At 32.3% G+C, this 72089-nt stretch overlaps 5 protein-coding genes across 11 annotated transcripts; 2 read left to right on the top strand and 3 right to left on the bottom strand.

The window, feature by feature from the left end:
• Window positions 1–19730: 19730 nt before the first annotated feature.
• Window positions 19731–34685, bottom strand: LOC134695145 (innexin unc-9-like). 4 transcript variants are annotated; one of them, XM_063556343.1, is made up of 2 exons: window positions 34479–34685; window positions 19731–21848 (listed from the first exon to the last, which is right to left on the bottom strand). In XM_063556343.1, the coding sequence occupies exons 1-2, from the start codon at window positions 34484–34486 to the stop codon at window positions 20606–20608; spliced, it is 1251 nt and encodes a 416-aa protein (XP_063412413.1). In that variant the 5' UTR covers window positions 34487–34685; the 3' UTR covers window positions 19731–20605. The 4 variants fall into 4 exon arrangements, with proteins under 4 accessions (XP_063412413.1, XP_063412415.1, XP_063412416.1 ...); XM_063556345.1 differs by lacking the exon at window positions 34479–34685 and adding an exon at window positions 29519–29710; XM_063556346.1 differs by lacking the exon at window positions 34479–34685 and adding an exon at window positions 26845–26979.
• Window positions 34686–37375: 2690 nt separating this feature from the next.
• On the bottom strand, window positions 37376–41372 carry LOC134695086 (innexin unc-9-like). The gene is made up of 2 exons (XM_063556277.1): window positions 41104–41372; window positions 37376–39194 (listed from the first exon to the last, which is right to left on the bottom strand). Exon 2 carries the CDS (start codon window positions 39190–39192, stop codon window positions 37942–37944), a length of 1251 nt encoding a protein of 416 aa, XP_063412347.1. The 5' UTR covers window positions 39193–39194; window positions 41104–41372; the 3' UTR covers window positions 37376–37941.
• Window positions 41373–43691: 2319 nt separating this feature from the next.
• On the bottom strand, window positions 43692–45001 carry LOC134694921 (innexin unc-9-like). The gene has a single exon (XM_063556030.1). The coding sequence runs from the start codon at window positions 44999–45001 to the stop codon at window positions 43784–43786; it is 1218 nt and encodes a 405-aa protein (XP_063412100.1). The 3' UTR covers window positions 43692–43783.
• Window positions 45002–49839: 4838 nt separating this feature from the next.
• On the top strand, window positions 49840–54709 carry LOC134693962 (uncharacterized). Of its 3 annotated transcripts, none has more exons than XM_063554939.1 (2): window positions 49840–50054; window positions 51771–54709. In XM_063554939.1, exon 2 carries the CDS (start codon window positions 51799–51801, stop codon window positions 53017–53019), a length of 1221 nt encoding a protein of 406 aa, XP_063411009.1. In that variant the 5' UTR covers window positions 49840–50054; window positions 51771–51798; the 3' UTR covers window positions 53020–54709. The 3 variants fall into 3 exon arrangements, with proteins under 3 accessions (XP_063411009.1, XP_063411011.1, XP_063411012.1); XM_063554941.1 differs by having other exon boundaries at window positions 49840–50036; XM_063554942.1 differs by having other exon boundaries at window positions 49840–50028.
• A 6079-nt stretch (window positions 54710–60788) lies between these two features.
• LOC134694706 (uncharacterized) lies at window positions 60789–63178 on the top strand. 2 transcript variants are annotated; one of them, XM_063555747.1, is made up of 2 exons: window positions 60789–60926; window positions 61495–63178. In XM_063555747.1, the coding sequence occupies exon 2, from the start codon at window positions 61497–61499 to the stop codon at window positions 62841–62843; it is 1347 nt and encodes a 448-aa protein (XP_063411817.1). In that variant the 5' UTR covers window positions 60789–60926; window positions 61495–61496; the 3' UTR covers window positions 62844–63178. The 2 variants fall into 2 exon arrangements, with proteins under 2 accessions (XP_063411817.1, XP_063411818.1); XM_063555748.1 differs by having other exon boundaries at window positions 60789–60915.
• The last annotated feature ends 8911 nt before the right edge of the window (window positions 63179–72089 follow it).

The raw sequence follows: 72089 nt of genomic DNA on the forward strand, positions 1-72089 counted from the left end.
GTTTTCAAAAAGACCGAGTAAACTCTCCATATGCAAATAAAGGCAACAATAGTCATATATCTAGATAATTCTGTTCCAAAGTCATTAATCGATTGAGGGAAAATCAAATCCGGGTTACAAACTTAAACACATTAAACAACAGAACGCTGAAGTGCAAAAACAAACGACAATGCAATACATAGAAAAAAATATTAGATAACAACTGCCATATTCCTGACTTGGTACAGGACATTTTAAGAAAATATAGTGGTGAACCTGGTTTTGTGGCTAGTCGAACCTTGCGCTTTATGGCAATGTTGAATCGACTGCTTAAATGACAACAGTATAGTATTATTGTTTGTGTACACGAATAATGGATATTTCTAGCTGGTTTATTTATAACTTTCAATTTTTTTCTTCAAAACACGACACAACGCTTATATAATTTAAAAGGGAAATGTGGGATACACGTCAATGAGACAGAAGCCCAACGACAGAAAAAAATAACCAACACACATCTAGATGGCAACATAAAGTCTCAGTAGTAGACAGGTGTTTAAAGAAGTTCAATCTCCCATGCAGAGCTATCGGTCCTTTATCTCTCAAATTGAGGACCGATAACTCTGCATGGGAGATTGTAAAGAAGTTGTCAAAGACAGAAATTTTCTAAGTTTTGGAAGGGAATAATCTTAACCAAATATTTTGCGAGAAAAATACTCTAGTGAACATGAAAATTTCCATAAAGGCATAATACCAATTTTAATCTATGGAGCAAGTATATCTTAGGACAAGGGTTTCAGGGATGTTAGAGCGGCTTCTCTTCAAAACTGTCGCCTAATAATGATTACGATATTGGATTGACCTTTCGATATTTTGCCGTAATCAGAATCGTGTCCTTTACGACTATCCGAATGAATACGACTTATTACCGGATTTTGACTTGAGCAACACGGCGCAAAAAAATATTCGATTATTGCCTACAATTATGTTAGAATTTTTTTTTTAGAAAATGTTACGAATTAGAACTTTTAACCCACATTTGACCTCCTCGGTGACTGTTATTTACTTTTAAGTTTTGACACTATCTGTTATTTCCATATTTATGAAAAACAATGTAAATTGGCTCTTAGGCTTAGACGTTTACATCTATAATTTCCATATTTCTGAAAATAATGTAGTTTTCAAACTTTTCAAACTTTTGAACTTACATTAACAGACAACTCTAATTGTTTATCACAATTTGTCGCTTAATATAATCCATTGTAAACACGATTTATAGATAAACATATTTAATGAGTAAATATAGGGAAACATGCATAATTTACGATAAGTATATATACAACACTAACTTCACTAAGTATACTCATCAAAGTAAACAACTATTGTTTGATTTTCCCGCGTTCTCATACGTACAGACGACAGTAAATAGCTATCACACGATGGTGAACTTATGAAGTTCAAAAGTTGTCTTTCAAAGACAAATAAGAGAGAGCAAATGCATTTGGTACTACTTAGTATTTCTGTTGCCTTTTTGAAAATAGTTTTAATAATGCACATCATACATAAAATGCTAAAAAAACACCCTCCACCAACTTTCCTTTGAACGTAAAATCCATGTTTTCGCCTGCCATTGATGACTGCAATGATTATGTAATAAACGGCAACAAGGTCAAGCTTTTATTTTTCTTCTCAACTTTTCGTCGCCAAGAGAGCGTCGAAATATATTAAAAGTAGAAAACAAATTGACATTGCCAAGACAAAAAATGACAAAACCAAGAAACAATACACAAAACACACTATAGAAAATAGACAATGCAGCATCAAGAAAACGGGCGTGGTACACTATAATCTGTTTAGTTCCAGTGGCGGATCCAATGGGGGGTTCCGGGGGTTAGCACCCCATTTTTTTTTTACGATCAATGCATTTGAATGGGGACATATGGTTGAAACTCCACGTTTATTGGGTTACCTCCTTTTGAAAATGGCTGGTTCCGCCCCTGAGTTTAGATTCGGTGATAAGTCTAATTCGGTAGTCACATTCGTGGAAAAGAGGGCGGTATTGTGGTTACAACATTCGGAACATATCCGTCATATATAATGTTCATAATTGCTTTGCTATTCGAATCAACAAGCAATCAATCAATGAGTTTAAACAGTTTTTCCCCTGATATTTAAAGAGGTTAAAGTTTCAAATAGACAAAGCTCAAAACGGAGAGTAAATACAATCTATGGTCGGGTTGTTGTCCCTTTGACACATTCCCCATTTCCATTCTCAATTTTAATCAAAAGATCACGGACATAAGAAGCTATATTTTATGGTAATGCTTAAGATCGTAGTGCGATTGAGTTTTTTATCACACATATAGCATATTGATATACATTGTCATTGTATGTCATTTTATTATGTTTTTTTTTCTACTCCTAGCTATTTCAGGCTAAAAAGCTTTAAATTTTCAAGATTTCAAGATGCTTTTCATATCCTATGACACATACATGCAGGTATACAAGAGGATAATATAATTACAAACATATATAAGATGATACATAGCATGATGTTTTATGCACAAAATAATTGAAAATATAATTCATGTTATATGTATACATGCACTGTTCACCATTTGTACTTTTAATGGCATTATGTATACTAGTATTCATTTATATATATATATATATATATATACAACTCGTCTAAACATCAACCCAACAATGTTAGATCTGTAAATTTGCTTTCGCAAATTTTTGGTTATATATATATATACAACTCGTATATATATATATATATATTTTTTTTTTTTTTTCTGTGGGAAATTTTCAAGGTAAAACGTTTTTGATAACTAACAGTGGCATTGAACCTGTCAATCTGCGTTCCATCCAAATATTTAGTACATTCTATTCCCAAAAAAGAATTTCGGTGCAAACACGAACAGAAGTCAGAAATAATTCTCAATGGTTGTTTGAGTTCAAAGGCCAAATAAAGGTCACCAAAGATCAAAGTGTCAAATATTACTATGATTTCTGGACCACTTATGATTTAAGTTGACTTTCCCTTTGGGAAGATAGAGTGATAGCATATGAAATCCTAATATAGATCTATACTTTGCCCGGAACTAAATGAAGATCAAAATAAACCATATCCATTGGAAAAAGCAAACCGGAATGTCCTATTAATAGGTTATACTTGTCAAAGACATTATAGGTCTGTTTCTTATTAAATCCAAAGATATGATCTTTCCCTTAATCAGCATTTATTCAAATTTCTGACAATTTACATATACATTTGGGATAATCAGATCAAAGGTGAACTATGTAGCCCGCCCAAACGAAAAAAAAGTGAGAAAAAAAAATATGTCACAGTCTTTTAATAAATTAAGAAAATTTATATGAAATTTTCAATAAAGATTGCATTAAAAACATACAATAGGTACGTTTAACGTTTCACTGGAAAATGAATTGTAAGAAATTATTTGCATCTGCGATGAATATATACAAAAATCATCTAATTGCGAAACCCCAATCATAAAAGGGCCTCCCTCAAATTGTGAGAGACAGTAACGAGACGTTACATGTTGTAAATTGCTATTTATCAAGTAGCTAGTTTGTTCCAAAATAATTACCAGACAATAATGATTTGTAATATTCAATATGTTGCATAATTTTATATCACTTTAAACACTTGGGGGACGAAGATTAAGATCGTTGTGATGGTCACCGCCATTTTGATTATCTCCCTTTAAGGAGGTGTTACGTGACTAAAGGTTTGCCCAAAGGAGGTGTAAATACGGAATTAATTTGATGATGTAATCAAGTACTTGCTGTTTATTTAACACTTTTTATTGAGTAAGAACATAGAAGTATTATAATGTCAATATAATACTTTCATGGTACGAACTTTTAACGCCTCGTAATTGTGGGAACCATAAAGTGGTCCTTTAATGGAAGATTTGTACGCTTGACCTTTAAGTAAATAGGTATAATCTTTGAGCAATCTTGAATTAATTACATAAGATATATGTAAACAAAAGTAAGTTCCTATGAAACATAATGAATACTAAATTGAACTTAATAAGCGACTGTATACACCCTTCATTTGGCTGTGTTATTGAAAAAAAATAATAAAATGCAGCTTTTCAAAGAATATTTTCAAAACTTAACAAACTCTCTTCATTCTTTTAAAAGAACATCGAATTGACTTGACCAAATGGATTGTAATAAACCCATTTTCGTCTGATGTTTGCACGGACAGATTTGGCAAATTTGCATGTACCCAATAGGCGGCATATCTTTTACAGATAAAATCATTTTCTATGCATATCAAATTATGTCAATTCTGCTGAATATGAATAATCCACGACTATTTTACATTTAAGCTATTTTGTATGGGAGGTCCTAAATGGACTTCCGTACCATGGTATATTAAGGCATAGACTAAAACTTCTTATGTTTGAAAGTTATCTGACCCAGTCATTTCCTGTGACCATCAAATTTGGAATTTCCGTACGTCTACATGGACAAAGATAAGAAATAACCTCTAACCAAAGAAATAACCTCTAACCAGAGAAATAACCTCTAGCCATAGATGTCATGGTAAACCCATACATATATGTTCTTATCAAAGGCGCTTCCGCGTGTCTTCTAATAAAGCCACATGAACATCAGACATGGGATAAACGTCAATCAGTACACCATAATAAGACCTTTCAGAAAGAGGCACAATCAGGGACATTGTAAAAGAGTCAATCCGGCAAACTGAGAGTTTCGTAACTAGTAAAACAAAATAAAAAAATAATATATTTTTATTATCTTAATTTATGCATTTGAAACAATAATTTCATTCATATCACTAGTTGTTTAGGGACCCTTTATAGCTTGCTGATCGGTGTGGGTCAATGCTCTGTGTTGAAGACCGTAGTTTGACCTATAATGGTTTACTTTTTTACAAATTGTGACTTCGATTGAGAGTTGCCTTATTGATACTCATACCACATTTTCTTATATCTATATAATTGAATGTGTAAAACACAGATTTTTTTCAAATTGTCATACTGCATTTGATGGCCCACTAAAAAAGCACTTTTTTTTAATTCAAAATTGGTTTTCATTTTAAAGTTGAACGAGTTTTTCTTTTAGTTGGTTTTTTGGTTAGCAAATTTTCAGTCCAGCGCAAATTCACATGACGTAAACTGAGAACACATGGTATAGGATGTCACTAAAACCTCGTCGATGATAAATAAAAGTATAGTTATGTAGATTTTGATATGTTTTCCTGTCAAAGATGTTTTTAAACGTACTGTAGAAGTATTCTTGTATTTACAATGAGAAAATTTGTTCATTACGGAAATAATAAGGATAATACATGCATTTTTCTTTCTTTTTAATAGAAAACAAGACATTACTTCCATTCAAGACATTTCGAACACCAATAAACATTCCCCAATGACAATTTACGATTGGTATTTAAACCTGTTAGTCCCTTTCAGCCTATAACAAGTAACTGTTGTTCTTTCAGAAAAACAAGTTTACCAAGTTATTACAGAATATTTTATGCCTTCAAAGCAAGTTCGTCCACTTAATACGCTGTCTTCCGAACCATGTACACTTATAACATATAGAAATAGACTTTTATGTTGATAAATTATTTTAAAACATTCTGTTCGTTCTACTCTGAATACTTCATTTTTTATCTCCAGGCTATTCAGTTATTTCGTTGTTATAGCATCAAGCAATATAGGGGTGACAAGGGGGCATCCCAATAAAGTTTGTTATTGATGAATATATGGATTTACTTGGTTTCTTCTGGGATTACTGCATACTTATATATTAGTCTACTATTATCGTTCCAGGTTTCGTTCTCCTTTCTTTACAACACTTTGATTCCGCTCAATACCAGAAGCACCATATTCTTTTGAAAACAACGTTTTTCACTTGAGAAATATTAATCGTCGTACGAATATTTATAAAAAAAAATATTGTCATAACAATGGCACATTTATTCTTTTCAGAACGTGGAATTAATACACTGATCATGTCATAATGAAAGAATAATCATACGGGTCTTTTTGTTTTAAAATGATATATATATTTTTTTGCAATTCAAATCTTTATTGCCATAAAAATACATATTTATAGTATGTGACACAACATAACAAAATGAAAATAAAAAATAACAACAAGATATAGATATTGTTTGTGGAACAGTTATTTACGACGCCATAAGGGGTCTCCTTGTCGAAGCCCCTTATGTAGTTCCATTTGATTTACATACTTATATAACATTGTATATGATAAATCACGTATGAATTTGTGTAGTTGAACGAAAATGACAACACTACTGTCGCCAGCGGGTTTTTATTTTATGATGTTAAAGATATTAAAAGCAGTAATTATTCTTGTTGGAATACACATCTTTAAAAATAGGGGTACAAATAAGGGATCTGTTATAAACAAACTTTAATATTTATTTGTAATCATTTTGTAAAACTTTCAACGAAAATAAAACCCCTTTGTTCAAATAAATCATTAAACAGACGGTGTCTTATAACCTAGCAGAATACCAAAAATTCCCGAAATTTGAAATATACGCACAATACTTTAACTAGTATATTAATATTTTTCGTTTGTCATTGAGAAAATGAAGTGTTGATGGCATGCTTTTCATACTATGTCAAATTTATTCCGATTTATATACTTTTAAAGCTTGTGATATTTCAAAGACACTTTTTTTACTACCTTCACTTTCCTTGACCTCTACGTTGACCTCTGGGATAGCTATTGTTTATTCGTGTCGGTAGGCGGCATTCTCATTGACATGTGCTCCACCTTTCATTTTTTAAATATACATTTAAAGAAACTTATATCGCGAAAGGTTTCATGAAACCATCTCGGTGTTGGACTATAATTGAGTGTCGGAATATCAAGGCAAAATCATATTAGTGTACCACATATGCATATCGTTAATTATAGAGTGGTTGATTGTTTTTTTTTGTATATAATGCCTCTTTCGGATCTATTTGCTATTTCAGGGATGCCAGGTTTTATTAGTGGACTAAACAAGAATGTCCGGAGGGAACCACCAATTTTGACAAGAAAAGAAGATTGCCTAGATTTGAACGGGTCCCACAACCTCAGCGTTGATAGAAAAGTGATAAGCAGATAAACGCCCGTCCACCTAAGGACTTGTTATGACGCATACGTAGCACGAGTTCCAAAAGAGCTTTCAAACATGCAATTTTGCGTCTGTCCCAAGCCAGGAGCCTCTGGCCTTTGTTAATCTGGTATGGTTTTTAATTTTAGTTTCTTGGGTATAATTCGGAGTTTAGTATGACGTCTATTATCACTGTACTAGTATTCATATTTTTAGGGGCCAGCTGAAGGACGCCTACGGGTGCGGGAATTCTCTCTACATTGAAGACCCATTTGTGGACTCCGGCATTTGTCTTCTCTATGGTCGGGTTGTTGTCGCTTTGACACATTCACCATTTCCTTTCTCAATTTTATGCTATTTCGCTGTGTTGAAGACCCATGTGTGACCGTCGGTTGTTTTGAATCATTGTTGGGTTGTTGTCTCTTTGACACATTCCCCATTATCATTCTCAATTTTATGTAACATTTTTTATATATAAATTAATGTGTCAGAAAATGCCATTGACTAAATTTTTCTCAATATTTATTTCTTTAGTTAATTATAGCTACTGCAGCTTTGAAAAATATGCATGATATTAATTGATACTATACTAGACGTAATAGCTTTGATTTCATTGTTGCAAATATGCAAATTCTTGAAACAACTCTTTGATGGCTCTGTATGTAACCTATCATGCAAGACAAACTGTCTGTTTCTATCCAACACGTCCTCACTTTTACCTTGGCAGTCCAATTCTCCCGATCTCGATCTCCTAACCCGAATAATTCCGTTCTTCCCGTAATCGATCTCTCTTACTTGCGAATGAAGTGATGACGTATAATCGTAGATCAGCGGAATATAACAAATGAACTATTTGGGTTATATATTCTCCTCTCGTTTTTCCTTCCTGACAATATTACTCTTTTTAGCAATAATTGTCTTATTCTGAAAATGATTGTAATATTTGCCATTGAACAGTAAGCATGCAACAAACAATCAATTATTCAAATACATGTATATAATACCTCTTATTCAAGTCCATGAAATGTGCAAGCTTTACATTAACCCGAATAATTCAGTCGTTATATTCCGCTGATCTACGAAGGCTACATTAACCTCGTGTGGGAGAAAATCGGACACGGAAAGGGCTTGAATTATTCGAGTTAGCTTTACATTAAAGAATTATGAGTACAACAAGGTCAAAACAATTATATACATACATAAAGGTCACTGGTGGATCTAGTTATAGGTTGTTCTGCGTTGTTATTGAAACTGTATACTTTTTTTAAAGGGAACGATCCAGTATATAACATATAAGATATTCAATAACAAAAGCTGTTTAAAACATATATGTATAGTTAAAAAGTAAAGAATTCATATTATGACTCGTAACAATTATGTTATTTTTAAAGGATACATTTTCGCACTGAAGGTCACACGTAAATTGAGAATTGTCCTACTTTTTGTTCCAACTTTACAATAAGATATAATATGCATTTTTTGTAAACCACCAGATGTTTACACCGTTTATCGCGTAATAATGAATATTTGAAGTTAAGCAATACACATTATTTTACTAAAAACATACATGAATACACTGCGTTGTTCATTATTCTATATCCTTAATATTTTAAAAGCACTCAATAGTTCTCTTTTCTTTATTGCTTGGTCTATTTTCTCTTTTCATTATTCTTTTATCAATATATAAATATTTAGAACGACACGTCTTGTTTTGGGTCCACCACTGGTATAGATATTTCAGATGAAACTTGAAACCCACAAGCACACACAAATGTTTAACAACGGAGTTTGTAAATGAAACCAATTGTGAGGAACATTTTTTTGTGTTTGTTAAAAATTGGCACGTGTAAGATACTAGTAATATTAAAACAAGAAGATATGATATGATAGCAAATGTGACAAATATCCTCCTAGGTGGATATAAGCAATTATAGCTCTCCATACGGCCTTCAACAATGATAATAACCCATAACTTTTGGTCGGCTATAAAAGTCCGACTAATGAGAAACAATTCAAACGGAAAAGCTAACGGCCTCATTTAGAACAATACAATTTACGAAAACCAAATATGGCAGACATAAACAAACGACAATTCAAACTACTTGACTTGAGACAGGCCCATTAAGAAGTTCATTATGGGTGCGTTTTTCTGCTAGCTGACTGATATTTTACGGAAATTTGACTTGACGCAAATAAATCAACTACAAAGACAAGAAATCTGCGGTCAGTTTGATTGAAAAATAAAACAAAAACGTAAACAATCCGGACGCTCATTATGTAATATGCGTACTTGAAAAGTGCACCACCTATTTTTTATTTCATTTTTTCATGTTTTAATGAAAGTTTCAAGGATATATCATAGTCAAAACAGGTAAAAATATTGTTTTGTTATGTCTGAAGAAGTTGAAGATAAATGCATTCTTTGACCCAACAACATGATTTGCTTTGTGCATCTTTACCAAGGTCACTTCCGGGCCAGAAGGCATGTTCATATGAAAAACAAGAAACTCGTGATCTCACCTAACTAGCATTTAACAGTTTATGCATGCTTGACGGAATGTCGGTCTCGGTGTTTGTTACGAAGGAAATGGTCTTATTCTTCTTGGAAAAGCAAAAAAATATATTCAACTAACCAAAGGCGACATATTGCATGTCAAGATCTTTCCGTGTTTTTTGCCGTTTGAGAATTCGGTTCTGACGTCAAATATTTGGTAATTTTAAATTAAAAAAAATAGTATATGTGTTATTCTTACCAATGAGACACCTCCCTTCCCTAGACCAATGGACATGTATGTAAACAACTACAAGTCACCGTACGACCTTCAACAATGAACAAAAGCCATACAGTATTAACAGCTGTAAAAGGCATGACGAAATATTAAACAATTTAAACGAAAACCAACGGCATGGTTCAAAAAGTGAGACACACTAATATGACAGACAGCCACCAACGAAAACCACTGAAATACAGACACATAAAAAAGAGGGATTAAACATGCTTGTGAGCGCTAAACCAACACTCTAGTTCTTAAAATAAGAAAAACATTATAAGAATCTTTACCTACCTACATATCTACATACCTAGTCCTTCCCTTGCCCGGAGTCACATAGGACATTAAGATGTTTCGAATGCATATATGGCTATGTTCTGTTGTTTGTTTGTTGTTGCCAATACTTTCAACTCGTATACTTTTTGTGTTGACTTTATGAACAATATGTCTAATGTCGTTGCCAGAAATTTATGCTCGCTTGCCCTACTTTTTTGGCATTCGAACAACGTTAAAAACAATATTGTGAACAGCTTTGGTAATATTCTGTTGTCGGATTGCTGTTGCAAAGACCTTTTAACCAATCGATAGTCTAATTTAGCTACGATTGTTTGTTCAATTATATGAAAAGGAAAAGATATTAAAAGTCAAAGAACAGGCTTGACTGAGAAATTATTGTCAATTTCTCGTAAGTCTTTGTGAGTATTAGTCTATGAATTTTATGAAGGAATTGTGCACTTGACTTCGTGTAAAAAGCACAAAATTTTGCTCAAACATACTTCTATATTTACTCTTTAAATGAAGATATGCATGGAGGCAACCTGGAAAAATGTTTACTTCTGGTAAAATCCAATACGGCGGATGCATGTTCTGAACTATACACATATTATCATTTACTTTCAAAACTGTTGTTTTAAATTACAAAATGGAATTATTTATTTTGAGTATATCTGTATATAAGTCATCATATTAACTTACTTCTTTTGCCCTATTTTGAAACTAAGTTTATCAAAGGAGAATTAAGATTTATGAAGTTTCATAAATCCTTGCTCGAGATAGACAAAGGGAAAGTTGACATTCAAAATGAAGAGGATAATAATTTATACACATGTACAAATATTGATCTAGCTTTTATTCAGGTTAATAAAAAAAGTGGTAAATTACAACCGATGCACGTTTATACATGATCATCATCCATGGTTCTCATCATGTACATATTTGCATTGTGGTTATAATATATGATGTAGTCTCCAAATAAATGGCCGTCATATGTCGTTATCGGGATTAGAGGGTACCTAATTTTGTATGCGCTGTCAAAGAGTGATTGATAGGGTTAAATGACGTTTCAAGGACGGTCCATATAGATTTTGATACATATATACGTATGTGTGCACCGAATATCATATAATGCATGTCTTCGTTGTGCATATTTAGTGTACGTATCTATTTTACAAAACAAATATTTTTTTATAAAACAGAAATTTTGTTTCGGTGTACTTGATTTATTGACGCTCTTCCTCATCGTATATACAATGTATACTTGTTTTGCCATTCTTTATCTGTATTGAATTTTTATTCATGGCTTAATATAGAAATAAGGAGATGTGGTATGATTGCCAACTATCCACCAAACTTCAAATGAAGTAAATGTAAGCAATTATAGTCAACCGTACCAACTTCAATAATGAGAAAAACCAATGCAGCATGGTGGGCTGTAAAATGTCGTTTATTTTGGTAACCTGGTATTTTTAATGTCACCAACAGAGGATATAAGTGTACTTTAGAGTGGTCAAATAAGGTGCCGTTTCTATGTCAAGAAATCGTTTTGTGTTGCCTTTGAATATTTTTTTAAATTTTGTTCTTTTTTTAATTTTGATTTGATGAAGAAGTTTTATATTATCAGTTTTTATATCGTTTTAAGCTATTTTAGATTCGGGGCAATTTATAAAGTTTCACAAGTTTGACACAACATGTAGTAAATAGACACCTATCTATCGCAAAAGAATATATTTTGACCTCTATCTGTCAGACTTGTTTGACGTATAATAACCCAGATCGCATTTTATTAATATCGAATATGGTTTTAGAAATACCTTCGTTTAGTACTTATGTACGTTCAAAATTTAAAGGTTTCGTGATAATTCATGTTGAAACAATAGCGCTTTATCATACGCTCACTCGCAATTTTAAGAAGTGGTTACCCGGCAGTTGTAAAAAGTGCATAGACGATCCTGTAGCTGCTGAACAATTAAATAAAAAAAAAAATGGAAAATCATAGATTTTTTTCCTTTTTATTGGTCAAAGAGAAGAGCGGACGTACACTTACGACCACCCCTGGTTTGTCACTTGGTATGATACAATCTTATGACGTTAGGTGACTTGATAAATACCTTTCAGCAAAATTTACAAATTCGTGATTTCAATATAAAATATGTAGATATAAAATAAATATGAAACAAAGTCCACAAACATGACCTCAAGCTGTATATACATGAATCTTATCACAAAGTTAACAAACTAGATTTATAAATTATCATATTTATGATATGCAAACAAAAATCAACATAGTTCAGAATTTTCCTGAGAAAAAAAAAGGGGCAACGGCTCAATTAAGTTCTGGCTAAATTAAGTTCTATGGAATATGATTTGATATATGTACTGCAATATTTCATAAGTAAAAGGTCAATTTATCAGAAAAAAAATAAGAAAAAAAATGAGTAACCTAATATTTGATGTTGCAATGCTCCTTCTAAAGTATATTTAATATACCTATACATGTATACAACTAAAACAAGATAATACCATTTTAATAGATATAGGAAGATGTGGTGTGAGTGCCAATGAGACAACTCTCCATGCAAATAACAATTTGTAAAAGTAAACCATTATAGGTCAATGTACAGACTTCAACACGGAGACTTGGCCCACACCGAACAACAAGCTATAAAGGGCCCCAAAATTACTAGTGTAAAAAATACATTTTTTAACTTAATAATCATCATATTATCGTTTCGTGGATTTCGTGGGTGATGAAAAACCACGAAGTCAAGCGAATGTTTGTACAACTGAGAAGTAAAAATAAGTGATTCCTTTATAGTTTATTAACTTAAGACTATAAGCACCTATTAATAGTTCTTATTTATAAGCATCATAATCATAAAGCAAATTAATATAATGAATAATGGATAAACAACAATACAGCCAAACCTGTGTTAAAAAACCACTTAAGAAGAGCAAAAAGTGGTCTCTTAAGACAGGTGGTCTTTTAATACAGGTTCAATTTATATGAAATGTACCATACAGAGGGATAACAAAATTGGTGGTATATTAACACTGGTTTTTGTTTAATACAGGTGGTCAAAGGCGGATTTAGAGGGTGGACCCCCCTTATTGGGAAAAAATTTGGTTGCTTATATAGGGAATCACTGAAGCGTGACTGGAGCGGGCCCCCTCTTAGGCAGTAAGTAGGCCCCCACTTTTGAAAATTTCTGGATCCGCCACTGGTGGTCTCTTAAGTAAGTTTGACTGGTAATATTCACTTTTTCTAGCTGACTTTATTTCTCAGACCATTGAGAAAGACGGTTCAGATCACGGTGCGGACATATTGAAGAAGACACGTTAAAATTAAGTTATTTGACCTATTCCACAGATGATCTTGTTAGTCACGTTTTGTATAGCTATATATATCCTTTAAGTATTCTATTTCTTTCATTTAAAACGAAATCAAAAATGGATATTAAAAATTTTGACAAGTAAGCTAATAACTTTTAACATCAACACTTAAAACCAAAAGTTGTGATAAGCACGCTAATATTAACTTTTAACATCAAATGTTTTGACAGTCAAGGATAATAAATTTTAACCTTTTATGACCAAGTTGTCCTACACAAAATTTCAATTTTGTAAGATAATAAGTAAAAGTTGCTTCAATACATTGCATTTAAATAAAAGATAGAACATTGTCAACCTACATTTTTTTAAAGAATAAAAGAAAGAAAAAATTGTCAACCCACATTTAAAGATAAATGTCATTAAAATTTCATTCTATACTTGTCAAAAAGACAACGCCTGATACATGTAGGTAGTAAATAGATTAAACTTCTACTCCCACAGAATTGAAGAGGTTTGAGGTTTTGCAACAATGTGTCAAGTTTAAATCCATGGATATACTTATCCAAACATGGGCGTTCTATGTTTAATGTGTGCATCTTAACGTGCATCTGTCTGGTATCTATGGTAATATATCGTAATCTCGTAACATGTCACAAGCTTACGTTTTCACTTCCTAAATATTTCATTTCTATTGAGTCACCCGAAGAAATAAAATGAAAACAGACAATACGTCACAGGAAAACGAATATTTATATACAACTTGTACACTCCAGGCCCTTAAAAGTTTTACAATTAAGCTAACTTAAATAAAACTCCTTTAGTAAAATGGTATATGGCCGTCCGATTTTCTATCCCTTAATAAAAGTTATAAAAGGCACACTTATTCTCCCTTATATTGTCTCTGTTAGTATATGCTTTTGGTTTTCTCGCTTGTATTGTTTTAGTCTAATATATCTTGTCATGGTGTACACATGTATCATACTGGGTGGCCTTTGTGCTGCTCGTTGTTGAAGGCCAGGTGGTGACATAGGATTTTTAACAGCTACGGCTTTGGAGAGCTGTCTCATTGTCAATCATACCACAACTTTTTTTTTTAAAATTTTTATCACTAAACATACTAGAACTTTATGACAATAACAAAGAGTGTTAATACTGCCTCAACTGCAGTGCCTGTCAACAGAATATACGTCTGCTACCATGACAATAGTAGTATGCACTATATTATGCGTCAGTAAGGATACATGTAGTTATGCTGCGGTAGCTGAAAGTGTCAACAGACAGCCATGCAGACTATTTCCGTGACTCTTGATATACTATTTTGAGTGGTCAGAAATGGTAGTTGTATTGCATCAACTGCATATGTCATTACATTTTTATAACATTGTTTGTTTACATGGCCGTTATATGACTACTAGTATGCATATACGCATGCTGTAAATATGAACTTTCATTTTTGTTTTTGGTCAAATGAAATTGAGAATGGAAATGGGGAATGTATCAAAGAGGCAACAACCTGACCGAAGAATAAAAAACAACAGAATGCCACCAATGAGTCTTCAACACAGCGAGAAAATCCCGCACACGAAGGCGTGATTCAGCTGGTCCCTAAACAGAAATGTGCACTAGTTCAGTGATAATAGAGGTCATACTAAACTCCAAAGCATATATATAAAAGTAAAAAGTCATATACAAGACTAACAAAGTTTATAGGCTTCTGACTTGGGAAAGACGCAAAATACAGCAGGGTTAAACATGTTTTGTGAGATCTCTACCCTCCCCTTTACCACTAGCCAATGTAAAAAGAAAAAAACATATTCGGCAAATGTCTATGTGTTTTGTTCTTGTATATGAATTGTTTTTGTTTTGCTTACTTACTTAATAAATTTATACCAATATTTGTGAGTTCTAGTTGCAAGATAATGTTCTATTGTCCAAAACGCTCTTACGTCAAAACACTTTCAAATCGAACTAATAGCCAAATCAAAATAAGAACAGTTTTGCATGAAATCATTGAGTACAAAGAATGAGTAGAACAGTATATTTATTTGATATCAAATAAGTATTTAGGGGACAGAAAGGTCAACATGCACCACATGTGTAGCAGGATCAGATTATCAACTGGACCACCTGAGGTTATTCCCGGTTTTTGTTTGGGTTCATGTTGCCAAGTCTTTAGTTTTCTGTGTTGCGTCTTGTGTAATTTTTGTCTGTTTGTCTTTTCCTTGTTTAAGCATTGGCGTTGTCAGTTTATTTTCAATCTGTGAGTTTCAATGGCCCTCTGGTATCTTTGGCTTCTCTTTTTAACGTTAATCATCTGAGAGAAAACAGTTTTCTTTTATAAGAATGTTGATCGACGTAAATCTGCTTAAATAGTATGTGAAAAAAGAATCAGATATATATTCGAGCAATTTTAGACGGTTAATTTATTATGTTATCACAGATTTCAGAGTCTGTTCCGAATTCGATCTAGTGTATACACATCTTTCATACGTTTTTCCATTTTAAAACTCACGGTGATATATCGGATTATTTTAAAAGATTGACAAAAGGTTTAAAAAGAAATAAATCAACTCTGTTTTGAAGTCGGAACAAAGCAAGAAATGGAGAATACAGGTCAATGACCGTTTTTAACCCTAAAAGATAACATTTTTACATGTATAAGACCACAAGTGTCAATATTTTTTGTTGAAAGAACATGTGTTGTGCATTTAAAGCCCGGTTTACTGACCCAGAATAAACCACTTTCGGACATTGGCATTAACAAGGAAGTGTCTGTCTAGAATAAAGGATTACTACAAATAATATACAAAGAGCGACTGCGTAATAGCCGATTGTCATGAGTTCAAGAACCTGGTTACTTCGTTGTTTGGTTTTGTTTTGCATATTTCCTGTAGTCCTCATATTGTGCCACCACGCTATTCTCTATTTAGTATAATTGTTTTCTTGTTTGTTCGTTCTTCTTTTTGAGCCCCATATTCATTTTGTTTTTATCATTATTCTCTATTCTGTTACTAAGAGTAAGACCCTAACCGGCTCTGTTCTAAATTTACCATCTTTTCATTTTCAAACCTGCATCCAGATCGACTTATCCGCAGTTTATCTTAGTAAATTCACATATATCAGAAGGCAGATATCGCAAATCTTCTCGATTTTAGGATATATTACAAATCCAGCAATGATTAAAGGGTTACATGTTAAAAGATGTACGACAATGTTGAACACCACACTTCAATTCCGAAAAAAGAGAGGTAACATTCTGATACCAATAAAAGCAAATAATACAAATAAAATTAACGGTACCAATTTTCTTGCACCAGATGCGCATTTCGACAATACATGTCTCTTCAGTGATGCTCGTGACCAAAATATTTGAAATCTAAAGCTTATAAAAAGATGAAGATGAAAAGAGATGAAAAGAAATGGGATCGAACACAGGTACCCTGAAAAGGTAAGCAGTTCATGCTGTAACAAACTCCTGTGCTGTACATTTGACCTCTGTGCATCACGACCGAGGTCAAATGTACAGCACAAGGGTTTGTTACAGCATGAACTGCTTACAAGTCGCTTTCGTTAATGTTACAATTGAGAATCGATGTTTTAGTTTAAGCGAACTTTAAGTAATTATTTCAACCACATGACGCACACGAAAGAAGAGTAATTATTGCATCCACATTGCGGACACGAAAGAAGAATATGTGGGTTGAAACCCCCCTTTTGTAAATTTTGTAGATCAATGTCGTTTCAGTACTCGTATATATACATTCCCTTACGCAGGTGTGGTTTTTGAATGAAACATGGGAACTCAATTAAGTCGTTAGAGCAGAAATATATGTATACTTATGATAAACATATTAAGTAGTTACATCGGTTCGTGGGATGATTTAGGTATACATTAGCTCATATCCTTTGAAAGTCCATTTAAATTCGCAATAAAATAACTCTTGTGTAAACAAAAATATTTTACAATCTTTTCAATAAATATTTGTTTATCAGCAAGAAAATGTTCTTACGTAAATTGTTGTATACGCAATATAAAAAAGTTAAGATAATATTAAGAATTTGTAACTGATTAGTATATTAACCTTTTTGTTCGGTGATATACATATGGAATTATAAATATAAAACTTGTTAAAATCCACGTCTTTTCACAAATGATATCGGATATGTTCCTTACGTCGTAACTACAATCCCCTTCCCTTTCATGAATTTGACCTACCGAATTAGACTATTTACCGGATTTGTAATCACATAAGCAACACAACGGGTGCCGCATGTGGAGCAGGATCTGCTTACCCTTCCGGAGCACCTGAGATCACCCCTAGTTTTTGGTGGGGTTCGTGTTGTTTATTCTTTAGTTTTCTATGTTGTGTCATGTGTACTATTGTTTTTCTGTTTGTCTTTTTCATTTTTATCCATGGCGTTGTCAGTTTGTTTTAGATTTACGAGTTTGACTGTCCCTTTGGTATCTTTCGTCCCTCTTTTGGATATTAGGGCAGGATTATCGTAGTTATTCATCTTACTTTGCCAAACTTTGGTATTTTCTTAGGTATCGCCACATATGCATAGATTTACAAGATGTTGACACAACATGATTAAATGAACGAGCACCGTCATATCTAATAACTTAAAGTTACTAGAAGAAGTAAATACGATGTTTTTCTTCCTCCCAGAAACTAAAGTTTATGATGCTGTCTTATAAAGTTCGTCATATATCTTCTAAACAGTAATAAACTGTCGTTTTCCTAGTCACAAACAACTTTTCATTTTGAAGGCTTTGTATTGACTATAGACGGGTTAACAAATGAACAATGAAGGATTCATACTCCTTACTGTGGGAAATAAACGACACAAACTTTACCAAGATTTTAGATATACTTTATCCTTGCATGACAATATATTAATACTTAGTAATGAACTTATAAACTATTGCCTTTAAGGCTGTGTGTAGAGAATTGCAAAAACATAGGACAGTCTGGTCAGTGTAATGCATACTCGAGCTCTAATCTAAATTTATTAATTTTATACCATAGTGTCAAAAGTACATATCTGACTCTCGTCTTTTTAAAGGTGTAATTTATAAACGTGTTGCCTTCCATCAGCCAGTGAGAAATATAATGGTTAAATACAACACGTTCCACGCATAACCATATTTAGCAGAACATGGAATAGATAACCAAGTTTAAAACCGTTTAAAAGAACAAAAACCAAAAGGGATGAATAGAACTTTGATCGACATTGTATGAGGTACATCATTTATTTTAGCACAAGAGACCTAGACAAATTAAGGACAACATTGAGTTACTATAGTTGTTCCAATCTTTGTTTACTGCACCTCATTAATCATCTTAACAATAAACAAACAAGATGTTTTACTATGGTTACTGTTTGAATGGTACCATTTGCATAAGACTCTTGTTTCATCACTACCAAGTGGTAATAAAAAGAAAAGATGTACATTTCATGGGGATAACACGTGTTTTAGGGATCATTTTCATCATGTGCCTTCATGATCATATGTTTTGAAGGCCAAAAATATAAAGCGTTTAAGTGCACAACACACCATCTTACGAATATTTTATAGGCTATTATTAATTCAAGTGCATGTTAAATATATTTTTCTGACGACAAACCTCTTATAATTATTTTGTTTAAGATGAAAACAAACAAATTGTTGACAGAATCTCTTTCATAGATGATGACTGATATGCCCCAATAGTTGTTACCACATTCCCGTCCCGAAAAGACTGATAACTTGAATTGTCCTTATGAGCAGCACGACGGGTGCGACATGTGTACTAAGATCTGCTTACCATTAGGGAACATCTGAAATCTCCCCTTTAGTTTTCATTGTTGTGTTTTGTGTCATCTTGTATGTCTTTCGGTCTTTTGGTTTTATTTTTTGCCATGCCATTGTCAGTTTGTTTTCGACTTAAAGAGTTTTGAATATCCCTTTGATATCTTTTGCTTCTCTTAGACGTAATATAATGATCGGGTCCTTTTGAGTGAACCGAAAGAACAATACAGCAGTCATAAGTTAACCAGTTCTACTGTACATAGCTTACTTTTGGGTTTTGTTTATAGTTTTTGTCATGTTATTGCGATAACAATGACAAATTGTTATCATACACATGTTACTGTGACTTGCAAAAAAGTAATACCTGAGTTTTACCAGTAAAATAAAAATTTACAAGATATCAAGTATTCATCATTAAGCCAAAGTAAACAATAAGTAAAATATTTGAAATTTTATTATTTTATTAAACAAAACCTGTTGCATATTTGTTTCAATAATAATTTTACCTATATTATCTGTTCTTGCAATGTACAAAATGATATGTATGGAAAAAAATCATAAACTATATCTATATCAATATGTACAGGAATGTAAACATGGTAAAGCATCTTCTATGTTTGGGATATCTCTTCCTGACATTCGGAATACCTCTTCCCTACATCCGGGATATCTAACCGAAAAATAACTAAATTACTAAATATTAGCGAAAAATAATCATTTCTTGTTCAAAATGATAAAAGTATTGTTCGTTATTGATGCCTCATCGAAAACAATTAACAAATGTAAAGTTAAAATGGCTGCTTCACAATATTAATTCGATGCAGTTCAAAATGGAAGACAAACGATAGACATACAATTAAAAAAACATCGAAAAATTTAAATAATTGTAAGGTTAAAATGGCTGCTTTACAACATTTACTCGATGCAGTTCAAAATGGAAGACTAGCGACAGACATACAATCAAAACAATTTTATCATACACACATGTATGTCTTCATGTCATTTAATAATGTTAATGTTAAAACTGCAGCCATGTAAGTTAACTGCTTTAAAAAAAAATATAAATGATAAATGTGGATACAAAATAACATTATGTATTGCTAATTAACATGCATACATCATAGCACCATTAAATGAAAATAAAATATTTTACACATGCGTAAATCTATTGCTTCATTTCAATGCCCATCTATTTCTACTTTTGGCTACTGGCACTGACATATTGACATCGTCGCGTGCTTCTGGCGACAAAAGGCATTATTTGAGACATTTACGGTTAAATTTGCCTATAATATTTACGCTTTTCTTGCCTTAATCAACCTTTTCACCCATTTTCAGAGTGGAATCGTCATGGTGGTTACCCATGTGATCATTTTCGTCAATGTTGTTCGCTTGTTGATGTCGCGCTTTGAATTTCTTCCAGAGTTCAGCGATCAAGTCTGTCACTACAATACTTGTGCTATTTTTAGAAATCATGTACATTAAAAAGATTCCATCATTTCGTAAATAATGTCGTGCGAATTGAACACACAATTTTTTGTCAAAAGCAGTATGAAGTTCATTTTGCGCTTTCAAATATTTCTTGATGTAGTGAACTTTATTGTTATGCATAATGTGGAAAGCAATCCATTTTATAACGCTGTATGAAGATAGAAAAGCAACAAACACTAGCCAAAACCAAATAAAAATGAAGATTTTCTCGTTGAATAGATTTATGGGCAATACGCACTGTACTGTCCATGTCTGCAAGTTGTTCAGTTGCCGGATACGGAAGTCACACAACGTTACCCTGGGAAAGCGTGCAGATTCCCGGAAGTCTTCACCATTTGCAATAGCACTTATGACTTCGAAGCCATAGAAGTTGTAATCACTTCCCATGAAGGCATTTAGTATGAAAAACTGCCCGATAATATTGATTAAATACATGAACTTCACGCAAATAAAAAGACCTGTTAGAAATGTCCCTCCTCGCTTGTTGCACATCAAGCAGAAATATTTAGAAGCAGTCGCACGAAATTTGACAAACTTATTATGTTTGTATTCTTGGTAAGTCCATAGCCATTTGTCTACGTAATTTGAAAGGTTTCCGATTGCGTCTGCGCGATCTTCAGGAGAACTGCATTGTGTTTCTTGTGCAAAATCAATTACTCGGTCGAGGCTTATACCAGCTGCACTATGAAACATCTTCCAGATCAAATTAGGCAACTTGAACAACAACGCTTGAAACATCAAGATTAAAGGTACCCACTGGTAGTATGTTAATTCTTTATCCTGCCTCGTTTTCAAATCTACTGGAATTGTATCTCCCATTGGAACGTAATACGTGTTGCTTATCCAGCACATACTCTTTGTATATTCTTCGTACGCGTCCGTGAACTCTGCCGGACACCAACATTGTATAGGATCACCGACAAACGTCCCAGTCGAAACTACAACGGCGAAAACCACCAATATCAACACAGTATATAAATGACTTATTCTGTCGATCCAATCATCGCTTGTGTTTCCCTTGAGCTTGCTGATTGATGGCACAGCCCCTAAAATATCTGCAACCCTGCAAACAGAAGAAGAAAACACTTATTTAAGGTTAATTCTGTTTCTCTAGAAAGAAAAAAAATCCTAAAACTTACCCGTGATTTCCCGCAAAATCTATTTGGAATTTTTTATATTAATAATATGGAAAATGCTTAGATGTTTTCGTCATATAGAAAATATACCTCGTTTCTACTTGGAATCGAGATTTTTTTTCATCAAGGCAACGGGGTTTTGCAGTATTTTAGCATATCCATTCATGTATCGGAATATGTGCACAATAATTAAAAATATCATACAAATATTGACTTTTAATGAGGTTGATATGTGAATTATCAACCCAAGAGATTTGATATAAGGTCAACGCCGAGTGTGAATATGATATCTCTGGGATGATAAATCCAAATCTTATATGTTATTATAATATCATCTCGTGATTTTGTACACAGTGAATATAATGTTTTATAAAAGGGGATTACCTTTGGTTTCAGCCAATTAGGGGGAAAAACCAATTATATTCATATAATACTATTATTTATACTAATCTGATATAGGAAAAAAGCCTCTTACATGTCCAATTTAAAACCAGTCTTGCAATAATGTAAGAAAAACAATATCACAGCTTTGTAACAACATTAGGGTATATCTAACAAAAAAAGACAAATACTTTAGTATTTTGACAAATAAATGTTCAAGTGTCATTACGAAACGCAGAAAATCTTTTTTGTCACTTTATAATACCAGCAGTACAAGTTTTCAAAGTGTTTCCTTTCAAATTTAAATTTACATTTCTAAGTAGAAATTCACAATGTACTTTTGTAAGTGTGTAAGGATGTACAATTGATGTGTTACGAGGAGTGTGTTAATTGTTTTAAGAATTCGATGTCTCTTCTTGTAATTTTGTTTATTTATTACCCATCATTCCTGTCGAGTAAAAGCCAAATCCAATGTTACCGAATTGGTGCCTTCCACGTACACATACAGAATACACGAAAAATATGTTGGTGGATGTCTTGATTTTTAATGTTATTGGCTGAACGCAAATTGTTTTGGTTTAATGTTTCGAAATGAGTCGAAACCGTGAAACTGTGACGGGCACGGACTGAATTATACGGGTTATACAGCTGATTGTTTGTGTGATTGGTCCCTAGTAAAGGGGGGGGGGGGTATTTTCCGCGAAATCTACATTTTTCCAATTTCTGGAAAATTCACTAACAAAAGATTGGGCTACTATCATGACTATTGACTTAAACAAATGCACTGATGAAATTTTCAACGAAACCGAAATTCAAGATTATTTGCACAGACAATCTTATTTATATCCGCTCTATAATTATGTGTAATACCACCAAAACATACTACGTTACATTCGGTTTCTTGTTAAAATAAGGAGTAATTTACATTTATGTTTACATTAAACAAATATGACATAACTAATGTGATTGTTCAAGGGGTTTTATTTTTATGTATTAAGAAATAACCTAGCTCACAAGAAACACTACAATATGTGAATCTTTGAGTTTATTACATATTTATATTTGTTTTTCAATGTTTTATCATAATCTCATCAAGAAAACTGACAGTACTAACTGCATGCACTTTGATTGAATAATTAACAAATGTATCACCTCCTCCAAAATATCTAATTATATGCATGATTATATCACGTGAATGTTTGTGAACTTTGAATTTACTATGTCTGTAAATGATAATATGGTGGATTTTACACCAATGCTTATAATTTGATTTGATAAAAAGGGCAAAGAAAATTATTCCCTTAAATTTGACAGTTGAAAGAAAGTGCTCCCCCATTTCTTAGAAGATCAGAACTCGTTTTCAAAAGACCATAATTTTGTTATTTAGTGTTCAAAACATATTTAAGAATCTTGAAGGAACCTATTCGTGACAGGACAGGGTAGCACTTAATCCATGCCAAGTATTTCTTGATTAATTCTGTACATCTTTCGAAACATGACAATTTAACAAAGACAAATATGGGAGAATAACTTTATGCATGTGAACATTTCTACCTTTAGGGGTTGATGACACACAATAATAAACAAACAAGGATGTTATACAAATAGAATGAAATATGCACACTTTTATTAATTAGACACATAGGTGTGTTGTGGGCTATGTCATTTAATAGTCCATTTTCTGCAGTACTTTGGTCTTTCGAAGTACAATGATCAAAACGATTGATCCTGAAGTTTGAATAACTCAGTCAATTATTATATATATATATATCTTTATTCTCACAAATCAAATTACAAAGGTATAGAGATAATTAAACATATTAACAGGTTTCCCATACTTTCAACCAGTGTCTGGTCAAGGGGTTTCCGTTCCGATGGTTTTAACCCCCATTTTGAGACGGTCAATTCGTTTAAATGGGGATATATGGTTGGAACTTCCCCTTTACCCTGGGTTTGAAACCCCATTTAAATATGGTTGGATCCGCAAAAGGTCAAAATTGCTGCAGTCGGAAGAGTTTCAGTTTTTTTTAATAAATGTTTGGTTTTGGTTAATCAGTTTTAAGCAGATGGTTAGTTAACCTATAGCTATGTAAAAACCAAGATAGAACAGAAGATATAACATAAAGGAAACTGATTTCAATTTATCCCAAACAAAAATGCATAGCAAGTTCCTGTTTCGAACTAGTTCAGCAAAAACAAATACAAATGCAGGAGATTTATCGAACTGAAACCATGCAGACAGACAGTTTCAAAGTAAAGGCAACAAATATGTCGGTCCAAAAAAGTTACAAGGGTACATAATAGGATTGAGGAAGACAATAGCTGACCAAGAATGAACCGGCAAGGAGATGGTAGGGTCGAGGCTTAATTAGGATTAAAACACATTTAATTGTTGTGTCGATCTGTACTAAGGTCACAAAGGGCAGCACAAATTACAAGAATTCATAAATAAAACGAGTGTAAACACATATTTTAACAATACATTGACATTCTAGAATATTGTTTTGAATATGTCGTCTGTCGAATACCTCAATTAGTGTATTGCCTTTGTAAACAGGTCACGCACATTTTACCTTTGTTTTGGTCATAAATAACAAATCGGAATACATTCAAAATGAATTAATAACTAATTCGTAACAAATCAAAATTTAATACTCACATCGGTGGTGTTTAAACTTTCCTAATTATTTGCTGTGGTTTAGTTTTTTATCAAAATCGTCTTACGAAATACGGTAGTATTAGGAAAGAGTTTAAATCTCCTCACATTATGTACATTGAGAAATCATGTATGATACACACACTTCGATAGCCATTCAACCGGAACTTAATATTATCAACGATTTATGGTCCAAAAACTTATTTTAAAAAGGTCAGACGACGCGATGAGTCGTCGACGTTCGTTGTCAACACACCCTTGTAAGATGAACGTTTTGATAAAACTGCACAAACAACATATAGGTGCACTTGCAAAATGTCAAAATTTTAGTTTTATGAGATCAAATGTTAGATTCTTTTGTAATTAATTTGGAAAGTTTCATTGTCTAAATGCCATCAATCCAATTATATAGCATTGGCGGAACCAAAGAGAGAGTTGTAGAGGGCATATTTCCTTTGTTTGGTCGCCAGAAATATATTACATCATGTTTTTCACGATTTAAATGGTGCTTTTTTAAAATAGTCCAAAAATTGCGTTTCTGGAATTACGCTGCTTTTGAAAAAATCACGAATTCGCCCCTAAAACTGGACACTCAAAGACAAATTTTATTTATATAATTTAGCACTATTATTATACGATATTCTCGGTTTAAATCTGTGTCTCCATATCTTGAACACAAGAGCAAAAAAGGGGGGATACAACGAAGAAGTGTTCAGTATTTCATTCTCTTGAATTTCATTCCATATGCATAATTTTTTTTTATGAAACTGCATGTTGGTGTATAAAGTAACTACTACCCATCCCCCAAACTAAATCCGTTCTTGGTATCGATTTAGTCACTTTTTACCTTAAATATATCGTTTCAGTCAAATTTCTAAGTTCATTTGAAAGATTCTCTTGTACCTTTTAACAAAACCTGAAATTAAATACACCCACCCAATATTTCACACGGCCTCCCTCTTTGTGATATATACATGTAGTAGTATTGTATACCATAATGCCAAACTACCACGTTCTAATATCTAGAAAAGGGGAGGGGGGGGGGGGGGTTAGTACAACGAAGCTAAAGAATTATAATTTTGTTTAACTCATTGGAATTTCATCCCATGTGATAATTACTAAATTTTTTTTGAAATCCCGTGTAAAATGTAAATACTCCTCCCCCTCGGCATTGGTGTCGATTTAGTAACTTATGACCCTAAATATACATAATTTCTGTCCAAAATCCAAGTTCCTTTGACCTTTTTACACGAAATCTGAGAAAAAAAACTCACCCCACCCAATTTTTCACACGACCTCTTTCAACATCTTCACGGATACATTAACCTAAATTGTATACAAAAATTAAATGCCAGACTCCCACGTTTTTTAAATTATTTTTATTTAAAACAATATAACATCTTACGTCATCAAAAAGGATTATCGGGTCAGCATAAATGTCTCAACATCTTTAACATGGAAAAAAAAGGGGGTGGGGGACACAAAGTGTGGAAAATAATCTAGTTTTAGGAATATGTGGTGTGAGATATGCCTTATTTTTTTTTTTGTAATACCCCATGTTGATGTTTAATTTCACTAGACTAGCTCTCCGATCCCCGGCCTTGGTATCGATTAGTCACTTATGACCCTAAATATATCATTTCTGGCAAAAATCTAAGTTCATTTGACCTTTTTTCACAAGAAATCTGAAAAAAATACCCCCACCCAATCTTTCACACGACCTAACATCTTCACGGATACATTTATTGATATTTTATACAAAAATGTCAAAACTCCCACGGTTCAATATCTTTAGAGTATTGATGCTCTACGGGCTAATGTAATCCCCTTTGATCTTTTTTACAAATTTAAATATTTCAAATTTTAAAATAAGAATGAATACCTACATGTCACAGTGGTATCCAGGTCACGTCTTCTTTGTATACAAATTAAATTTAAGGTTTCTAATATGATGAAACAGCGGTTTGGTGATCTAATCGGTACAAAAATTGTCCATGGGGTTCATTCGGGGTCAAAGATCACTAGTTTACAAATTAGATTATATTAAAAATTATCATTGCGTAATAACCAATCTATAAATAAGGTTGAATTCACTTTTTAAAATTGCGAACATTAGGGTAGTACACTACAGTATATGATCTGATCTTTGGAATACTTTCAGTGGCTTTTCAATCGAGGCTTTCAATTTAAAAAAAAACTAATAACTTTTTTAAAGTAATTTTAAATTTTGAATGCCCTTTTGGAGCCTCAAATGTTTTATTAATTTCTCACTACAGATTTTCATAAGTTGACGTTTTTCACCCACTTAATCAATCAAGTTCGTGTCAAATTTTATCTTCAGTATATTTACACTTACAGTTATACATGTATGGGAATTTTTCGTTGATCAGTTGTACATGTAAGGCGGTTATCATAATTTTCCAATATTCTAAAATTAGCCTAATTCTAAATCACATATTATTATCAACCATTCAAATACGCATGGATAGTACGTGGTGAAAAATTTGGAAGTTGATCAAAAGTGTGAATTTTTCATTCTTGCAAATTGTTATAAAAAAAAGATATTTATAAAAAAAAAGGGGAGGGGCAATAATGCATATGTTTCAGAACACTTGAGTAAATTGGTCTACCTCCCTTCTTTCTCGACAGAACACTATGGACAGATTAGCGTCATATGTAGGATGAATCAGGTGGGGTATGATACATGTCGGGTGGGCTAATAATGGGGATCCAAAATTAAATTGTATTTCCTATTTTGTTCCTTGTGAAAAATGGACGTATGATAGGCCATATTGTGACCCCTTCAACTATGAAACAAAGTATTCTAGATCTACCAAAAATTATTATTTAAAATCGATATCCAAAGTTTGATATATCATTTATATTATCATGATAATTGTCAGAGGCGGATCCAGCCATTTTAAAAGGGGGGGGGGGGGTTCCCAACCAAGAGTAAAAGGGGGTGGGTGGGGTTCCAACTATATGTTCCCTTTCAAATGCATTGACCGTCCAAAAAGGGGGGTTCCAACCCCCGGACACCCTCCCTGGACCTGTCAATGATTGTAGATGCATTTTTACATATATACATATTTGAATTAAACGTCTTGACATTATTGACATTTTCAATAAATTTTTAAATATGAGTGCTTTTCAAAAACACTAATATTGCTACAAGATGTTTTCAAAGATACTTTGCTACAAGAAGTTTTTTACATATATATTTTAGAATATCTACTAGTATTTAATATGTGATAGAGTAAGGCCTTAGCACATATACGTTTGTTTTGACATTATATGTGTAGGCCGAAATGAACAATTTTACAGTCGAATATGTCAATGTTGCCGTGACATATTAATGACATCTCCATGACATCTGAAATGACATACATCTGCACCAATGATTCCAGATTTAATAATAGATATAGGAAGATGTGGTATGAGGCCGTGGTGTAGTGGTTAGTGCATCGGACTACTAACAGAAGGGTTCATGGTTCGATTCCCGTTCTGGGGAGAAAATTGCAGGGACTGAATTTTCGGCTCTTCCTTGACCCCATTTGCGAGTATGGTCTTGAGGAAACGATGATAGTCCGTCTGAAGGGGGCGATAAATGGCTAATCGTGTTAAGAGAGAGACATATCTCTTGCACGTCTTGCACGTTAAAGACACTCTTGTAGATTTCGAAAAAAGAGCAGACTAATGTCGCTACTAGGCAGTACTCGAACACGAAAAGTGGAAAGGGATTAAGATAAGTTGCAAAACTTGTTTCCCAATCTACTAGAAATAAACATGTTTAAATTACCAATTCATAAAAGTAAACCAAATGGGTCAAGGTACGTCCTTCATTAAGAAGCGTGTATGCTTATCAATAAAATATTATATTTTATTTTTAAAATTTTGGTTATTTTTTTGTTTGCAATCTCGATAGTCTATCAATGGTTCTAATAATACCTCCGTTTTTTCAATATGAATATTCTTTTTCAAAATGCTTCACCACTCCCCCTTTTATCCACAAAGATGAATAGATGCTGATCATCTAACAATATAGTATATAATATGTTTACAAAACAGGAAAATTATCAAGCTTCAGAATCCCAAATTTATACGAGATCATACGATTATATACATTAATTTAACCTTTATTGAAAACCGTCATAATATATAGGGAAATTTGAAGAAACTAGAAAGTTTATTAAGCAGTAATCTGTTGCTTTGATATCAATCGATTATCCAGGGAAATTCCGATTTAGAGTTCAAAGTGCAAAAGAAAATAACATTAATACGACGCATATCCTGAAAATAAATATCCAAAACGCCTACATGTATACTACTCAAATAATTAAATGTAAGTTTTGGAAAGTGGAAAATATTTCTGAATCAGTATTTATACGAAAACGGTGTTAATATTATGTTAATATCGAGAGTGCGCGCCAATTTACAAAGTTAAGTACGTTTCTGTTTCCAAATACATGTCCAATTATGGCATTATCTTTCAATTTTAACTTTTTTTTATGAACACAATACACATAATATTTATATAAAAAGTTCTGAAAGTATACTCACATTTTGATGACACTATTAACATAAATTCATTTCCGACAGGTGAAAATTGAACGGGTCAAAATTTTTATCTTCTTGAGTAATACCTTTACTGTACCTAGTATATTTACCCACACAATCGAATGTAAACAAATATTATGTGTATTTAACGTTAATACATATAATACGTGTCCTGACAGGCGGTGTGTAAATTTTTAAATTATGTCTTTCTTTTAATCGCTGAGAAATAATGAGTTCTTCACATGTTATATTAGTCGAGAAAGAAACAGAAAATCTATTCTCCATATCGATAAAAAAAAATCTGATAAAAAGGGAGGAATTGAATTATTCGGATTAGTAATATCCCAATGATCTGTACCTTGGAATTCAAGCTATTGTTTTAGTTTATGAAGAAGTGGTAATTTACTTTTAATTATTATTTGAAAAAAAGATGTGGTATACATATCAAGGGAACAACCCACCGCAGACCAAAATGACGTAGATTTTAGCAACTATCCCCTTTTTACCTTTTTTAATATCGTCTAACCATTACTGACATGGTTTAACGAATAATAAAGAGCTCTATTGATGCATCGCTTGAACTTTCTAATTCAAAACCAATTTCGGTTCGGTTATCATTAATTTGAGAAAGCTTATCTATCTCTATAAAGGAGATCTATTGGATGTTGACGCAATGTTACGCCACAAAGACGTGAACGAAGACCTCTTTATGATTTTACAACCTCTTCAAAATACCATAGGAATGAAGATTATCACTTTTCCTCATAGACACAAACAAGGGTCCTATTATAAAAGTTCAATGGTATTATCACATAAAGAAATTGGATTTAATTTAAGGATCGTTTTCCTTTAATACCCCCTCCAAAATTACGTAAGTCAAATACATGATATAAACCCAGAGACACAAATACATATTGTTGTATGATTATTAGTCAATAAAGTATTTGAATAGAATGGGAGTGATAAAAATAGCACGAGGGTAACAAAACAAGACAAATATGTCACCGTGGGATAAAATAACAGGCCTCTTTTCATTTACTAAACAAGTCAAATGTTTGATGTTCGTTTGTCTAAGCTTTATTTGATGACCAGCAAATACGGCATGTAGAATAATAATAAAGCTAAATGGGGACGGGGATTGTACACTTATGCACATGCAAAACACCAGAATATAGATAAAAATTTAGATTTATATAGGTATACATGTATTTTTCCGTTAAAAATATATATTTGACAATACACATCTACTTTTGCATAGGTACTATTTCTGTACTAAAAAAATGCAGTACTAGAAATTTACTTTTAATATTTAGTAATATTTCTTTACTTTAAAACTATTGTAATATTTAGGTACTTATATTTTACAGTACTTGATTTGTACTAAATATTTTAGTACAGAAATAATACCATATTCCTTGTTTGAAAATCATAACTTTAAGAGAGTTGGAATAGAAAAACTTTCAAAATGCTGAGATGTAACGGTAGTAACCAAAAATCTGTAGTACCTAAATTTCAAGTGCAAATAAAGTACTGTAAAATACAGGTACCTGAATATTACAATAATATTAACAAAATATTACTGCATATTAAAAGTAGATTTCCAGTACTACAAATTTTAGTACAGAAATAGTACATATGCAAAAGTAGCTGTGTATGTACCACTATAGCGCATGTTTAATTACAATCACGTCCTTTCAACTTTGAAAATTCTGAATATTCCCCCCTAAAACATGACTCCATGCTCAGCCATGAACAAGTTTAATGAACACGGTCCATTTATTTTCAGGTCAATGCCTTAACAAGACAAGAGAAAAGTTTGACGGTGCAGAGTAGAATGGGACCCTGGTTCACTCCTCGACAGTAGACTCGAAGTAAAGCTGAGATAAAAAAAAATGACTTGCAGAACCCTTCTGTATTTCATCTATATACATCGTTCGAATGCGAGGGTTAACTTAAACATAATTTGAGGTTCACAATTTCCTGGTGTTAACAATAGCTATTACATGTGTGTTGTTTGGTTTGACTGGTACTCAAACATTGTTACACGCAAAATAGTCCTTATAAATACTTTAGCATTATAAAACATCCAAAACTGAATTTAAGGCAGACAAATTGTAACTATTATCAATCTGTGGTACAAGTGTATTACATATAAAACAATTTTTACATGTGAATGCACCTACAAGCCCCTGAGTAACCGAAAAGATTGGGAAGTCCTTATATTACATTTATAATAAATTAAATTATATATAATGAAGGTTATTCTGCAAAATTTACAGCTTCGCAGGAACAGCGTTTGACCTTCTATAGACAAAAGTTCTATGATTTGTGATCTGTCGCCTCGTATATTCAGCACCAATCGAGGTTACATTCCTCCTGCTATCAAGTTCAATTATTTTTCAAATTTGTGTCACGGAAAATTTTATGCATGTCGATGTGGAGAACAACATATAAAACTATAAATTTGACACAATGGTCAGTAAATATAAAAAAGAAGATGTGGTATGAATGCCAATGAGACAACTATCCACAAGAGACCAAAATGACAGACATTTACAACTATAGGTCACCGTACGGCCTTCAACAATGAGCAAAGCCCATACCGCATAGTCAGCTATAAAAGGCCCCGATAAGACAATGTAAAACAATTCAAACGAGAAAACTAACGGCCTTATTTATGTAAAAAACGAAAAAAAAACCAAATATGTAACACACAAACAAACGAAGTTAATTCAATTAAACAAATCTGCAACCATGGTATACGTATATGGTACATGCAAAGACACTTTACAATTCTCATTTCTAATGCTGTTTTGTTTCTTGATGCCTCTCCCCCTCAAACACCATACCTAGTTTTCAAATGACAAGATCCGACCCTGATGAAAATCCGTTTAGTTTTGTTATTCTTTATGATTTCTATAGATATAGGAAGATGTGGTGTGAGTGCCAATGAGACAACTCTCCATCCAAATAACAATTTAAAAATTAAACCATTATAGGTTAAAGTACGGCCTTCAACACGGAGCCTTGGCTCACACCGAACAACAAGCTATATTCTTACATATGTATGGATATGTAAGAGTAGGGATAGGACCTTTATAGGGACTCCAGGATCGGGTGTTTTTAAGCTCGGGATTTCAGAATTGACCCGTTCGGGATCCGGGAATTCTTGTTTTTGAATTTCGGGACCTCGGGATTTTGTGTTTTCAAGCCCGGGATTTCGGGATTTTATGTTTTTAAGCCCAGGAATTAGGGATCGGGACCCCTCCTACCCTCCCTCATGTAAGCTAATGTGACAAGCAAAACTTATAGCACAAAACAAATGAGTATAAGCTTATTCCTAGGAGTCTTTATGTCAACTGACTGAACCTTTATGTCGATCCCCATTGTAGTGGAGGGGATTCAAGATAAAGAATTTCAAAATCCTTATCACTAATATTAGGGTTATAATATGACCTGTCTTTGACCTTAAGGAATTTAATTTAATCGAGAACATGACGACATTTGACATCTTAATTTCAAGATCAAAGCTGTCTTTAAATACAGGTTTTGGTCATCAATATTTTAATGGATAATACCGATACCTATTTTGCAGTTAATGACTTCTTCCAAAATATTTTAAATGCCTTAAACGACAGCTGCAGTGGTCAATTTGAGATATAAGGTATATCAAAGTAGATGATCTTAGTAAGTTTTGTAACAACTCGAAAATATACAATGGGTTTTGAAATACAATTTAATTTTATTGTGAAAGTGTGTATCACCTTGACCTGGTATTTTTCAAGGTCAGAGTAACCGAGTTTCTGTTGTTCAGTCCATTCAAGTGAAATCATTCTTGAATGCTGCCCTTTTAATCCAGTCGATATATTCTGCTTAGGGCAACCGCTTATAAGGTCTACATCAAGTGCAGGATATTGTCCATTAGAAGGGCTGTAATTCTTGGGGTTAGCCCGATAGAAATACAGAAAACTGACATCGACCATTCTCACCATGGGAACACATAATGAGTAGTACATCAATGCGACGATTTTTATTTAAATAAATTACTTTCAACTGCATTTTTAGGCGAGAAGTAATCGAAGTTGATAAACTTAAACAAGTTCAAGCCGTTTGCTTGTTAGGATCTTAAACTTCTTTTTTTCCAACTTCTGTTTTGACGACATGGACGAACTTTCGGGAAATTCGGGTTTTGTCAGTGTAATACACATTTTCATAAAATTGAAGGTTGTGTTTTGACACTTCATTGGCTGATATGTCCTTATTATCATCCAGAACAGAAAGTAAATCAAAGTCACGGTTTAGTTCTTATTAGCAAAGCTAGGACACATGGTGTGCATTTTAATCATTAAAGCCCTATTTTTGCTAAATAGCATGGATAATGAAGATGGTTAAAAAAATAGTAAAAAAGAGGTTACAACCATATTGAACAATGGACTCTGAAGGCTCTTAATTTACTGTTGCGAGAACTGAATAATTTATTTTTCTAACCGATACTACCCAAAAAAGTTAAACAACACAACTTTTGACTGAAGTAAACAAAAATCGATTTATTGGTAATGTCAGATCCTTCTTAGCATTTTCTACAAATATATCAGCCCTCAAAGTTTGACATCCATTAAACGCAATGGAATTTTTGCTAAACATCCTTTTAGAGTAGCATATCTATCTACAGGGTATACAAAGCAATGCAGTCATATCTACTTCGCTTCAGAAATACTTTTTGCTCTTCGTGTGATGGTATTGAAGGAACATCGTGTAAACATGGTTACAGATTAATTTATGCTATCGAATCAAAATACCGTACATGGAATTTTTAGATGATTGATAAGATATTAATCTAATAACGATGACTTTTGATCTTGTCACTGGAAAGGTCACGTTCACTTCCGTCATAAAAATACCATTAGTCCTGCAGTAAAACGAACAATGAGAAGGAACATAATAAAAATAGTGTGTACGTTACCCAGTCATGTCTTTAGGTTCCCTCTATGTAGCGTAAATTATTCTTCCAAATAAATGAAAACACCCCATTTTTGTTACAAACTTTTCCGTGTTGACTTTGTTTATAATTAAACGCACTTAATTTGTGTCCACCACGCTAACCCATCTGGAAGGATCGACATGAGGGTAAATTAGTCGTAGGTGGTGTTACATCAATCAACGCCCAATTAAAAATGTTAAAAATTCAAGTAATTCTTAAGATATGTACCCCGATGTCACAGTATAAGTGAATTAGAAATATTATTATAAATGCGTAGAATATATTAATAATATTAATTATGGAGGAAAATTATCCTTGTGAGCCCCAGATACATCTAATTATCCTGTTGTGTTCAAATGACCGTCCGTTACTTTTAGCCTTCGGACAAACAACGTTTGTGTATTTGTGTTTGAAGCCGATTTTTGATCGATTTCATTGTGTTGTTTTTTGGGGCGATATAGTTAAGAGATGAATGACAACTGCCTTAATTATAACGTGACAAAACCAATTGAAGTAACATGTCAAAAATTCATTTAGGGTTAGTGACCAATAATGGGAAGGTGTCTTTGTATAAGGGAACCTTCCATCTAACTTTCATGAGATTGGTTTTTGTTTTGTTCTGACTTCTGTTTCGCTTCACGCTAGCCGAAATAATTTAATGTTGATATCAAACCCAGCACGAAATTATTTTTACAACTTTACATTAAATTTCATTTATTTTTTTAGATCAAAAGTAGATTGTGTTTGCGAAAAACACCCCCCTACCCACAAATACCGTTCCTTGAAACAGGGACTTTCTATATATTTTTTTCTTCAGATTCTACTTACATTTTTTTGTTTGCCCTGTTTCAAAATAAAGAATAGAAAATATATGCATATAATATGTCCGTCAATGAGAAAGCGACCGGTTATCATAAATCACATTTTTTTGTAACAATAAAACGAAACCTTTGGTTTTTCTTCTTATAATTTAGCGTGTATATTTGCGATAGATAATGTGTTATCGATAATCCTGAACATGCATGTAGTACTTGCCGCTGGAGATAATCGAAAACAAATAATGACCAATATGGCATCAATTATAATGTCGCTAATTTGCATTCCACAGCTGTTTCCTAATTTACAATTCATATATGTGTCAGTTTTTAACATACTACATTGCATAATATGCAATATATCAATTACGGGGAAAGGTTAAATTATAAAAATATTTATCTGAAAAATTTGTCCCCAATTGAAGCAAATTTTAAAAATTATTTTGTGTCACAAAAAAACATGAATTCAGTGAAATTACTACAAGAAATCATTCCTTTTGAATGAATTATAATTATTCACGTGAAATTATATGTTTCCGAACCCTAAAGCCGTAAACAGGCGTGAAGCTTCTGTAAAAAGGGGGGATGTGAATAAAATTCACCGAAAAACGAACGATACATAATCGAATTTTACCTGGTAAAAATAGACAAAAATCTTTAACTGCAAGACTGAAAAAAGATCTCGAGACCAGTGTCAACCTATACAAAAGAGACTGAGATTGATCTAAAACATTGAGTTATTAATTATGTATATGTAGAAATTTTCGGGCAAACTAAATTATATTTAGATATCGCCAGTAGTCGATTACTAGCTATATATAGACGTCTTGTAATGGACTTCTGATATCACCCAACGGACGGTAAACACAATAATAAAAACTAAAGAGTTTAGTATCCAAAATATTTCTTTTCCAGATTGATTGCATGGTGTTAACTCCACGTTCAGCGTTATTGTGTTGTTTTGTGTTAGTAAGTAGAGGAAGTCGGAGTGTCGGAACAGAACCAACGACCTTCGGTAGGGAAAAAAACCCAAAACTAGTAAAAAAGATTAAGAATCGAGCGCACCTGTTTTGAGCGGGGTTCGAAATCACAACCTCTGTTGAATACTTCAGCTAGTTATACTGTAGTTTGACTGCTTTGACCACTAATCCATCGAGGCACTGTTTTTCAAGAAAATATTTGCCGGTTCTCTTGACGAAGGTTTTTGACTCCCTGAGCCTCTTAGGACCCATACTTCTATAACAAATCCTATAATAAAGCCAAGAGTGATGAAAGTGGCGGTAAACACAACAGTCAGTCCATCTTTTAAAGCCATACTAGATTTTTTTGGTACTTTTGATCAAATCAAGTGAAAAAAATACTCTTTCTCATAAAATGTAGAAATTTGTCACTCTTAATTTAGGAAAACGCCGTATTCTTAACTATCTTTCTGATTTCGATTTTTTTTATATATTTTACTCATTTCTATAGTTTACAGTTTTGCTTCCACTTTTGGATTTATTGATTGATAGTTGGATGTTTAAAGTCCAGTGGCAAATAGTTCATGCGTGTTCAGGATGACTTTTGGATTTAGATTGAAGTTCTTGTAAGATTCCAATAATTTGTTACGGGTATATCATTGCAAGTCTTTGCATGCGTGTCTTAAGTAAATTCATATGTTAACCGTCTGTATGTATGCTTATAACATCTTGTTTTTTTCATAGTTTGAACTAAATATGTTTGTGTGTTGTATTCTCATAGACGTTCATCCACCTGTTCATCCACCTATATGGGTTATTATACCGGTTATCTCCCTTTCAAATTGAACATACGGGTACCAGAGTCATCCTGGTTGTCTAATATATTTGTCAGAGCCAAACAGATACTAAGTCGACAGGGAACCAGTATATATTATTACGGAAATGGATTCAGGATTTACTAAAACTGGGCGTAGTTTAAAAACTTAAAAAAAAATGTAATTTTCGATAATTTAACATGTTAAAAGCGAGGGAGATAGGAGTACAGGTGTGGCCGTGGTGTGTCGTCCGTTTTTTTCGGTGGTAATTCAAAAATACAACAGAAACATGCTTTATTAACAATTTTAATTATTTATTGGAATGCCCGATTTAACACTAATCTGGAATGATACATTTCATTCATATTTTTACAAATGATACATGTATAATCAAGAATGGAATAAGAGACAAGTCCCTAATGTTACGCAACGCATGTAATCTATAAAACAGTATATACACGCCAATGACACTATCTGATTCTAAATTAGCCAGTGACAAAACAATTAATATTTGCTATTCACATTAAAACAACTACATGTACAAGTTTTCACTTAAAAAGCTGGATGAATCATGGAAGTTCGTTTCTTACTTTGAAAACTTCATATTTCGGTCTCGTGTCATCTTTTTAGTTTACTACCAACAACGAATATTGTACTTAAAAGATAAAAAAAAAACAAGATGTAAAATTACGCTATCACAAACTCAGCTATTCTGGCATTGTTTTTAAAAAGCACCATAAAATTTAACAAGTCATGAAAATGCAACGAATACGAGAGTTAACATCTGCGTTCTTGGTCCGCGAACCATTTGGTCTGGAAGACTATGGATATGCAAATGAGTCACTTAGTGACAATGTTATGAATATTCATTATTTAGAGGCTTTTTAATGTCATCATCATCACCATTGGCGACTGGTTCCAATTCTTTGACATCTTCATTTTTTCGTGTGCTCTGTTTATTTTTGTAAATTTCCCACAGCTCTTTCACAAGGTCGGTAACGACTAGATCAGTAGAGTTTTTAGCGATCACTCGCAAAACGAAAACGCCATCGTCACGCATGTAATTTTCTGCGAACTTGGCGCAAAGTTTTTTGTCAAAGCTTGTATGAAGTAAGTTATTTATTTTCAAGTACTTTTTGCAGTACTGTGTCTTGTTGACGTTCAGCATAACCAGGTAAATCCACATGAACAAATTGTAAACAGCCAAAATGGCGATGAAGATCAACCAGAACCAAATAAAGATGAAGATTTTCTCGTTGAAAAGGTTGATGGGTAAAACACACTGTACGGTAAACCTTTGTACGTTCTGGAGTTGTCTAATCTGGAAATCGCATAGGGTAACTCTAGGAAATCTTGGTGAAGCTCTCCATGGTCTATCGCTGTTTAAATTTTCCAAAAATTCAAAACCATAAAAGCTGAATTTAGTTGAAAGGAAAGCGTTTAGGAGAAATATTTGTCCGATTGCATTAAAAACATACAAAACCTTGACGAAAAGGTAAAGTGCTACTAAATATTTTCCCGCCTTTTTGTTGCAGAAGAAACAGAAATAACGCGAGATCTGTTGTTTTGTTCTATTAATAACATTCCAGTTCCTTTCAACGTTTGAGTCTAACCATTTGTCCATAAAATTTGCCAGGGATTTAATTGATTTTTCACGATCATCTGGATTTCCAAGCTGTGACTGCTCTGCAAAATGTACGATTTTATCTAAATTAAGTCCAGATCCGCCATTGAAAATTCTCCAAACAACATTCGGAAGTTTGAATAAGAAAGCCATGAAAAGCAAAATCAATGGAACCCACTGATAATATGTAATTTCAGCATCTTGACGCTCGGAAATATTTTCCGGAATTTCGTCATACATCGGAACATAGTAGGTATTCTTCACCCAACAATGGTACTTCGTATACGCTTCCATCGAGTCTTTGAATTCTGCAGGATGCCAACATTGTATAGGGTCTTTGAAGAACTGACCGGAACTGACAGCAACCGTGAAGATGATCAACACAACGGTCGTGTAAACATGCGACATCCGATCAATCCAGTCATCATTCGGCTTCCCTCGAAGCTTCGATATCTTAGGTACAAACCCAAGAAGTTCAGACATCTCTGAAATAAGAAAACGAAAATGACTATGAGCAATAAAACACAGGGTATAAATGGGGTTAACCCTGTTAACAGAATAGAAAATGACGTGGAACCAACACTGAGTGAAAGGGGAGATAAAGTAATCATTAAAAGACGAAAGCAGGCAAAATAAGGAATAGGGAATAATTGATATGGGCAATAGTACAATCAATAGTGAATAATACTAGGCCAAAAAAGGGGAAGCAAAGGCAAAACAGAATATGATACAAAAAGAAAGGACGTCTTGCCAGACCATCATACGTCCATATATCAATTGTGTATTCGCTATAAGGGATGCTGTCTTCGGGTTTTTCCAAAAATGGAATGAACAGTAACATGTACATCAACAATAGATCTACATTGATTCTAAACAGAAATTTTTTTTCGAGACAAATTTTTGGGAATACGTTTAAGAGACAGAGATCGGTCCACACTATAATGATTTCTTGATATTTATTTCAAAATGTCAAATGTTTTGTTTCGTCGTCAAAATCGACTTTCTGTATTTATCTAATTCAAATGTCAAATGAATATATATGTTACGTAATTTTCACTATTAAAACAAAATGGTCTGCTAAAAAACACTAGTACATGTATACATAAATGATTGAATATATACATGTTGTAATCTACATTAGGATAATAAATTACTTTTATCAATTGGGTTTCCATGGAGTTTATCTACATTAAAAATAAAGAGGTATTAGCGTTACAGTTATTGTTTTGTTAAAGGAAATTTAGGAGACATGACAATTAAAAAAGTTAAATGTTATCTAACATTTATGTCTCATTGTTTGTATATAGCTTATTTAGCAATTAAAATATAAACAATTTATCAATCTATAGACTTTTGAGGATTATATTATCATGGACTGAAAATAAGAGGCTTAAAATGAAAAATTAATAGAGATTAAAACACTTAGGAAAAGACAAACGTTTTAAGATAAACAATAACAAAGGAGGACAGTAGACTAAATTTTATTTTATTTTAAAGTCACCAAGAAAACAATAAATATTATTAAATAAAAAAGAAGGGAAAAATAAAAGTATAAAGCCTCTCTTAAAAAATAAATCTGAATTTAATATAAACTGTGCGTCAATGTTTATAGATATTGACAGCAAGGAACGAATTCTATATAATGCGCAATAGGTCTCCAGTAGAATCTTAATCAAAACCAGACCCCCCTCTTTGAGTCTTTGGTAACATCATCGGTCAAAGGGAGATAATATTTGAAGTGGAAGGCAATGAACAAATTGCATCACATTTACACTTAAAATATCACGTATAAAAACGGACAATACAAATTTTGCGAGATAAAACATGGCAAGAATATATATAAATACATGTTTTTAAAAATTTAATTTGCATATAAACACCAAAGTATCAAAGGCCTATTCTATTGACTAGCGATATTGGAACTAAAAGAATAAAAAATGCATTTTAAAGTAAAATACATTGTATTTTGCCGTTCAAATTTGAAATTATCGCTATCGCAAACTTAAATTGAACAAAAAACGCCAAAAGTTTTGTGTTTTGAGTATGATATAAATTGTCCAATTTTCAATGTTCAATTAAGACAAATAGACAAAATACTGAATATAAATATGATGTAATTACACATTTACACATACTTTTTATAGATAAATTTACAAATAATAAATGTTAGCAGGAGGAGTGAGTGATTTTTTTAAACTTTGTTCAACAATGTTGTCACTAAATTTTATCACAAAATTGTTTGGATTGAACTGTAACCACCGAATCGTTGTTTTGAACACAAATACCTGATCAAATCTATAGGTACACTTTTCAAAACCCACTTTCAGCAAGTTCATTATTTTAATTTCATATACAATATTAATTTTAACTATAAATATACTGTAACAAACTTACCGTCGAAATTATTTGTGTACTTCTATAAACCACGCATATGTGTACAGATTTGGTGTGTCTCCGATTTGGTGTCAAATGACACGGTTCACTGAGCAATCAACAGGTGAAAAAAGGTGTGACCACTCACAGGGGGCCGTAACAATGCCAGTTTTACTTAATAAATATCTAATAATTAGGATAATTAGGACACAGTATAATTATGCCTTAGAAAAATTCGAAAATTAGGAAATTATTTGAAAAATTTCATATGCTCGACACAGTCTTTGTCTTTTAATGAATATTCATGAGCCTTTTGGCAATTTCACCATTTTGACATTTAAATGTGACGTACATGATAAGGTTGTTATGAATAATTATGTATGTTGTAATTTAACATGGTTATTGCTTTACCATTTCAACAATGGAATGTGTAATTGTTTGTAAAAGGTTGACTTTTATTTGAATAAAACTTTAAAATGGACGGCAAATGTAAGCTGAAACCATTTTGTTAGAATTGAAAACAAATTTTTAGTTACGCAATAAGTGGGCTTGTCCCGTCTATATTGATAACAAACTCGGAAAAAAATGAAACAAAAAAAAGAAATAAACTAACATTATAAAAGACAATACTTTTTCTTCTTCACAAAAAACAAATAAGTAGATGAATATTTATAATGAAATTCACATATCTATACTATATATATATATATGTTATTCACAATAATCTAACTACAGTAAATAGTACAATGAACAAGTTTGGAACTCTTGTTATATATAGTGATTTCAGAAATAAGTATGATATATGTCTCTGGTATAATATATAGCTTCCCCCATATAATATCATTTCCGTTTGATAACATCCCAGATTCAATTTAACATATATAATATAGATTTATATAGTGTAACAAGTAAGCCCAATTTTGATTTTTTTTTATTATATTATATATATAAAAAAGATTATATCATAAACTTTATTTTGTGCATTTCACTGATAGCAGAAGTCCATTAGACTGGACTTCTGCTGATAGTTAATCTCAGATCAAAGACCATATAACGCGTTATTTTCCCCACTAAGTTCAACTATAGTGCATAATATAATTTTCAAAAACAGTAACAGTTTTCTAGGAAAATAAAGATATTTAAGAAAAAGGAGTTCATTTTCTTGCGGCGTTCCATGACCAATTCTTCCTTGATCTAGGAGCTTGAAATGACTCACAGATTTAAAAAAAGTGTCGATCCCAGGCAATTTTTGTGTACGAAGGGAGATAAGTCAATCCGAAAATAAAGACATAATCGATTTTTACTCCTAATTACGTCCCTTGTAACCTGAAACAAAATTGATATTGATTTATAAATTAATAAAGCTTTTCTCAACACCAACTAACTACATAGGTACAGAGGAAATACGTAAACATTACATTAAAACACAAGTATTAACATATATAATATACAAAAAACAAAACAAAAAAAAAAACAAAAAACGATTCAAAATTTACCCATGAGGATCTCAATCGCTTATTTATTTATAAACGTGCAAAAAATTATGAGATGCTCATATCTGTCCTATTAAACAACCGTGCGAGGGCTTTATAGCCAGTCTTTTATATACATTTTGTTTTATTGAATTAATTGTTAAAGGCTTCTTTTTCATGTATTGTATGTTTTTTATGTGTGTATTATGTTTGCATAAAAACCTATCAGGGTTTTTACTTTTTGCAATAAAGATATTTAAAATATAATTTTTCTTTCTCTCTTCTTTAAAATGTGAACTATTCATAATGTAATGGAATTCATCTCCAAACGTCTATATATTACATACACTTTCTATTTGTCCTTTTTACAAGACCCATCTTCCAAGTTGATGACAACTCATTTGATTACGTCAAGTATTGCATTTTTGAATTTCTTGCATTAATTTAATTTCAACTTTTTTATTTTTGTTATGCATATGAGCATAGAAAGACGCATCTTGAACTTTGTGATACTATAATTTCTTCACTGCTTCGCTATTCTTCTTTAAAACAGTTTTTATCTACTACTAACCTGGTAATCTGCTAGTTGTTGTAAATAGTCTATTAAGCAAATACAAAATTAACTTACAAGTTACAAGCTTGCATTGTGCAGTGGCGGATCCAGATTTTTCACAAGTGGGGGCCCACTGACTGTCTAAGAGAGGCCCCGTTCCCGTCACGCTTTAGTGATACCTTATACAAAGTATAACCAACCAAAACTTTCCTGTAAAAGAGGGCACGGGATCCCTACCCACTATATCCGCATCTGCTGTTTGTATATCTTATGCAAATATTTTCAAATATATATAAAAGTATATATGAATATTCATTTTAAATTTTTGGCCTTAAAACATAGTGTGTAAAATCTTTGGCCTTTCCCCCCCTGGTAATCTGCTCAGAAGTTGTTGTCGTGCATATACTATTTAGCAAAACAAACTTAAACGTTACAAGCATCCTCTGAACGTATCTCATATGCAAACAACTTAAATATGAATATTCATTTTTCAAATTGTGCCTTAACATCTGGAATCAAGTTTTTGTCATTTTTGATTATCCCTGGTAACCGATTTTGTTGTTATACACTTCCTAATCAGCAAAACAAACTTATCCTTTATTATTCTATTAACTGACAAGTTACAAGCATGCACTGAACGTATCTCATATGCAAATAACTAAAATATGAATATTCATTATGCAAGGTTTGCCTTAACTTCTGGAATCAGTTCTTTAGCATTGTCATTCTTCTTGGTATTCTGCTTGTTTTTGTACATCATCCATAGCTCTTTAACAAGATCGGAGACTACCATTTCAGTAGAATTCTTTGCCACAAGCCGCAGCATGAATACGCCATCATCACGCATATAATATTCAGCAAACTTTATGCATAGCTTTTTATCAAAGCTAGTATGAAGCTCATTGTTAATTTTTAAGTACTTTTTGCAGTATTGTATCTTAACGGCTTTAAGCACAGCAATGTAAATCCACACGAAAAGATTAAAAACTGCCAAAGAAGCAATGAAAATCAACCAAAACCATATAAAAATAAAGATTTTCTCGTTGAAAAGGTTGATTGGTAGGACACATTGTACTGAGTACCTAAGTTCATTCTGCAGCAACCTAATTTTAAAGTCACAAAGAGTCACCCGGGGAAATCTTGGCGATTCCTTCCATGGATTTTTGCTGTAAAGATTTTCCAAAAACTCAAAACCATAAAAATTGAATCTGGTAGCGAGGAAAGCGTTTAAGAGAAATAACTGTCCGATGGCGTTTAAGGCGTACAGGACCTTAACAAAAAGATAGAGGGTTACCAAATATCTTCCCGCCTTTTTGTTACAAAAGAAAAACAGGTATCGCGAGCATTGTTGTTTGGTTCTATTCAAAACACTCCAATTTGTTTCTTTAGTTGCTTCTAACCATTTGTCAATAAAAACAGCAATAAATTTGATAGTCTCTTTTCGATCTTCTGGTGATCCTAATTGTGACTCCTCGGCAAGACCAACAATTTTATCTAAATTAAGACCAGATCCACCACTAAATATTCTCCAGACAACATTCGGAAGCTTAAACAGCAACGCCATGAACAGTAATATTAATGGAACCCATTGATAATATGTTATTTCAGCGTCTTGGCGAGTTGTGATATCTGGAGGGATTTCATTATACATCGGAACATAATACGTATTTTTAACCCAACAGTTATAAGTAGTGTATGATTCCATAGAGCCTTTAAATTCTGCCGGATGCCAACATTGTATCGGATCTTTGAAAAATTGACCGGAACTGACGGCAACCGTAAAGATGATTAAGATCACTGTTGTATAGACATGTGACATCCGATCAATCCAATCATCATTCGGCTTCCCTCGAAGCTGGGAAAACGAAGGTAAAGTCCCGAGGAGTTGCGACATTTCTGAAACGAGAAGAAAACACATTGAAGTTTCACATTTCATATATAGAATCGGGACTTGACATATTAATTGTAGAGACACATAGTATTGTGGTAGACAGTATGTTACCTTCTAGATGTCGTTTGGCTATTTGTGGCTTTGGGGGTTGCTGTCTCATTGACATTTGCATCACATTACCGTTTATGTACTAGTATGCTGTTTAGGAAGACAATACATTGTCTTATCGGGGCCTTTTATAGCTGACTATGCGGTATTGGCTTTGCTCATTGTTGAAGGCCGTAGATGGTACGGTGACATATAGTTGTTAATGTTTGTGTCATTTTGGTCTTTTGTGGATAGTTGTCTCATTGGCAATCATACCATATCTTCTTTTTTTACAAAAAAAATATATATGCGTACCCTTTTGGGACACGTGAGATGACCCGATTTTTGATTAGGTTCGAGTCGCTCAGTCTTTAGTTTTCTACATTATATTTTTAAGCAGTTTTTTCTTTCGTCTTTCTTATTGCCATGGAATTGTCAATATTTGTTTGAACGTCCATTTTGTATCTTTTGCCTTTTTTTCCCCCAGTTTATCGTCCTAAACATGCATTATATATTTGCCACTGAACGCGAAGCAGCTAAGAATCAATCAATATTTTAGTTTAGGGTTAGATAATGGACAGAGTCAGTAATAACTGAAGGTCAATTCAATGGATAATTTTTAAGGTAGGGCTAGGGTTCAATTTTGGTACGGATTGAGTTTTGTCATCTTTTTGACCGAAATGAGATAAAGACTCCGTGTTGAAGGCCTTACATTGACCTATAATAGTTTACTTTTATAAATTGTTATTTGGATGGAGAGTTGTCTCATTGGCACTCACACCACATCTTCCTATATCTAAGCATAGGATAAGGATAAGGGCTAAACAAAATAATTTTACTCAATTGTGACACGGTACCCTCCCACAAGGCAATGTGTATTTAACTATCCGTTGCCTTAAGACGTTAAATGAATATGTTTTCTTTGTTTCGTTTACACTCTTATCACATCTTCTTACTTCTTTATAAGCAATAGGAAAAAATATATTTCTTCCACGAAAATTCTATTTGGTCCTCGGAATTTCAAATATTCGTTCCCTTATTATGTTTTACTGCCACACCCTAAGCATGTTCTTATATCAAATACTGCAACATGATAACTATGGTTTTACATGTACATCTTTACACTTCGAATTTCTAGCTATGCGTGCCAACTTATGTCGGATTTAGTAATCTAGAGTGTCAAATTGATAAATGACGTCCGTTGCATCGTTCGTACAGTGCATTATATGAAGATACTGCTTTTGTTTTTGCACAAGATTATGCAATAGCTGCAAGTGGTTTGAGTATTGTGTTATTCAATTATATTTATCACACAAAAATGCATGATAATTACTAGATGCAATTTTCATAACAATATCTTTGTCTGTACCAATTATTTTTTCTTCAATCAGATAAATATGATATTTGTAGTTATTGTTACATAATATGTACAAAACAAATAATCATAAATAATTTTATTTACGACAGCATGCTTCCGGTTACTGATGAAAGACATTCCAATGACGGATAAGTACTTTAGGACAAAACTGAGTAAGGAGGAGAAACAATATATATGAACTATTCTGAGTTGAATCTGTATCTGTGCCGAAAATCACAAAAACAAACGCAAAATCGAACATTGATATACAAAAACATAGAAGTATACAAACAAATACATAATTTCATTTTGTAATTTCGTGGCTTTTTATAACAGACTATGCAATATGGGTTTTGCTCATTTTTGAATGCCGTACTTTGACCTATAGATAATAACTTATGTGTCATTTTAGTCACTTGTGGAGAATTGTCTCAATGGCAATTATACCACATCTTCTAGTTTTATTGTGTATAGAGTCTGATTTTCCCCGACAGGATACCATTCCCCCTTTGACGAATATTGCTTATATCCCCCTAAAACAACAGACATGAAAGCGAAATCTACACGTTCCTTCATAAAGACGTCTATGGAAGATAGGACAGGAAACCTTAAATTTGTTTTTCTTGTGTGTGTCTTTTTTATGTAAGTGGTATGATGGTATTGTACTTTTTAATTGCATGTTGTACAATGCATTTGATTTGATTGATTGATATTCTATGTTTTAACGTCACGTTTAAGCACCACTTCTGGGCTACTAGTATTTCATGACGGCCAGTTTTCATGGATGGAGGTCAGGAAGCTGGAGTGACCGGAAATAACCACCGACATCCGAAAGAAAAACTGACAATCCAAGTCAATTAAGATTGGAGTCGAGTGCACCTGCACTGATGCCCCACAGTGAATTTAATCCCTTTATGGGTGTAACTAGTTGTTACAGTTATGAATTATAGTGTCTTTTTTTCCAAAGTAAAATGTTTCAGTAAGATACTGCGCAGTATTTGTCAGTCACCAGATATTTACTTAAGCGACATCCATTTTCTTTTTGGAGGGAAGAGGGAGGTATACAGCTTTGATCTATAAAAAAATAGTATGATAACAAAAGAGACAGATTTCCACCATGTTCCAAATAACGTCGAAATAAGCAACTGTAAATCTATAATTCGAACTCTTAATGTGGTACCTAACACTACAGGGAGATAACTGTGTAAAATCTTCTAAATGTTTTAATTACGTTGTATTTCAAGTGGAAATAAAGCTGCTCAATGATCAAAATAAGTGTTTATCAAACTGCTTTATAACCACTATAACGGTTGGTTAAAATTTTTTGAATTTTTGATATTTTTGTCAAAGGGTCAAAGTTAATATCATGTCAAAATTTTATGAAAATTAAACGAGCCAAATTAATTTTAGTAAAAGTGTTGGGTACCACCTTAACAAACGTATACATTATATGCCTTACAATTTGTTATTGAATTGAAATGCTAAATGTCTTAAATATATGAAGATTGTTTTCTATTAAAAATGACATAGTTGATATCAAGTAACGTTGGTGCAGATTTTTCCAATATGATTTAAATCTACATTAAGAGCAACTTACCACTGAATAATATTATGAAATTATATTACTTCACTTATTCCGTTAAAACAAACTTCTTTAACAATGTTTCTATATGTATGATAACAAAAGATGAATTTTTAATATCAAGGGCAAGACAAATAAACATCTGGTAATTAAGAAACCAGTATGCACGTGCAGTGTCCTATAAATAAACAACTGTCTGCTTAGCGTTTTTACAAAATTATCTCTATTTTTTTATAGGCCAATCATAGACACTGGAACTTTTCTTTTATGCTGTTGTTCATATGAACAGTTGTACACGACCTGAATGCTGGTTTTGAATTTGATTTTAATTTTGAAAGATGCATCGAATATTTTTCAAATTCAAAATCAAAATCAAAATTGGTTTATTAACCCAATAAAATGACACAGAAACAGCCATTTGCATCATGTTTAAGTCATATAATAAAACGGACATACTTAACTGTTTTAAATAAAACCTTCCCCTTAATATAACACTGATATACTGATTGGTAACGATTGATCTCAACAATTAGAATGGGGAGAGAATCATTTCACCGATACCATAGAAAGAGGGATTTCACGTTTTACAATGAATAACATATTATTTGAAATGTAAAATAACATAATCCCCGAACTTCAAAAAATAAAAATTCAATGCCCCTGTTAATTAATTGCAAAATCAAAATCTCAAACTCATCAAACTCATGAAAAACTACTGTCATATTCTTGACTTGGGACGGACATTTCCCTGTGTTTACATATATAAGCAAGTTACGCAACTTATTAACATGTTTGAGAGAATTAGTTGTATACAATATTTACAAAATGTTAAAAAGAAATGATACATTGTTTTTGACATTGTCCAAATTGAGAATATTTCTTACCTAAAGGATCTTAGATTTGGTAATATTTTAAAGACATTTTCGAGGAACTTTTCCTTTACATTATAATACAATGCAAAAATGAAAAGACAACGAGCTTCATCTACAAGTATTTGAAAGGATAGAAAGAAAGCTCCCCTCGATTTAAAAGAATTTCTTGGGATGTTCTCCAAGAGTTACCGGACTTTAGCAGTAGGATTTTTACACATGTCCCTTTATACCAGCCTTTGTAAAGTGCGTTTGGACCAATTTACCAACAATCTTAATACTATTATTGGCATTGTTAAAAGTAAATTCCCTTTCAATTTTAGATATTATATGATTTAACATTTATGATACTGTTACATGAAAAGAATTAAGACAACTGTTATCAATCAACAAGTCACAAAAATACTGAACTCTGAGGAAAATTCAAAAAAGAAAGTCACTAATCAAATGGCAAAATAAAAAAACCTCAAACACATCCTGCATTTTATATAATTTACACAACATTTGGGTAAGGAAAACGGCTTAAGTTATAGAACAGAAAAGAAGAATTCATCTATTTGGCCATGGCCATGCATAACATGTATACAGGGGCATAACTGCAGACCGATAGAAGTGACGCCACCAAAATTTGATCTAGATATTTTTTTGATAATAAGCATTGTGCATAAATCTCATAACATTTGGTTTAAGCAAACTAAGAGAATGAGAACTTATTTAAGACGAATGTACGGACGTACCATACTTATGGATACATGAGATAAGGGCAATACTTTATGCCCCGCCACAAAAGCCCAAATAATTTAAAAATAACATAGTAGTAGTACAACTATTTTCAGTTGTAAATATATGTGTATTATACCATTCAATGCAATTCAAATACAAAATCAACAATATAAGACACGTAACTTCCCGTAATATAATCTACACACTATCATACATGTGTCAAGAGGAAAAGATTCATAAGTGTTCTGCTAGATTTTAAACTTCATCGTTACCTGATTGAGATTACTATTTTTAGAATGGGAAACACTTGAAAAGTGGTGTCTTTTTAAATGAAAAGTTAAACATTTGTGTTGAAGGACACATGATTTTTTTGACAGAATTCACAATCTAGGAGGAAGTTGTTTATAAGCAAGTGAGCAAGTAATGTAATAATATTAGGTATGTATTAAGTACTCGATATATTTGTCGTCGTAAAAGTAACGAAAGTAGTGTACTAGTATTCATATTTATTTGTTTAAAAGAAATGCGTTTCAAGTGGTCATGGTAGTCTTTTAAATAAATAATGATTGATTGAAAATATCCCTTTGGTATCGTATCGTATGAATTCACCATTAATTTTAAGGTGTACTTTATGTAGGATACTGTTTTCGTTGTTACAACTTAATATTATACAGTTGTAAGACTTGCTGACCAAATATCGCACTTATTTACATATTTATCACATGTCTTAGTTGCAAATCAGTTGCTTCATGATTGTAAAAACCGAAATTTTTGAAATTTTTCTTGTTTAAAAAAAATGAAGTACAGGAAGTATTAATTCGAATCAATAGGGTGAAAACCTGTACAACTATGATAACTTATGAAAACAAACATCCGTTTTGATACTTGAGGTCAAAGTGTCAAATGAAATACACACGCTTTATAAATAAAATACATTAAGTTTTTAAGCGACATATACTAGTATTTACATAAAATTCAATCAATCAATAAATCAATCAATCAATCAATCAATCAATCAGTTTGTGTTTTATCTATCAGCTCATAGACGTTATTCCGTCATGTGACTGCGACGTCATCAACGTTTTCGTGATTTACACTGGCTTGTAATAGAATTTGGAATTGAATTATAAAAATTATTGTAATATTTTTTCTGTCTATTCGAAATAACATAAAAAATGTTGTACACACTTTGAAATACAGGTTACACAGGTTATTAAGTATGCACCACATTATTTATGTTATTTCTTCAGACTGAAAAAAATATTACGCTCATTCCCGGCTTGCATCAATTTATAATAGGTTAAATTTATAGGAGCATGTAAATATATAATGGTTAAAACAGAAAAGCCAGTTTTGAACATTAGCTTCAGTACATTTACTTCATGAACGACAAATATTTTATTGACGAAGTCCTCAGATGAAACAAACAAAACGACAAAAAAGAAAAAAAACAATACCAAAAAGTATATATACTTTGCTACTTTACAAATCAGTTCTTAATTTGTCAATATTCAATTATGACGTCATAATTTCTTGCTTCGCACCGACTTTGCTAATACGTGGTCAAACAAAAAAACCCATACAGTCCCTATTCAAGGTGGTACATAACACTGAAGGGAAATAACTCTGTAACAATCAACTGGAAGTTTTATCACGTTGTTTTGTTCAGGAAATATAAAACTTCTCAATGATAAAATTTAGTGTCTATCAAACTGCCAAGTATCAAATAAGATATTTCCGACAAAGTGCGTGGTTCAAAGTTTTTGAAAATGTTATATTTTGTCAAAGGTTCAAAGTAAATATTTTGTCAAAATTTTATGAAAATTAAATGATCAAACTTATCTTTTAAGGTCAAGATGTTTGTCACCATCTTAAATGTTTTTTTTTTGTTTCTTGAGTAAATGAAAGGATTTTTGGATATGTGTTTGCAGCTTGGTTGCAATTTTTTTTTAAACTATAATTTTCACTTAAGTGCTGTTTGATTATTTAAACTTTCAATTATATAAAAATGACATTGACATTTCAAGCTTATCATTGGAAATGTGTTGAAACTATTATAATCAAAGATCAATGGAGTGCGCACATATAGGAGTAACTCACACTGTTTTAGAGTTCTTGTAACCACATACAAAGACAAATGTTTTAATATTTCAGTTAAAGAGTCGCCGTTATCTAAGCAAGTATGGATTACAACTGGAAATTAGTCTTAATTGTTACTGTCTTGCTATATGCCGGAAGTAAGAACAGCAGCGCAAAGCAATCTCCAGTTCCAATTAAACATTTTACACCGGAAGAAATGACACCTATCTTTGAAGTGATGCGCATGTACGGGGAACTTGAAAGAAACAAAGTCAACAATAAAATTAATCAACATCTTCTTATTTCAATTGTGTCCGATGACGAAATTGACCAAGCCAAAAATTGGGGAGGATCGTTTCCGAAACAGTTTAATAAAGAACAGAGACTTCGTTTTCTCCTGAACGAACGTGACCACGGACAAAAAGATCTCAATCCCGACCGGGAGCTACACGGTGAAGTAAAAGCTCTTTACTCTGATCAGATTAAAACATTGATGAATGACTTCAAAAACAACCAAAAGACAAAATATAAATATCCAATTGTATTGGTTTATTCTCATTACATACCCTGTGCGGGGGTACCACAATTGGGCTACTCATGCTCAGAAGAGCTGATGAACTATGCAAAAGGAAACATAACTAATTTTATCATGCTTGTAGCTTATTCGACCACTTTTAAGAACACTAACGAAAAGAGATCGTTCGATTACATGAGAAAAGGAGGAATAAATGCATTTATGCGTATGCCTGATGGTTCATATACCCATACATTAAAAGTTAACCCTTCAACCAGCATAGATGTCATAACGAGAACATTTCAAAGGGAAGCATATGTTTGTATATCAAAATGTTTCACGAATTATCAAAAGGATAGAGTGGCAATCACAACATATTTCATAAATTATTTAACATACCAGTGTATTTCTAAATCAAGAGCCACCGGTCTGTTTACGGAATTATCAAAAAATCAACTGAAAGCATGTCTTAAAGAAAAACTTGATAAAAACGTTGGAGACAACAGTGTACAGAGCAGTAAGAAAAACACAGAATCGATTCAATATACAAACTCATATTTTCAACTTTGTTTTAACCGGTCAATCGAAGTTTCTCCTGGTTTGGGTAGACCACGTTCTAATCTTGATGAACCTGACTGGGAGCCGAGTCAGAATCGTAACTGGAATAAAATCTACACTCTTCCTGGACCTAGGAGGAATAAAGATAAGCTGTCAAGAATGGTGTGTGAAAACAAGATTGACTCAAAGAAGTCACTTTTGGAAAAGAACAAAAAGCCGAGAAATAAATGGTATGCGTCAATGAAATCATGAAAATTGCACAAGACTCACTCGAAAAAAGATTATGACTATTATGCATTTGAACCTCTCATGGGTGTAATTTGAGCTGAATAAAGAATTTGATATAAAAGCAATTGCACATTTTACTAGAAGTTCATTAGTCTTTTTATTCTTATTTAGTAAGAAGCAGGACATTAACATGCTCACATGTTCAGGATAGCTTTACAATCAAGGAGGATGAAACAGATATTCTCCTAGGGTGTAAAATCATTAATAAGTTAATAACCTAAGATTTTTTTTCAATATTCCAGATACTTACAATTTTTTTTGCACACAAACAACCAGGAACATAATTTTAATATTAAATTCTAATTCTGTAGAACATATGAGAATTATTTTGCTCCTTTTTCAACAGTCATTGGAACTGATCCCAGGAGTCGGTTAGAATTTTAAGTTCATTGTTTCGTGTATATCACAAACACCTTCATGCTACTTTAGCTTATCCTTTCTTTATCACAACACGATTCGTTCTGTAGCATTCTCATTAACAACACAAAGTGTTCTTTAACATTGTCACGAACAACACGATGCGTTCTTTAGCATTGTCACGAACAACACGATGCATTGTTTAGCATTGTAACGAACAACAAGATGCGTTCTGTAGCATTGTCATGAACACCAAAATGCGTTCTGTAGCATTGCCACGAACAAAAAGATCAGTTCTGTAGCTTTGTCACGAACAACACGATGTGTTTTTTTGCATTGTCACGAACAACAAGATGCGTTCTATAGCATTGTCAAGAACGACAAGATTAGTTCTGTACACTGCTTTGTCACGAACATCACGATGTGTTCTTTAGCATTGTCACGAACAACAAGATGCGTTCTATAGCATTGTCACGAATTGCACTTACAGTCATAGCTGTTGTGTTTATATAGTTGTGCAGCATAAGTGACTTTATGGTACAATGAAACTAAGACTGAATTTTAATTGTATTCAGTCTTGTGTTATCATGTGTTGTAAATTTTAGAAATATGTAGAAATTAGTTATGTAAGGTACATATGTGATTATCTAACTTGAAACTCTTTTGGAATTTTGTATTTGATAAGGGGGCGCTACTCCAAGCACATGTTTTAATATCCAGTCTCTTTTCCGAATTAGCTGCCAAAGGAAGAACACACAGAAATTTGGTGATATTCACTTTCATATGATATTTTTAATCTCCTCCCCCTTACCCTTCTTCCACCTTGAAAAGAGGTTTGTTAATTGTTGAATGGAATAAGGACAATAAGAGTGGTATCTGGGGCGGTATCCGCTCCCAAAAGTTGAAATGTTACACTATTATTAACAAATTTATAGTCAAGGGGACTCTTAGTTGATTGACTTTTCAAAAAATTCTATTTCAATAATTGATGGCATTTGTCTTTTCATTTATTACATAATATGCTCATTGGTTCAGACCTTAATGAAAGTATTATATATTTAAATTCATAATTGGTACTTATAATTGTAGTATATACTAGAACACACCCGTGATTAATTATTTGAAAAACAAAAGGTCCTGGAATGGAGTATTTTTTAATCAACAGCATTGTCCTATATATTAGTTATTAAATAAAGTTGAATTCTTTGATTCGCTGTTTTACGTCATGCACGCTAACAAATTAAAAACTGTACCTTTACGCCTTATTTTTTAGTCCAGTTTTTTAGTATTCTTATTGTTATCTTAGAAAGTCTTACTGATTTAAATACTACAATAGACCTGTAACACTTTGACAATTTCGTAGTGTCAACCCTGTGATTATGAACTGTCTATATAGCATATCAATCCTGAATAAGCATATTAATCCTGAATACACCGTTTGCTGGTGCGCCTGTCAGATGCGGAACGTACAGATAAGGTACATAGGTAACAGGTGAATATGCTATTGGTATCGGTATCGGACTTGACCCGGAACTTCTTAATTATTGGCAATATTAATTACGTGGAAAACAAAAGGGCCTGGAGTGGTGTAATTTTTAATCTACACCTTTGTACTATATTAGTTATATATAAAGTTGAATTCTTTGATTCGTTGTTTTTACGTGATGACGGCTGACAAATTGGACCTCGTAATTTTAGTATTTAGATATGCAAATTTTATACAAGCATCTTTTGATATGATTGATTTTGTAACATAAACTGTCACATCTGTGGCCTGCATCATCATAACATGTGTTAGTTGTTATTTTGACTTTAGCGGACAATATAAATATAATATTAAAGTGACTGTCGATTGTCGTCTGTCAATCAAAATTACAGATGGTTATGAAATATATGTACAAAATTGTTATAAAATGTATTAATTATCTCGGAGGAAGATAGAAAAATAGAGACTTATAAAGGAATACCCATATTCATATATCTAAAAATATGAGAGATTTTCTAGACTAAGGTATCTTAAACTTGGTAAATTGAAGATGTTCGAGGAAATTCATAATTTATAATATAAAATATAAAATTATAATACAATGCACAACTGAATAGATAATGGGGTTTATCTACAAATATTTGAAAGAAAGGTCCTTTTCGATTTTTTGAATTTTTGGTTTGTAGTTCAAGAGTATCAGGACTTCAACAGTTGAAAATAAGACACATTTTATCTCATGTCCCTTGCCAGCTCATATTATATGGGCTTGGATACATTCGCTTAATTCTTAATACGATAGTTGGTATTGGAAAAAGTAAGTACGCTTTTCGAGTTTTAGGTATTCTATGATTGCCTTTTCACATTTATGATACTGTAACCGAAAGTAATTAAAACAGTTGTTACAAGCCAAATGCTCCTTTTCTTACAGAATTTTTCTTCAACATATGCACGTGCAAGTTACTGCCTCTGCTGGTGGACTATTAGTCCCCGATGGTATTACCGGCCCAGTAGCCAGTACTTCGGTACTGGCATAAACATACGTTTTGTTTTGTGTTTCAAATTTGATGTAACAAAATATTAATAATTATTATAAATTAAGGAATGTATCTCCTTCATGCAAAGCTCTGATTCATTTCACGGATTTGGTTATACTTTTGGACCTTTTGAATTATAGCTCTTCATCTTTTATTTAAGCTTTGGATTTCAAATATTTTGGCCACGAGCATCACTGAAGAGACATGTATTGTCGAAATGCACATCTAGTACAAGAAAAAAATTGTTACCGTTAATTTTATTACTTATTCTTGATTGATTTATTCAATGTTTTATTTTATTCTTGCTACACTTTCTATAAGGAGACAATTACATATATGATGCTCCAAGTTAAGCTACGTATATATGATATCATATACATGAGTTCCACTGTCATGAAATCCTTGCAGACCTTATTTAACTTGAGATCCGTAGCCGCGTCAACATGTTTGTTAGGTTAAATTAGGCGATGTTGGAAGATTGCTAATGAGACAAATATTATCTAAAAACTTATGGATTTTAAAAGCAGTTGTAAACCACGGTAAGGCAGTCGGCAATGAGAAGAATCCAAACTGTCAAGAACCTACATTGTATAAGAGTTCACGGCATGGCAAAACGAGAAACAATTCAAATAAGAAATTATACGGTATGATTTATACTAAATCGCTGAACGAAAATGAAATACCACACACACAAATAAACTCATCACAGATACCAGGATTACATTTTGTATTAACGCCAGACTCGCGTTTCGTCTACAAAAGACTCATTAGTGACGCTCGACTCCAATACAGTAAACAAGATAAAATAAAGTACGAAGGTGAAGAGCATTACGGACCAACAGTCCTAAAGGTTTGGCTAAGGTTAAGTAACTTCAACCACTGAACCACTGGTTCTTAAGTTGGGACCTGCATTTGGCGAATGTCGTGGGGTTTAACATGTCCGTCGTTCTGTCCGTACGTCTAAACCACAATAATACTCAGAAGTTATCTTAGAAGTTTGTCATAACCTTTTTAACTGTAGATTTTTTTATTCTCCTCGAAGGTCGTGCACCAAAATAGAGATAAATAAAGGCAACATTAGTTTACCGCTGTTCAAAACTCATATAAAATCCATGGACAAAAAACAAAATCGGGGAAACAAACTAAAACCGAGGGAAATGCATTAAATATAAGAGGAGAACAATGACATAACATAAAAATGTATCACACACAGAAACGGACCGAACAGCAGACAAAATCCCACGAGAATAACAAATACAATATCAAAACCATAAACATGAATTTGGGATAGACAAGTACCGTGACACGTCTTATCGCAATGTGAATTTACACTCGTTTAATTTAATAACGTCGACGTCTTTGAGTGTTTGGTGGATAATTGTCTTACTGAATGGCAAGTTGACAATTGTCCCACTGGATGACAATCATAACATATCTTCTTGCCTGTCCCAAAAGGTTCGAGTGAGCTTTTCTCATCACTTGGCTTCTGTCGTCCGTTTAATTTTAGAAAAATCTTCTCCTCTGGAACTACTGGGCCAAATGAAAACAAACTTGGCCTTAATCCTCCTATGGGGTATCTACTTTAAAAATTTATCCGATGAACCCGCCCATCGACTAAGGTTTCCGCCATGATTAAACAGAGAACATAAGGGGTAAAACGCAGTTTTTGGCTTATAGCTCTAAAGCTAAAGCATGAAGAGCAAATCTGATAGTCGTAAAATTATTTATCAGAATAAGATATATCTGCCCGGAAAATTTCGAATGCATCGCACAGCTTGTTATTTGGTTGCTAACGCTAAATTGGCAATTTGAGGAAATTTTACATTTTTCGGTTATTATCTTGAATATTATGATAGATAGAGACACACTATAAACAGAAAATTGTTCAGCAAAGAAAGATTGTCATAAAAGTCAACCTGAACATAATGAACAATTGACCCTATAAAGAGTTTTCCCTTTAAAGTAAACTTTTTACACCTTTCAGTAAATTTTACAAAAACCTTCTCCTCTGAAACTGCTTGGTCAAATTGTAGCAAACTTAGCCTAAATCATTTTTATGGTATATAAGTTTAAAAATGTATCAAAGGACCCGCACATCAACCAAGATGGCTACCGAGGCTAGAAATAGAACATTGGAGTGAAATGCAGTTTTTGGCTTATAGCTCTAAAACTAAAGCATTTGAAGCAAATCTGACAATGGATGAAAATGTTCAACAGGTAAAGATATCTGCCCTGAAATTGTCGGATGCATCAACCTGTTGATATGTTGTAGATAGAGATAAACTGAAAACAGCAAAATTGTTCAGCATAGTAAACTCTACAAATAAGTCAACTTGAGTAAAATGGCCAATTGAACCCTGTAGGAGTTTTTACCCTACGTCGTCAAGTGTTGGACAATTTTTGTTCACTTTTTGTTATCTTTTACAAAAGTCTTATCCTCTGACAGATTTTACTAAACTTGGCCACAATCATTATTAAAGTATCGAGCTAAAAATGTCTACAAACCACCAAGGCTGACATCCTCAAAAGAAGCACAAAGGGGTAAAAAGCAAGTTTAGTCTATTATTTTTTGAAACGTTATAAATCTGATGAAAAAATCTGAAAAGAAACAGCACATTCAGAATAATAAGCTCTTTCTAAACTGTAAGACAAAAGTTAAGATTATTTTTTCTTCATTTTTACCGTTTATCATGAAAACAATGATTCTAGAGTAAACTATGTTTTTCTTTTAAGCCTTATTATGATAGGTAAAAATCACTTTAAATCACAATAATAATCAGCAAGGCAAGATCTATTAAAAAGTCAAAGAAACTAAACAGACTAAAAGATCAGTATTACAACATGTACAATTTTACTTCAACTTTTATTAACTCTCTAGACAGTTTACACTGTAACATGAGGCAGACAAATACTACAAGTAATAGTTTACAATGGTGAACAAGATAGAAAGAAATATACATACATAGTTCATCATACAAGATCAACAAATCAGAGATTTTTGCCATGATATATTCTCGTCTACAAAGTTGGAAATTGTGGCTTGTGCTCCTGCCACAGAGTGAGAGATTAAGTTAGCTATTAAAAGGTGAAATCCACCATTTTCAACATAAGAAAATACCTGTACAAATTTAGGAATATGACAGTTGTTATCCATTCGTTTGAGCTTTTGTATTAGCCATTTGATTAGGGAATTTTCCGTTTTTGAATTTTCCTTGGTGTTCGATATTTTTGTGATTTTTCTTTTCACGTTATTGAGACTTTGTATGATCTTTGTATCGCTGATTGGCAGTCATACCATAAATCGTTTTTAGTGAGTTAATATTCATATAAACACAAATGATAGTCCCGGTATTCAATAAATATATTGCTATTTGTTTTCAGGTATGCATGAAATTGTTCCACACTTAGTGCACAAACATTTAGTTTATTACGTACATGTCCTTGAATTTTGTCATTTGATTAGGGACCTACCATTTTAAATTTCCTTAAAGTTCTTTTTTTGTTATTTTCTTTTTGTTATTTGTGTTATCTTGCTCCAACATACAGTTTATTACGTCCATGTCCTTGGATTCATGGTTGATTATTGTATCATTGGTTGGCAAACATACCACAAGTCGTTTTTGAATTTTGAATTCATATAAAATAACACAAAGTAAGTAACTGTATAAGTATAAGTATAAGTATAACTCAATAAGTATTTTGTAAAGTTTATTTCAAGGACGATGAGTTTTCATTAACAGTAGATTAAATGCCTTGGATCAATTTTCAAGTGCTTATAATAAGTGTTAGCATCCCTTAAACGAATTTGATACATGTATGTTTTCTTGTGTTTGGTATTTAATTATCGTTCTACACATCCGTTAACAATTTACATACGCTACAAAATGATGCTGCACAAAAACATACGCCAAATGCATGTCGAATAATTGATAATATTAAATTAAATAGATTTGTTAGTGTTTCATTAAACATGTGAGGAACTAAAGTGAGGGTCCTTCTTTTCTGTATTCTTTAATTATTTAGGTAATTTTCTCTATCCTTTTTATTTTGTGGCCATTTGTTCTCTATTTGTTATCTATTTGCCCTATATTTTACTATGTGATTTGGTTTTCTCACTTATCTGTTCTTTTTATCTATAGTTGATCCCTTATTCTCTGTTCAACAATTCTAAATGTGTAAAACAAACAAACCTTGTAAATAAAGATAACATACAATTCAATGCAATAAAAATACAACTATATACAATATAGGGTATGCCACTTCTTCGAATACACAGCTACTTTTGCATAGGTACTATTTCTGCACTTAAAATATGTAGAACTGTAAATTTACTTTGAATATTTTGTACTATTTCTTTATTTTGAAATCATTGCAATATCTAGGTACTTGTATTTTACAGTACTTTATTTTTACTAGATATTTTGGTACAGAAATAATACAATATTCCATGTTTGAAAAATCATGATTTTGAAGAGATTGGAAATAGAAAAATTTAAAAATGCTGAAAATGTAATGGTAGTAACCAAATATCTGTAAATTTCAAGTACATATTAAATACTGTAAGATACAAGTACCTAAAAGTATCAAAAGTACAAGGATTGTAATTTTATACGCCAGACTACGCTAAATATTACAATAATTTTAAAGGAACAAAATAGTACTGAATATTAAAAGCAGATTCACAGTACTACAGATTTTAAGTACAGAAATATTACCTAGTATGCAAAAGTAGCTGTGTAGGTACAAGTATAACAATGCAGAAAAATGCATTAGTGAGTTGATAAAATTTAAACTTCACATTACCTCATTGAGATATTTATTTTTAGCATAGGGAATACTAATGACAAATAACTATTTTAAGCATGGAGAGTTTTCATGGAACACTATAAGTAGTTTCTTTTTGATTGAAAGTTAAACACAAAGAACTGAGGATTTAATTGTCAGATTTCAGAATCTGGGAGAAATTTGTTTTGAAGCGATAAAGTAAGAATAAGGTATTAATTATTGTTTTTATCATTTAGAAAGGTTTGGTAACTAGTGTTTTATATTTGTTTATTTTACAGAGACATACCGTCTCAAATGGTCACGTGACCCAAAAGATGAATTTATTGATTAATTGCTGTTTGCCTGAGTCAATTTCCGTTGGAAAAAAATCTAATATATTACAACCAAGTTTATTTTTCATTTTCTGATAGATCAAAGAGATTCTTGTTATGCATTTCGAGGAAAATTGTTTATTTGCTAATATAATTTTCTCTCATTTTTTGAAAGATCAATGAAATTCTGTTACACATTTCGGGGAAAATCGTTTATTTGCTCATATCATTTTTTTTTAATTTTCTGATAGATGAATGAAATTCTTGTTATGCATTTCGGGGAAAATAGATATTCAAAATTCGCTATTATTCTTCAATTTAAACTGATAAAAATACCAACTGTTCTTATATTCTACTGAATTAAAACTACACGATGATTTATGTTGTGTCTTAAGATACTGAAATGATAAATTGCATGTTCTAGGAATATTTGAAATTAAAAAGAAATATTGTTTGTTCTTTACAGTAATGGACCGATTGATAGCAATGGGCAGGAGGATGACTGACAGTTTAAAATTTGTCTTTTTTTTCACTATTTTGCTGTCTCAATTGCATTCAATCGCCACTGTAAGTAAACAAAAAGACACGAAACCAACTATGCAGTCTCAGGTACCTGTACAATATTTTACACCAGAATTTATGACACCTATATTTGAAGTGATGCGTCTTTATGGCGAAGCTGAAAGAGATAAGGTTAACAATAAGATAAAGAATCAAAACAAAAAAGCAAGGACATTTAGTCAATATCTTCTTATAACTATTGTTTCCGATGAGGAAATCAACCAAGCCGATAATTGGGCAAATTCTTTTCCTTCGGAGTTTTCAGAAAAACGGAGGATTGTTTTTCTCTTAAACGAACGTGACCACGGGAAAGAATATTACAATCCTGATCGAGAGCTACACGGGGAAATAATTGCTATTCACTTTGGCGAGATTGAAAGATTAATGGATGATTTTAAAAAAGACCCAAAGACAAAATATAAATATCCAATAATGTTACTGTATTCTCATTATATTCCATGTGCGCATGTGCCAAACTTAGGTTACTCGTGCTCCGAAGAGCTGATGCACTATGCTAGTGGAAGAATAAATGAATTTACAATGCTTGTAGCTTATACGACAGTTTTTAAGAATACTGACGAAGAGAGTTCGTTTAATTTCATGAGGAACGGAGGAATAAATGCATTTATGTATATGGCTAATGGTCCATATTCTCATGAATTAAAAGTTTACTCGGCCAGCAGCATTGACGGTATAAAGAGAACATTCCAAGGTGAAGCATATGATTGCATATCTGAATTCCCACCATCAAAGTGTTGCACAGGTAACCAAAGAAATAAAGCTGCAATCACAACATATTTCATAAATTTTTTAACGTACGAGTGTATTTCGAAATCCAAATCAACTGGCTTGTTAACAGAATTGTCAGGAAATCAGTTAAGAATATGTCTTAAAAAAGAAATTGAAAAAAACATCGGAGACGACTGTATTCAGTGTAGTAGAAAAAACCCAGAATCACTTAGAGCTACAAGAGCGTTGTTTGAGTTTTGTTTCGATCGTTCAATCGAAGTTGCCCAAAGTTTAGGCAAACCTCGTTATCATATTTACGACCCTGACTGGGAGCCGTGTACGAACTGTAACTGGAATGTAATATACAAGCCTCCTGGTCCAAAGGCCAACAAAAGCAAGTTGCCAAGAGTGATGTGTGCAAACAGTGCCTGTTCTATGGAGTCACTTTGTTCGTATTATGAACCGAACAAATCGAGATATAGTAAACCTTTTAAGAAGTGGTATGAGAGGAACCCTAAACAATGAAATCGGGATCACGACTTACCCGAAAAATCCATTTGACTATATATTATGCATTGGATTCTCTAATTATATAATAATATTGTGTTTAAAATTGATTATGTGAAAATAAAAGTCAGGGTGAGAGACAATAGTGAGACTAGAAGGGAATTACAGTCAATGTTGAAATAGTGCTAATTGTGTATTTCTATGTACAAAAAAATCTTTGTAGTATAAAAGAAGCCCTTTATGTTATTCTGCATATATATTTGGTGCTTAAAGAAAGCGAATTTTGTCTCCTTGATTGCTATAAAGAATGACAAATGAATAAATTCAAATGTATGTGTTTTGAGGTGAAATAATGGTTTTAACTCTTTCTTAATATAAATCATTATTGACTAGTTACACAAGTAGAATGTTGCTCAAGCTGGTACTAGAGGGTGTCTTAAACTTTTACCTTTATTATGCTAATTATTGAAGGCATGAATTCATGTTGACTGAAAGATGACGACGTAACAAAAAGGCATCATGTCATAGCTTTGATTGCCCGGTATTGTTTTTTTTATTTTGTTTAAATAATGTTTACTCAATACCCCTACCATTTCATTCTCATTAACATTTTTCATAGTTCTCAAAAACTGTTCATCTGTAACAAATGACTTTTAAAAAATTCAAACATTTTTGGATTCAACGGCAGTAAGCAGAAGTACACAAAGAACAAAAACGTTCTAACAGAAACTACAGTATCTTAAAGTCTCTTGAAATGTCAGAAACATTTCATTATACCTATTTTCCCATTTATTCAATTGTTATAGTTAATTTAATGTTAGACTTATAAATCCAACCCCCTTGTCTATCAAAGCGACTGGGGTTCCACCATTGCACGTGAAATTGAGCAACAGCAATACATACTATTTTCGCAAAGTGAAGTTAACGCTAAACTATTAAAAAAATATTCAAAAGTAGAGCAATTTTACTATAGAAGGACATCTTAAAGGAAGTATAATAATGGGTGTTATTTGAGCTGGAAAAAAGTAATTGACTTAAAAGCAATCGAATTGTAACAATGTTTGATTTATTGGCCTTTAAATTCTTATTTTGTCAAAAGGAGGATAGTAGTTTGCTTAAAGGAGTAGGGATGATGACTTATCTAAAAATTCCATTGACTAAAATGTGATTTTAATTTATGCGATATTAAAAAAAATCCTGTTTAATTCATATAAAAAAATCTCAAATTGCGATTGTAATCCTGTTGCATATTTCGCAATAATATAAACAACGCAATAAATGCGGAATTTTCAATATTATGCATTATATCCTCTCATGGGAATTATTTGAGCTGAACAAAGAATTTGTTATACAAACTATCGTACTATAAGTTTATAGCCTTTGATTTTTATGTTGTAAAAAAATACCTTTCCTTCTAGAGGGTAAAATTGTTGAAAACCCTCGAATATCTTATAAATACTAACATCTTCGATTCACACCCGAATAACAGAAAAATGAGATAAAATATTAAAAGTTTCATAGGACATATGAACATTATTTGTTCCTTGTTTCAACGGTCATTGGTACTTAGGTCAAGCGTTGTTTTTAAATTCAAGATGACCGTTCATGTTTGTCACAAACACCTACATTCCTATTTGCAAATACGAATTTATTATAATAAATTACCCGTATCTTTGGTTCCTTTACTGGACTGTAATACTTATGATAGCTTGAAATTAATATATGTTTTGATACATCTGGGCGTTATGTATTCGGGTTTAGTTTTCTGTAATTAGTTTTTACTTCAGTTTCATTATGTATATCTCTTTCATATTCATTTGTTAAAATTTACTGTTTGCAATAGTGTGAATTGTTTTATATAATATGAATGTTCTTATCCTGGGCATACAAAAAATGCCGTATTTGGCAAAACCTTTTCAACTTTTGATCTTCAGTGCTGTACAATTTTGTATTTTTTTCGTCACTGGTGAGTCTCGTGTGGACAAGACGCGTTTTTGGCGTATTGAATTTTAAACCTGATGCTTTTTGTTATCTATTAATCATGCTTTTCTTTGTCTAATATGTTCTGCTTTTTATTTGTATTGTAGTCCTGTAATTTTTTGTTTTCATTTCAATGTTATATTTAACTGTGCCATTAAAGTGCGAGGTTTGGCATGCCTTAAAACCAGGTTCAACCCACCACTTTTATTCCCCTTTAAAAGTGTCCTGTACCAAGTCAGGAAGATGGCCATTGTTATAATATTGTTCGTTTCTGTTTTCTCTTATTTTTGAGATAAGACGTAGCACGGTACTTGTCTATCCCGTATTCATGTATTTGGTTTTGATGTTATATTTGTTATTCTCGTGGTGTATTGTCTGTTGCTTGGTCCGTTTCGGTGTGCTGTTGCGTTTCGGAATTGTGTCGTTGTTCTCCTCTTATTTTTAATGCGTTTCCCTCAGTTTTGGTTTGTTGCCCCGATTTTGTTTTTTGTCCATGGATTTATGAGTTTTGAACAGCGGTATACTACTGTTGCCTTTATTGATAGACATTAAAAAGATTATTACAACTGGGTTGTTGACATTTACTTGTTATTTTTGATTGTGTTGTAAATACGTTGGTTTGAAATACAAAGAAATTGAGTGCGACTACCATACATTTGTTTAGAAAGTTAGGGATCCCCGTTTAATACACCATTTTCTACTACAGGAAATGCATAAATCTAGTCAGGAATATGACAGTTGCCATCCATTCGTTTGATGTCTCTTAACTTTAAAATTTTATTTGAAAAAGGACTTTCCGTTTTGATTTTTTTTCGAGTTCGGTATCTTTATCATGTTACTTTTGTGTCATATTTATTCAACATTAAAATGAATAGAAAGTAAGATTGTGTAATATGAGACAACTATCCAAATTGGTCTCGTATGACATGCATGATCTATTTCTAATAAAATGTGATATTTTCCACTGGCCATTTAACACTAAACTTCACCAACATGAAATGTCTGCACTTTTTTTAACAAATCGATGTGTATGTTTACAAGGGGGCATTACAGCGAATGTCTGAATTATAAACACAGGTTATGATTAAACTAAAACAGTAACAATTCAATGGCACTACTCATATATTCGGATTATTATCTGTTTTAAGTTGTGAATAACTGATGAGTCGTTTATAGAATAAACGCGCTTCTGACGTATAAAAAAATCAGGTATTTATAATATGTTTATTCAAAAATGCATGCCTCCTTTGTGGTTCTTGTTGCCAAATTAATTTTAAATCCAAAACATATAAAAAAATTGAAGAGATGCTGTAACAAGGAAAGACAGAAAAAAACTCCAAAGCTGAACAAGAAGTTAAAACTTTGATTGAGGGAGATATGTAAAGGACCATGGTTGAGGTCGGACGGGTTGGTGTACAAATTCTGTACTCTTGAATTCTTTTAGGTCAGTTTTCAAATTTTGTAATTGTTCTCTATCATTTGACTCATTATTCTCTTTTTTTTGTCAACTCCATTCAGATCATCATGTTTATGATTGAATGTGGAAATTGTTAATATGAATTCAGTGCTAGAACAAAAATACATATAGAGATCAACATAGTCACACTCATTTGATTGAAATAATTACGTCGAATGGGGAATTCTACTCTTCTTAAACACATTTTTTCTCTCAAGAAACATTTGTTTAAATGGTTTGACAATGATCAAATATCAAGTTGAAAGACACCGCAAATATTCTACAGATGCTAGTTTTGTTAGTACAAAAAACAAGCTGTGCTGCATGCTATATATTGGTTTGAAATATACTTCTGATAAAAATAACTTATCAGTGACGGTGATACCTGTTTAACAAACAAATCACTTACAAAAGGTCACTGACAACTGAAAATGTCGAAAGGTTCTGTCAAACATGTATTCTAAAGATACTCAAAGAAGTGGTTTGATTGCCAATGAGACAACTCTCCATCCGAATAACTTTATGTAAAAGCACACCATTATAGGTCAAAGTACGGTCTTCATCACTGAACCTGGTCTCACACCGAAAACAAACTATAACGGGTCCCAATTATTACTAACGTAAAACCATTCAAACAGAAAACAACACAAACTAACTATGGAACATCAGCTGTTGGCTAAGGACAGGTGCAAACAAACGCAGCGAGTTCAAACGTTTCAACAGTTACCAACCCTTACCCTTATCTCAGTTTAACATCACAACATAGGAAGAAACATGAAAAAAATATAAATTGAAATGGCTCAACTCAATATTAACACAAAACTAACATGTTTAACCCCACCACATTATTTATGTATGTGCCTGTCCCAAGTCAGGAGCCTGTAATTCAGTGGTTGTCGTTTGTTTATGTGTTACATATTTGGTTTTCGTTCATTTTTTTTACATAAATAAGGCCGTTAGTTTTCTCGTTTGAATTGTTTTACATGGTCTTATCGGGGCCTGTTATAGCTGACTATGCGGTATGGGCTTTGCTCATTGTTGAAGGCCGTATGGTGACCTATAGTTGTTAATGTTTGTGCCATTTTGGTTTTTAGTTGATAGTTGTCTCATTGGCAATCATACCACATTTTCTTTTTTATATACAATGAACGAATGATCAATGATACTATGTAGACGCAAAATCAATAAAATAAAATAAGGGGCGAATATAGGCAACAGTAGTATATCGCTGTGAGATATCCAAAAAGCTACAGCAACAACAATTACATTGAACCAAAAGATGCTAATAACAATAATTTACACAGGTAAAAATAAATATAAATTAATGTAAGGCATATGGTTTCAAAAGAGAATTGAAATATTTTTATTACAAAATGAATAATATGTTGTTCATAATTAAGAAGAAGTGCACATGTATAGTAATATCAAATACTTATCAAAACTGGTATATAGACGAGATATAATCATGAATAACCTTAACATTGAATAATAGAAAGCATTTCTGACATCTATTTTTAAAATAGCCAAACCAATTAATAATAAGAATTCATGCATCAGAGAATAAAATCAACCTAATTACATCTCAGGGATTTAATGTTTGAACGTCATGAACATTCAAATAGATATGGCATGGACTCTGGATTATTAAACGAAAAACAATATCATCAAAATAACAGTGGGTATTGTTGAATGTATCAACCAAATATAATTATGATTTGTTTTTACTGAATTTGGTAAAATATAAGTTTCAAATAAATCATTATTTTATGAACAGAAAATGGCCGTATCAAGACATCTATATATGTCAAATCAACACAGAAGTTAGACTCTTCGGATGTGATACTCTAAAAAAAAAAACCATCGTTAAAGTATTAAACTGTATTATATCATTACAATATGTACAATGTATGACTTAAGAAAGATAAATCTTGGTTCAAAATTATCCGCATTACCTTAAAAAAATATACATGGACTTTGAAAGAAAAAAATGTGATGTGTCCGAAATACTGTTATGAATTTATTTTTATCAGCAACTAAAAAATATGAAGTTTATAGATGAATCAGATTTTGACAATTAATACAGCTATATATATATAAAATATCACTTTATAAATTAATGCGACTAAAGCACGTTAATTTATTGATCTCCATCAGTAAAAATGAAAGCAAACAATTGTTTTCCTTGTGATAGAGTATTCAAAGCTTAGGAAAAGCATTGTACAAATAATGCCGGAAAGAAATGCCTGATCTTGAAAAATAAAGACCGACCTCTTAGATTTTTGACAATTAAAAATACTTATAGAAATATCTGCCAAATTGGTTAACTTTCTATTTTTTTTTCAGTTGCCATTTTGTAGTAAAACCTTCACATAATGCATATACCAAAGATGAAACGAGATTCCAAAGCTTGTGTTTCTTATCATGATTTCCTTGATCGTCTGTGGCTGTTTACAAAAAAAAAGCCATTGAACAACTCGTTCCGCGTGATTAAGTTGAATTAAACCTTTGATTTTTTATGGCACATTAAGCATTTTGTTGAATAATTGTTATAAACCACAGACGACCATTGACTAGTTTTATTTGTCATTACCACAATCTGTTTCCCATTCGCTCGACTGTGCTACAACCAAATGGTGTATTACCAATTTGATAAATATCACGAACAACCGGACTAGTACAACTAGCGGGATATGCTACCGAGACACATGAGAGATGAGCCCCAGTTTTTGATTGTGTTCGTATCGTCCACTTGTATTTTTGTTTAATGTAGTGTTTAATGTAGTGTTGTGAGATCTATTTGACTTTCCGCCTGGTTTAGTTATTTTCGCCATTTTTTTTCTTTTATTCTTTATTTTTAAATGTCCCTTAATATGTTGTCGACAATATTTTTTCTATTGTATATATTAATTGCAGACTAACACATATCTAAACTTATCGATTCCTACCGACAGATCTGTAGAGACAGAGTTATCGGACTTATCATAATCGATGAAGCTGCTTATGAATCAACACATCTGAAAGTCATTTTTGAAAAAAAAATAAACAATTACTTTAGATTCTTTGAGGCCCAGTCAGCGCTTGAAATTATAAGTACGTCCTTGAATATTTTAGTAGAGAATATATTGGTACACAGAAGTATAATCATATTTTGTTATTCAATAAAGGGACTTTCCGATTTGAATTTTTATTTGAGTTTAACATTTTTATTTTTGTACATTTTAGTTTCATTTATGTGCACATCACATATACTGGTATAATTTACACAGTGCTGAAGCATCAGATTTTTATAAGTTATTATAAAATAGAAGATGTGGTATGATTGCCAATGAGACATATTTATCATAAAGTGAATCTAACTTGATCTAAACATATTCACTTAGATATCAGATCATGGGGTTTTCCAAAGGAAAAACTAAACATGTAAGCCACCAACTCTTCCTTTTTCAACTTGACAAAAACAATCAAACTGTCATATTTGAAGTAGATGAAGTATATAACTTGACTTTGAACTACAAAATGAAAGCATATTATAAAGTAATAAAATAAGATCATTTATAATAGGTTAATTGCATTCAACTTCATTTAGATTTTTAAATATATCGTAAAATATATGGCCTTCGATAAATGAATCATACATAGAATATATCATATTTGATGGCTGAGTTCATTACACCGAGTATAAAAACATGTGTCCTGGTTCTGTTTTCATTGTATAGTCTTCATGACTTGGTCAGTGTCTCATCTTTTACAAAAAGGTAAGACAGTACATCATTATACACTCAAAAAAGAACATTCAGAGAACAAAACCAACTATCCTCAAATAAGCAAGCGCGCCTTTGTATGAATGTTTGCTGTTCCTGATGAAGGCCGCTATTTTTAAATTTCATATGAGGAATGTCACCATAAATGGAACGTTAAATGAAAATAGTCCATTTCAACTAAATTCAATTTGACAATTTACGGATAAGAATTACCGACCAAATAGAAATCCCATGCAGTTTACGTTTTGATCTAAAACAAAATCATACACATTCAACCTCTTTCTTATTTTTTTTTTAGAATTAAGAATTAAAACACGTTTTTTTTGCCAAATATATGAGCATTCTGAAAATTATTTATCATAAAATAATGAAAAATATGGCTCTTTCCAATTGAAATTACATGAAATCTTAAACCAATTCCATTTTTATTGAGCGATCAAATTTCTCAGAATATTTACGTTTGATATTTCAAAGTTATATATAACATGTAAAAAGCCTTTTATGATATCGCTTTAACAACTGTTTTTACACATGTGGAACAGGATCTGCATACTATTTCAGTCGGAGCATATGCTGTCTTTGGTTTCTAGATATGACATATATTAAAAGCTCAGGCTAAAATTATATTGTATTTCATTCTTTACATGGTGTCGAATATTCTTTTGAAATATGCATCTTTTTTTTACTAAGATTAGTACGCCAAACATAATGATATAGGTGGGCATAATGATAGACAATTCTGAATACAAAACACATGAAAGAGGTTACTCTTTAAAAATCAGCTTTAATAACATATTGTTGCTAAAGGGAAATCAAACTGCTATACGTCGATATAAGTAATTAATCTATATTGTGTAGTGTAAATTTCAAAAATGAATTTCAGTAAGATTGAACATTTTTGTCTTCAAGTTCTAACTTCGTTTTTGAAATTTAAATGAACCAAATATATTTTAGTTAATGTGATAGGTACTTTCTAAAGGCTTGGCGAAAAATATAATTTTAAGTACAAAAAATAATATCGCTTTATTAAGTATGCCATCAATGAATACTTGATATTTATTCCATCTGGTATAAAGTATACCTTTAGAAAAAGAGTCGTTCAAATTCCAGAGAAAAATCAAAAGGGATTGCTTTTTTTGACTTTATGGGATGTAAAATGTTATTACCACGTTCGGTCAAGGTGTAAACGTCAAATCCGTTGACTAGTTAAGAGAGAGTGTCACGCTTTTTGCACACAAGAGAACTATTGTAGCTTATAATAAAGAGGAAAATCTTTCAGAGTATAATTATTGTTTTAAGTGTAACTAGGCTTTTTGTCCAGACTTAGCATGTAAAGAGTTGCAATAAAAAACTATAAAAGAAGTATTTTTACAGATTATTTTCAAATAAGGAAAACAGAATAGCGTCAATCATCAAGCTTGAAATGTCAACACAATAAATATGTTCCATCTGCCAGCAAGGATACATTTTTACCCATGAAAAAAATGATATGCGCACTATTTAGAGACAATAAATATTGCATGCATTTCAATTCTTTTCCTGTTTTTTTATTCTCTCATTCAACTGAATCTGCTGGAACTTCTTAATTATCCCTGTTCGTTGTAGTTAAATTTCATGAAAAAATGCATATCTTACATTATATTCATTTACTTATGTTCAGTTATTGAATGTCTGTATATGCCAGTTATATGCCAGTTACATATAGATGTTTTTATATTTCAAATAATCGGCCAATCATTGTTGAAGTAAAGCTTATAATGTCATGAAGCTTTGTTGCTTTTAAATACTTGATTTATTTGATTTACACTTAAAGAATAACACCACGAGTGCGATTAGGACAAACAATATTTTTCAAAAACTTGATAACCTATATTTTGTTTCGTTTTATTTTCCATGTGAAACACTTAACCGTATATAATTTGAAGATGTCAACATATATAGGACGTTAAGTGAAAATAGTTCACGTGAGCTATACTTATGATTTACGTATATGAATTACCGATGAAATATAAATTCCTAACAGCTCACATATTGATCTAATTAAAAATTCATACACATTTAACTTTG

The sequence above is a fragment of the Mytilus trossulus genome, chromosome 13 (genome assembly GCF_036588685.1).
Source record: "Mytilus trossulus isolate FHL-02 chromosome 13, PNRI_Mtr1.1.1.hap1, whole genome shotgun sequence".
NCBI classification, from domain to species: domain Eukaryota; kingdom Metazoa; phylum Mollusca; class Bivalvia; order Mytilida; family Mytilidae; genus Mytilus; species Mytilus trossulus.

Coding starts and splice junctions, on each gene's coding strand:
- LOC134694706 (XM_063555747.1), top strand. CDS start 61,497: ATGGACCGATTGATAGCAATGGGCAGGAGGATGACTGACAGTTTAAAA.
- LOC134695086 (XM_063556277.1), bottom strand. CDS start 39,192: ATGTCTGAACTTCTTGGGTTTGTACCTAAGATATCGAAGCTTCGAGGG.
- LOC134693962 (XM_063554939.1), top strand. CDS start 51,799: ATGGATTACAACTGGAAATTAGTCTTAATTGTTACTGTCTTGCTATAT.
- LOC134694921 (XM_063556030.1), bottom strand. CDS start 45,001: ATGTCGCAACTCCTCGGGACTTTACCTTCGTTTTCCCAGCTTCGAGGG.